Here is a 72089-nt window from a genome sequence, read left to right as displayed (position 1 = left end):
CTGGTCGCGAAGACTGGGGGAGTGATAGGGCACCACCATTTATGAAACAATCACCTTAAACGACATCAGTCTTTGATGGGTGTTGCTGAGGATTCCGAATGTAGGGGATGCTTAGAAGAAGAAGAAACTTTGGGACATGTCCTGCCTTCTCTTACGCGCGTATACGCATACTGGGACAGCCAATGCTGTTGCCCAGGGACTTATGCCCCAGCAGCCTGGTGGCTTTTATAAAGGACACTGGACTGCTGTAGCTCCCTTACTGGCGGGACATGACGGACACTCACACTTTGTACCACTAGATAACACATCATTAAAAAGTATTAGCTATAAGAAGTTTATAAATTCATGCATTCCTTAACACAAATATCTAAAAAATAGAAAAAGAAGATTTTTTCTTTGAAAGTGTGATCAGAAATTTTTATATAACCAAGTAGCAAAAGTACGGTTCTGAACAATTTTTTTAACTGGTAGCCCCGCTCTTTTCCAGACATTTGTAAAGATAAAGTATAAAGTTCTGCGCAAAAAGTGGGTTAACGACATCAAAATTTGCTTTGCCGATAACTGAAAGACAGTCATTTCCAGTTCAAAGCAATTATGTAACGCAATAAATTTATCTCGATTTTTTCGGTGCGAATAGACCGAATTAGAATTATTAGCGTGACTTACTCAACTTTCGATTAGATTTGAACGGGTGGCAAAGACCAGGTTAAAGGCTGAACTTTCTGGATAACACATTCTGGTTTTTGAATGTGTCTGAGAGAAAAACTGTCGAATAGGCGTGCCACGTGCCGCTTATTAATCGAAATGTTAATAAACTGACATTTCCGGTTTTTGTACGCGAATTTCAGGCGAAACGTGCAGTGAAATTATCTAAAACAACTCGAAACCAATTGACTTTAACCCTTATCAGCAGGTAAACAAAAATTACAACACAAGAGACCCTAACGCAAATGCAGCATCTGTTGTATACAAATGTTGTCCTATTTTTTTCGTATATTAATGATGATGGATCCTCTGGACGCCTCTGATCATAAACAAATGGGTGATACATTTAAACAGTGTTTCAAAGTTTATCGGCAGTGGAATAAGATGCAAAAATGCTAATTAAATTATAGGCCACGGTCTTTGGTGTTGACAATATTGAGAAGATGTGGGTGATCTTTAGAGAAACATATCGACTAGGTACTAGGTCAGTTATAAGTCTGACCTCGGGGTATTGTCGATTTTTGTGTTTTGATCAAGGGGACAAATACGAAAAGATATGTATGTTATGTGTAATAGTAAAATAAGTACCAAAAAAAAAGTCCAACCAAATTATCATGAATTTAGTCTTCTTGGTGTTGATATTGAGGCCCATGTTCTTACTGCATTCCCCGACAGTCCCAAGTATATCCCGCAAATCCTCCATGTTATCTGCAATTAGAACTGTGTCGTCCGCATAACGAATATTGTTGTACACCATTCACCTTAACGCCCACGTTGCGTTCTTCTAGGGCTTCCTGAAAGATGGGTTCAGAATATAAATTGAAGAGAAGTGGGGAGAGAACACACCCTTGTCTGACCCTTCTACAAATTGGTCTTTCCTCTGTGAGATCGTTACCAACTCTGACTTCAGCCATTTAGTTCCAGTATAGGCTTTGAATGTAGCGCATGTCTCTTTGGTCTATTTAGAATTTGGATCAGTTTATGATGTTGGACTCTGTCGAACGCCTTTTCATAATCGATGAAACACAGCATTATGTCCTTTCTCTGACCGTTGCAGTTCTGAATCAGTACTTGAGTCGCAACTAATGCTTCTCTAGTGCCTAAACCTTGTCTGAATCCAAATTGTGTGGATGCGATGTTTCTTTTGCACTTTATTGATATTCTGTAGGGGATAATCTTAAGGAATATCTTCAGTGTGTGACTCCTGAGGCTGATTAGTCTGTGGTCCTCACATTTTGATGCATTGTTCTTTTTCGGCAAGAGGACAAAATTCGATGTTAACCATTTGGCGGGATATTCGCCTGTGTTATTAAACATCATCTGAAGAACCGTGATGCTTTTGACGTCCAGTAGTTTGAGCAACTCTACAGGTATGCGGTCCTTGCCAATCGCCTTTCTATCTTTGGATGTATTGATCGCTCTTATAATTTCCTCTTTTGTGATGGGAGGTCCCGAAAGGTCTTTGTCGTCTACATTATCAACAGCAGGTCTTTCATCGGCAAAAAGGTTGCTAATATAGTTTTCCCATATGATTTTACGCTATTGATCATCCTGCGCTAATTCTCCCTGATCGTTTTCTACATTAGAGAATGGACTCTTTCTATATACTCCTTCCTGCCGCCTCTTTTATCTTTCTGTAAAGTTCTTTGCGGTTGTTCTAGTTCTTCACACTGTTGTTTTAGCCACTCATTCTTAGCGGTTCTTATCTTCGTTTTAATGACTTTCTGGGTTTTTTTGTAGTTATCACCATTCCCTTTGTTCTTGTTCCTCAAACAGGGTCAGTATCTCATTTGTCATCCAATCGTGTTTTTGTGCTTTTATGTCCCAATTCTGCCTCCGCAACATTGATCATGGCAGCCTCCATTTCTTCCCATACGTTAGCTTCCTCTATCATCTGTGGATCTATGGTTGTTGTAAACGTTGTCCAGCCCTGGACATGTGTTCCGTGACTGATTGCGTGGTGGTCTCCGGTGGATCTGACGCATTTGAGTGCAGATGAAGAGCCAAAAGCGGTTCACAAAGGATACCGTGTTCTTCACCGTGGACACTTGGCATTACCCGCTGAAACTTGCATACACTTGGGATTTGAATTTTTCAACAAATAATTAAAAACTAATACTTTTCTAATTAATGCTTATTACGCCTTCTGACAAAAGTTGACTGATAATACCGTCAGAATCACAAAACACTAATCAAAAAGGAATTTGTGCTTAAAACATATAATAAAACGCAATTCATAGCATTCCAGTGAAATTACTAATCCCACTTTATCGACACGTCCCTAAACATACAAGTCATTGCATGATTTTGTTGTTATTAATTGCAGAATACCTCTAGAGACGTACTTACACGCGTCCCAACCCATTTTGTTGTAAATGTTAAGTTTAATTGGCCGGCCTGATCGTGAGCAACCAATTAAATCCTCTACTGTTCGGAAGGTTTTATCAAAATTTAAATTCGATCTTTTTGTAATTATTGCTTAATAAGTATTACCATCCGACTAATGTGTTGCGAGTCAGAGGGCAAAGGTATTTTTAGTTCAACTTACAACACCATTCACTTTGTTTGTCTGGCAAAAATCCTGGAAAAGTTGTAAAAGCAGCTAGTGATGGTTAGTTGGAAGTTATTTCTCTATTGGGAGAAATCATGTAGGCAGTCCAAATGTAGGCATCGAAAATCGTAAATGCTTTGTTTGCTTAATGTTTGAAGTAAACTGATATTTTAGAGATTCTAGAATTGCAAGTCTGCAGATAAGATATTAATATTAATAAAATAACCACAAAAACGCAGAATGTTTCCGCTCATGCCAATTTCGGTACTATCTATTAGACTAAATAAGCTGGGAATTTTTTTTAAATTATTAGTACCAGACTAACACGTGCTGATGATTTCAATAGTGCTGAGATGCATAAGCTGGGGTCTGGACATTTTTAACTTTACTAATTGATAAACTGATTGATGATTGATAAAGTCCTTGGTCTTTCCTACTGCCACATATGCCTCTGAGACCTGGACTTTAAAAATGACCAATCGAAGAATAATAGGTGCTTTTGAAATGTGAGCCTACAGAAGAATGCTGCGAATATCATACACAGAACATCGTACTAAGGTGTTAATCCTTAATAAACTAAAAGTCACCACAAGGCTATCAACCGGGATAAACCAATCATACCTACAATATTTTGGACACATCTCAAGGAGGACGAATGGGCTGGAAACACTTATTGTGGAGGGAAAGATTAATGGTAAACGACCAGGGTGCGTATTCTTGAAACGAGGGAAGGGAATTATCAAGAGAAAGACATGTAGAATGTGATAGGAACCCGCTATTGTCAGCTTCTTCTGTCACATTCTATCAACACTTCTCTTGGCAATTCTACTCCCTGAGTTCAAGAATAGGCCCCCAGGAGGAAGGTCTCCGACGCGCTGGGTGGATCAAACCAAAGAATCATTGAGCACGGTCTGCAAGATGCTCTAGCAGTTCAGGACAGAGCAGGATGGAGAAATACGATCAGAGAAATAGAAACATGATGTCACCATCCTCTCTTATCCATTTTGCTCTCCCGAGAGCAAAAAGGACAAGAGAGAGAATTGATAAAATGAGTTTCCAATTTTTGGTCAATATTGACGCTGGCTAAGCATTCTCTATAAAAATGAGTCAGGTATACAGTATAACATTAACTTTAAACTAAGAAGGCTTTCACAAAAGTCAAAACTGAAATATGAAAGTTATCCGGGCTTATAAGCCGTGGTCCAATGGAATTTCTTCCTACGATCAAAATCAAACAGTGAACGGTTGATAATGGTCAAAAATTCTAAACTTTTGTCATTAATTCAACCTTGTGCGTAAAGAGGTTCATTACGAAAACTATGCGTAATTAGCTATTTACACTGAGGTCGTAGGTAAAATTATATAACGAGTTGCATAACATTGCAATTTACATCTATGGTTTACATAATAATTTAGAAGAAAAGCACACTGTAGCAACTTGTATTTACATAGTTATTTTGTAGGAAAATTTAAGGTAAATTGCCTTTTATTCTAGTCGCAATTTTCTTGAAAATGACTTTGCAGTGTCGCCCTTACTAAAACCCTCGATTTAAAATTCGCAAGGGATCCACTTTAGTTGCAGGAAAATTAATTTCGCGCACATTTACATTTTCGTTCCCATATGAACAGCTAATGTTTCTAAAGGCGTTATTCTGTGGGAATCCAGTTTTCGTTGGGTTGCACCTTTAGGGAATTACGCATCTTTATACAAAGATGCAAACGCTTTGTTTGCTCTAGTTCATAGCTAGTTGTTGTCTTCTTGTTATTCAAATGCTAAATAGACAGGTTAAAGTACAGTTATGTAGAGCAAAATGGTTTTACAGTGTGAAGTTTCATTCATACATGGAATAAATTCAGTTGAGCAGGAATTTCTTTAACTTATTTGAAATTTGTCTATTTTTTTAAATAAAAGCAACACAAGTCAAATTGTTTATCTACCAAGATACAGCTATCCCCGAAAATTCAGAAATGATTGTCAAAGCCCACTTAGAAGACTTAGTATTCGTCATTGTAGAACCACTTGAATACGAATGGAATCTTTCTTAACAGCAGGATGCAGGACAACAGGATTACTTTAAAACAAGGAAAAATCGAAGAACCTCCAGAAGACACCATCCTCGACAGAGGAACTGTTAATATTTAAAAAGACCTGGGTGCATCTGGACCAACATCAAATGGCAGACTGGTCAATTTATTACTTCTAAAGCAGACGTGTTTTCTACGACCTAGATGGCTTCCTTTTATGCGAAAAAAAGAAGTAGACTCCATGATAAAAGACATGACTGATAACGACATTATTGAAGAATATAGCAATCCATGGTCATCTCCAGTAGTACTTATGACGAAGATGGGTCAACTCGCTTCTGTGTTGACTATAGAAAGCTTAAACGACATCACCGAGAAAGACAGCTACTCAAAATTGATGACACATTAAACACCCTGTCTGGTTCCAGATGGTTCTCCACCTTGGACTAGAAGAGCGGTTACAGGTAGATGGAAGTTCAAAAGAATCACAAAGTTAAGATAATTTAACATTCGGTTTGTGAGTAATGGAGCTCGTTTAGCGTTGACTTTACTTGGATGAAATACTGGTTATTGGAAAAGACTTTGATGACCACATGAAGAACTTTAAAAGAGTTATCTCAAGACTTAGGAATGCCCATATACAATTATGCCAAAGAAATGCTCATTCTTCCAAGAAAAAGTTCACGTCGGACATGTCGTTTCTTCAAATGGAGTGGTAGCCGATCCAACTAAAATTGAATCTGTTAAGAATTGGCCCATACCCAAGACAAAAGGAGATGTCTGAAGTTTTCTTGGATTGTGTAACTATTACCGACGATTGGTTAAGGATTTGGACAGATTGCATCCACTCTTCATCAACTGACAAAAACAGAAACAGTCAAAGTTCCTGGACAGCAGATTGTCAACAAGCTTTCACGGAATTGAAGAAGCGTCTTATTACAGCCCCTATTCTGGCTGATCCACCGCAAGCAGAAACGTTTGTCTTGGTCAATGATGCTTCTCTGTTTGGTATAGGAGCCGTTCTTTCTCAGATACAAAATAGCCAAGAAGTGGGAAAGTCGTTTGGAAAATATGAGAGAAACTACTGTGTCAGTCGTATAGAACGTTTTGGTTTGGTTGTGAAAGCTGTAGAATATGCCACAGCTTCTTATATGGAAGAAAAATTCTGATCAGATTGAAACACGGCTGCTAAATTTTAAAAACCCAGAAGAACAATTAGCACTCTGGCTAGAAAAACTTCAAGCTTACGATTTTGACTTGAGACACCGGAAAGGACGATCCCACATGCCAATGCTGATAGACCATGTTGCAAAGAACATTGCAAGTTTTGTGAACGACAAGAGACCAAGAATAAGACTGGGAGTATTAATCAAATCCGATACAACAGAAATGGAGAACAGTGTCTCTAGAGAGTTGATAATGGAAGCACAGCGTTTAGATCCTGATATAAGGATAATCAGAGAATGGTTGGAGAAAGACTTGAAACCAGAATAACAAGACATTTCGAGACATAGACCAACAGTGAAGGGTTTCTGGCTGCAATAGGATTCGCTCCAACTACGAGATGATGAGAGGGTCAAGTCAGTTTATCCAATTCCTGCAAGAAGAGTGTGCTGTAATGTCAAAACTACATGATAGGCGTTGAGTAGGACACTTTTGAGTGAACCGGATTTAAGCCCGAGTGAAAGACCCATTTTACTAGATTAACTGCAGAAAGGACGTTGAGGAATGATATAAACGGTGTGACCTGTGTTCATCAAAGACAGATCTAAGAACACGATCAAAAGGAGCAATGATAGTGACATGGGTCCGGCAATAAATATCTGATGCTAGCCATGGACTACTTTTCAAAATAGCGTTGATAACCAACGTAATTGAAAACCATGAGATTCTTTTGGAGATTAGCATGGACCAAGACAGAAACTGCGAATCAGATATTTGGAGGCTTCTCTTCTTCTTCTTTCAGCAGCCCTTTTGCATCCATTGGACATAGGCTTCCCTTTGCTGCTTCCATTCGGATCAGTTCATTGCCATCTGGTGCCATTTTCTTCCCGCTATCTCTTTTATATCGCCGATCCATCGGGAAGTGTCATTCCATGTGGAAGACCAGCACTTGCCATGGACGCCACTGTACTATACGTCTTGTCCATCTGTCATTGTCTTACCACATGCTCCACCCAACACCATATCTGACATGCGATGTGCTCTATAACATCGTTGACTATTGTTCTTTTTCTAATTCCCTCGTTCTGTAGATGATCCCTTAGGCTTACCCTCAACATAGTTCTTTCGATTGCTCGTTGTGTTGTTCTTAGTGTGTTGAAAACCTTCTTTTTTAGGTTGATAGGAAGTGTTGGATTTCTTAATGTTGTTACCAATTTTCCTAGAGCAGCATATGTTCATGTTTAAACCGATTTTTCCCGACTCTCTCTTCAAGTCTGCCAACATTTCGATAAGTTCTTCCTTGGTACTGCTGATTAAAACTATGTCGTCGGCGAATAGTAAATTGGTCAGATACCTACCATCCACGTGCAGACCCTTTTTGTCCCAATCTAGTCTTCTGAATACGTCCTCCAATGCAAGAGTAAATAACTTAGGGGATATTGGGTCTCCTTGTCGGACGCCTCTGTTAATTGGTATTCGATTGGTTGTTACATCTTCTTCTTTAACTGTGAGGGTCGCCTATTTGTATATATGGAAGCAATTAAAAACTCGAAGAACGCCATTGCATCCTCAGTCCAATGGAATGGTAGGGAGGTCTAACAGGACCATTAATCAGTACCTTTCCTTTTTAGGAACGCCAATCAAAGAAATTGGGAAGTTGATACCACTATTTCTCTTGGCTTACCGGAGTTCAGAGCATATGACTCTACGGACTACACACCATCTATGCTGTTGAAAGGACGAGAAATGAGACTACCTGTAGATCTCATGTTTGGTAAACCAGAAGATGATCCAAACCAGCCAACGGTTCAACTTCCTGACTATGTGGCCAACTTAGAGGAAAGGTTACGAATCGTTCATAAACTTGTCAGAAGTAAGTTAAAACTGAACAGCGACGTATGAAGATGAGACTGGACCACAGACTAGCTGTTGGCAATTAGAATATCCAGAAGAAAGAAAGCTTAAAATTACACCGACCCTGGAAAGCACCATACAGAATAGTGAAGTTAATAGACGACCTATTTTTCTGAATTCAACTGAACTAAAGGAAGAAATCCGCCATCTCGGAACCTTCAGAAGTATCAGAGACAAACAGCTTTTTTTCAACTTTAGAGAGGGCAGTGTTGCAAAGACCGCATAACCAGAAGACTTCCTGATTTAAGGAAAAATTAGGAGTCACTGTATAGAATTTTCTTAAAAAATTGGCACTGTTGCAACCCAGGGGTGACCCAAACTTACCCCTAGTTAGGTAGGGTGTCTGAAAAGCTCACAAGCTGAAGGTTGGATAAACAGGGTGGTTCATATTTATTGTTTAGTCGGAGGATGCAAAAACTACAGAAAGTTCATATTTTTCAGTAGAACTGTTATGGTTTAGAAACAGAGAACGTTTAATATCAATATTTTTGCACTGATATAATGCTTGAAAACCAGTTGGAGTGTAGAAACCAAAGGAAGTAAAAGAATGTTATAGTTGATAACTGATTGAAGTGAAATTATGAATAATCAACCATATGGCAGCTGTAAATCCCAGAACATAAAAATCCTAATTAACATTATAAATACCATCTCTTCAAGATCCAATTAGTTTCAAAGTTGCATCAGTTAAACTTTGAACGTAGATTATGCTTTATCGCTCAAATTGAAGTGAATCATATCGTTTTACACGAGAAATTCTTCAATAGTAGTATTTAGTTGGAGCGATGAATGTCAGTTTTCTCATATTATTGATCAATCAATCAAATCAAGTTGTAAACAAAAATCCAGAGAATTGTATTCACTTTTTTTATGCAGAAAACTCTCCGCACTATAATGTTCAAATGTTTGCCTGTAATCTAACACAAACAACCTTTAGATTGCATTTGGATATAAAATGACTAATTGCACACAATTATGGTGTGTTAAAGCCGATTGTTACTTCTTTATAGTTTCTCTACAGGTAAAGCTAATAAGACAATATACTCTGCTACACACAAGAAACTTCTTTGTTTCGGCATTTCCTCGGAACTACAAAGCCCAGACGATTAAGTCGTCGAATGCATTTGGATTTCCCTTTTCAGTGTTTGCGGCTTTAGTTTCACTTATCCAGTATCAGTAACGATGTGTGAGTAATTCTTAAAAACACAGTAAAATCAATTTTAATATTAAATCATGTACAGGGTTATTCAGGTTTTAATACACAAATTTTCACTACGTGCCAAAATAATCCCCCTATAAACTACGTATATCCCGGAAAAGCGTCTTTGAGGAAATACAGGGGTCTCTTGGAAAAAAAATTCCAAGAGAAATTAAATGGAAAATGGGAAATGGTGATCGATTTTTGGGAAAGAAATGATGGTGAAACAGGGTGATTTTTAAAATATGATATTTTGAAACCCCCCTCATATTTTCTTTATTATTAGCGACGCATAAAAGCTACACATGGTGACCCATAGAAAATTTAACGTACAATCCAAATATTTAATCCATTTTTTCCTGGAGCACATCGTTTTTAAGATTTTAACCAAGTTTTTTGTATATTTTTGCAAAAAAAGCAAAAAATTACCTTTTCAAATTGGCTAGCTTCAAATGGTTAGGTAGATGCTTCTGGTAATACAAAATGGCGGTTTAGAGGCCTTTGGCACTTTTTGAAAGTCTCTTGAGAAGTTTAAGAAAGTTTCAGAGACTTCTGGCAACAAATAAAAACGGCTGCCAGAGGCCACTGGCACATTAAAAACAGTTTTTGCAAGCATGAGAAGGTTTCAGAGGCTTGTGGCAATATAAAATGGCTGCCAGAGGTCTCTGGCACGTTAAAAACAGTTTTAGTAAGCTTAATAAAGTTTCAAACCCTTATGGCAACTAAAAATTGCCGTTTAGAGGCCTCTGGCACTTTTGAAAGTCTCTTGGGAAGCTTATGAAGGTTTCAGCGGCTTCTGGCAACTAAAAATGGCTTCTAGAAGCTTTTCGTACATTAGAAACTGTCTTTGCTAGCTTCAAAAGGTTTTAGACGCTTCTGGCAAGTAAAAATAACTTGTAGATGCTTCTGGTAATACAAAATGGCGGTTTAGAGGCTTCTGGCACTTTTAGAAGTCTCTTGGGAAGCTTAAGAAGGTTTCAGAGACTTCTGGCAACAACTAAAAACGGATGCCAGAAGCCTCTGGCACATTAAAAAAGGTTTTTGCAAGCATGAGAAGGTTTCAGAGGCTTGTGGCAATATAAAATGGCTGCCAGAGGTCTCTGGCATGTTAAAAACAGTTTTAGTAAGCTTAAGAAAGTTTCAAAAGGCTTAAGAAAGTTTCAAACCCTTCTGGCAACTAAAAATGGCCGTTTAGAGGCCTCTGGCACTTTTGAAAGTCTCTTGGGAAGCTTATGCAGGGTTCAGAGGCTTCTGGCAACTAAAAATGGCTTCTAGAAGCTTCTGGTACATTAGAAACTGTCTTGGCAAGTAAAAATGACTTGTAGATGCTTCTGGTAATACAAAATGGAGGTTTAGAGGCATCTGGCACTTTTCAAAGTCTCTTGAGAAGTTTAAGAAGGTTTCAGAGACTTCTGGCAACAACTACAAATGGCTGCCAGAGGCCTTTGACACTATTAGAAGTCTCTTAGTAATCTTAAGAAGATTTCAGAGACCTTTTTCCTTCAAAATTAAATGGAAAATTGGAAATGGTGATCGATTTTTGGGAAAGAAATGATGGTGCATCAGGGTGATTTTTAAAATATGATATTTTGAAACCCCCCTCATATTTTCTTTATTATTAGCGACGCATAAAAGCTACACATGGTGACCCATAGAAAATTTAACGTAGAATCCAAATATCTAATCCATTTTTTCCTGGAGCACATCGTTTTTAAGATTTTAACCAAGTTTTTTGTATATTTTTGCAAAAAAAGCAAAAAATTACATTACCTTTTCAAAAATATTTAACACTCTGAAGTTAAATTGAAAAACATGGTAGAAATTCCACTTTTACACTTTTTTCCAAATAACCGAGTTACGGTTGGTTGCCCTTGTTTAGGGTCTTTTAAAACACGTTTTGACACATTTTTTAGGGAATATCTCCTTTAGGATGCCCTTTTTAAGCCGAAGAGTGAGGATGAAATTTCCTACAACTTTCTCGTCGTACACTTTTTTGATATTTTTTGAAATAATTGTGTTATGCCTAGTTAAACTTGGTTAGAGTCTTTTAAAGCACTGTTTGTGAGTTGACACAGTTTTTCCGGAAATATATTCCTGGGAAGGCAATTTTAGACCAAAGTGCCCTATGCATCTGGTAAAGGGTGAAATTCCCTAACCTTTTACACTTTTTTCATATTTTTTTCGACATGATTTTTTCCCGGTCATTTTGATTTGTCTTTTTCGAAAATTCATTTAATTTTGTGTTCTGTCAAAGTCACATGACTTTTGGCGCCTATTTTGACTTGTTTTTTAGTGAGGATGAAATTTCCTACAACTTTCTAGTCGTACCCTTTTTTGATATTTTTCCAAATAATTGTGTAATGCCTAGTTAAACTTGGTTAGAGTCTTTTAAAGAAAGGAAGGCAATTTTAGACCAAAGTGCCCTATGCATCTGATAAAGGGTGAAATTCCCTGACCTTTTACACTTTTATCATATTTTTTCCGAGTTTGGCAACGCTTGACTTTGGCAAAACTTGGAGGCTTTTAAGAATTACCAAAACAAAATGAGGCTTTCATGTTCAACCCAGTTTTAACAATAATTATCACTTTTAACCAGTTTTTTTAAAGATTATATTGAATTGTTATATTCCGATTATAATAATTAATACATTTTGATTTGTCTTTTTCGAAAATTCTTTTACTTTTGTGTTCTGTCAAAGTCACATGACTTTTGGCGCCTAATTTGACTTTTTTTTAAATTAAAAAAAAATTACGTGACTTTTTTCATCATTATCCAACAATTTTTCCTTGTATTTTGTAGATCACGAGACACATTTTGCAAAATTTTCGTTTTTTAAAACTTTTTATGCACTTTTTCATTCAATCGTAAATAACTATTTGATTTGACACATAATGTTTTATATGTGGATGAATAGCTAATGAAATGAGCTTTCCAACGATATGGCAACACTGGTTGGTTGATTTATTGGTTGGGCCGCTAGAGAGCGCCAGATTTGATTGACTTTTTCTAGTGCAGTGTTTCATTCAATCGTAAATAACTCACTTATTTGCTCCACTCTATATAAACTTTTGTACATCAATGAAATGGGCTGGATATGTAAACCGGGGTTGGTAGAGTAAAAGTAAAAATTACTTGTAGATGCTTCTGGTAACACAAAATGGCGGTTTAGAGGCCTCTGGCACTATTGAAAGTCTCTTGGGAAGTTTAAGAAGGTTTCAGAGACTTCTGGCAACAACTAAAAACGGCTGCCAGAGGCCACTGGCACATTAAAAATAGTTTTTGCAAACATGAGAAGGTTTCAGAGGCTTGCGGCAATATGAAATGGATGCCAGAGGTCTCTGGCACGTTAAAAACAGTTTTAGTAAGCTTAAGAAAGTTTCAAACTCTTCTGGCAACTAAAAATGGCCGTTTAGAGGCCTCTGGCACTTTTGAAAGTCTCTTGGGAAGCTTATGAAGGTTTCAGAGGCTTCTGGCAACTAAAAATGGCTTCTAGAAGCTTCTGGTACATTAGAAACTGTCTTGGCTAGCTTCAAAAGGTTTTAGACGCTTCTGGCAAGTAAAAATGACTTGTAGATGCTTCTGGTAATAGAAAATGGCGGGTTAGAGGCCTCTGGCACTTTTGAAAGTCTCTTGAGAGGTTTAAGAAGGTTTCAGAGACTTCTGGCAACAACTCAAAACGGCTGCCAGAGGCCTCTGCCACGTTAAAAACAGTTTTAGTAAGCTTAAGAAAGTTTCAAACCCTTCTGGCAACTAAAAATGTCCGTTTAGAAGCCTCTGGCACTTTTAAAAGTCTCTTGGGAAGCTTATGAAGGTTTCAGCGGCTTCCGACAACTAAAAATGGCTTCTAGAAGCTTCTGGTACATTAGAAACTGTCTTGGCTAGCTTCAAAAGGTTTTAGACGCTTCTGGCAAGTAAAAATGACTTGTAGATGCTTCTGGTAAAGAAAATGGCGGTTTAGAGGCCTCTGGCATTTTTGAAAGTCTCTTGAGAAGTTTAAGAAGGTTTCAGAGACTTCTGACAACTAAAAACGGCTGCCAGAAACCTCTGGCACATTAAAAACAGTTTTTGCAAGCATGAGAAGGTTTCAGAGGCTTGTGGCAATATGAAATGGCTGCCAGAGGTCTCTGGCACGTTAAAAACAGTTTTAGTAAGCTTAAGAAAGTTTCAAACCCTTCTGGCAACTAAAAATGGCCGTTTAGAGGCCTTTGGCACTTTTGAAAGTCTCTTGGGAAGCTTATGAAGGTTTCAGCGGCTTATGACAACTAAAAATGGCTTCTAGAAGCTTCTGGTACATTAGAAACTATCTTGGCTAGCTTCAAAAGGTTTTAGACGCTTCTGGCAAGTAAAAATGACTTGTAGATGCTTCTGGTAATACAAAATGGCGGTTTAGAGGCCTCTGGCATTTTTGAAAGTCTCTTGAGAGGTTTAAGAAGGTTTCAGAGACTTCTGACAACTAAGAACGGCTGCCAGAGGCCACTGGCACATTAAAAACAATTTTTGCAAGCATGAGAAGGTTTCAGAGGCTTGTGGCAATATAAAATGGCTGCCAGAGGTCTCTGGCACGTTAAAAACAGTTTTAGTAAGCTTAAGAAAGTTTCAAACCCTTCTGGCAACTAAAAATGGTCGTCTAGAGGCCTCTGGCACTTTTAAAAGTCTCTTGGAAAGCTTATGAAGGTTTCAGCGGCTTCTGGAAACTAAAAATGGCTTCTAGAAGCTTCTGGTACATTAGAAACTGTCTTGGCTAGCTTTAAAAGGTTTTAGACGCTTCTGGCAAGTAAAAATGACTTGTAGATGCTTCTGGTAATACAAAATGGCGGTTTAGAAGCCTCTCGCACTTTTGAAAGTCTCTGGATAAGTCTAAGAAGGTGTCAGAGACTTCTGGCAACAACTAAAAACTGCTGCCAGAGACGTCTGGCACGTTGAAAACAGTTTTAGTAAGCTTAAGAAAGTTTGAAACCCTTCTGGCAACTAAAAATGTCCGTTTAGAGGCCTCTGGCACTTTTGAAAGTCTCTTGGGAAGCTTAAGAAGGTTTCAGCGGCTTCTGGCAATTAAAAATGGCTTCTAGAAGCTTCTGTTACATTAGAAACTGTCTTGGCTAGCTTCAAAAGGTTTTAGACGCTTCTGGCAAGTAAAAATGACTTGTAGATGCTTCTTGTAGAATTTGAGACACATACAGCCTCTTGAATGGTTGTCTAATGCCATAAAATAGAACTTGCGCTTAGGTTTGGTAGTTAGAACATTTCAAAATTTAGCTGTAGTTTTCTGACAAATCACTTAAACACAGAGAAAATGTGCAGTTTATCAACAATAGCAATGGCATCAAATATGTGCCTAATTATTGTGTCATTCCTGTAAGTTGACATAGTCAGTATCATTGGCTGAAACGTAATAACAAGGATATTAATACATAATGTAAATTGATCAAACTACTCAAATGCGTAATTATTAACCAGATAGACAATACAATTCTAGTAGTGCTTGATATTGATGATTTTTGATATTTAGGATAAGACTGGGCATTGATTCATGACCATCAGACTAACAGGATTATGTCAGGTATTACACCAGGACAAGGCTGATTATGTGTTACGTGAAATACGGGAAATTCCTGCAATGCAACTACAGCATCTAATAATAAAATCCGTTTTAGTTCTGAGTTTAATCAACCATGTATTACCCAACATTTCATTGTATTTTTAGGTAAATAAAAATACCGAAAATACAACAATGCACTACGTCCGTTGGTGATTTTAGTTTTCGTAAATGAATTTGGTATGGATGATTAATAGCGTAAAAAACTGAATAGCGTATTTTCCAAAAAGTGTTTGACCTGGAGTAGTAAAGAATGAACATTTTCATTTCAACAACAAAATTTGTTTTTTGAATTTGAAAATGATGAAATTTGTCTATTTAAAAACATTTTCTGGTCACGTACAAAATTTTCGTAACTCTAACAGTTTCCGAGATATTCAAACTTTATATATATATATTTTTTTTTAATTGCATCCAAATTTTGATATCTTTGTATCCAGTGCCATTTTTAGGGTTTCAGCGACTGTAACAGCTTAAAATGTTCGTCTTGCAGCCGCAACACGAGTGAACATATACCGGGTGTTCAAAAAACAAAAAGAAAAACATTGAAACTAACGCTCTTATCGGGTTAACCCCTATTTGCACCGACGTACTTTAATCCTAGCTTAAGTTAAGTCCAGAACTTTGAATATGCTTTCTAAACTGTCCAAAAACCTTCTAAAAGCCGCTTAAGTTGTCTAAAAAGTTTTGAATACTTCCAAAACAGTATAGAACCACCAAAAGCTTTAAAAATAAAGTCTAGAAGCTTCCAAATGCTCTTTAACTAGTCAAGAAGCTTTCAAAACAGTCTAAAAACATTCGTATGATTCTAAAACAGTTTAAAAGCTTCCAACAATTTCTAGAACAGTCTAAGAGTACCCAAATGCTTCTAAAGCAGTCCAGAACCTTCAAGATGCTTCTTAAACTGCCCAAAAAGATTTAAAAAGCTTCTAAAACGGTATAGAAACTCCAAAATGTTTCTACGGAAGTTGAAAGCTTTCCAAAACAGTTTAGAAGCTTCCAAAAGCTTTTGGAACAGTCTAATGCTCTTCAACTGGTCTAGAAGCGCTCTAAAAGTTTCAAAACAGAGGCAAAAGATTTGAAAACTTCCAAAACAGTATAGAATCTAAAAAAGCTTCAAAAATAAAGTCTAGAAGCTTCCAAATGCTCTTTAACTAGTCAAGAAGCTTTCAAAACAGTCTAAAAACAAAATGGTCTCTTGGGAAGCTTAAGAAGGTTTCAGAGACTTCTGGCAACAACTAAAAACGGCTGCCAGAGGCCTCTGGCACGTTAAAAACAGTTTTTGCAAGCATGAGAAGGTTTCAGAGGCTTGTGGCAATTTAAAACGGCTGCCAGAGGCCTCTGGCACGTTAAAAACAGGTTTCGTAAGCTTAAGAAAGTTTCAAACCCTTCTGGCAACTAAAAATGGTCGTCTAGAGGCCTCTGGCACTTTTGAAAGTCTCTTGGGAAGCTTATGAAGGTTTCAGCGACTTCTGGCAACTAAAAATAACTTCTAGAAGCTTCTGGTACATTAGAAACTATCTTGGCTAGCTTCAAAAGGTTTTAGACGCTTCTGGCAAGTAAAAATGACTTGTAGATGCTTCTGGTAATACAAAATGGCGGTTTAGAGGCCTCATTGCACTTTTGAAAGTCTCTTGAGAAGTTTAAGAAGGTTTCAGAGACTTCTGGCAACAACTAAAAACGGCTGCCAGAGGCCTCTGGCACGTTAAAAACAGTTTTAGTAAGCTTAAGAAAGTTTCAAAACCTTCTGGCAACTAAAAATGGTCGTCTAGAGGCCTCTGGCACTTTTGAAAGTCTCTTGGGAAGCTTATGAAGGTTTCAGCGGCTTATGACAACTAAAAATGGCTTCTAGAAGCTTCTGGTACATTAGAAACTGTCTTGGCTAGCTTCAAAAGGTTTTAGACGCTTCTGGCAAGTAAAAATAACTTGTAGATGCTTCTGGTAATACAAAATGGCGGTTTAGAGGCGTCTGGCACTTTTGAAAGTCTCTTGAGAAGTTTAAGAAGGTTTCAGAGATTTCTGGCAACAACTAAAAATGGCTGCCAGAGGCCTCTGGTACGTTAAAAACAGTTTTTGCAAGCTTAAGAAAGTTTCAAACCCTTCTGGCAACTAAAAATGGTCCTTTAGAGGCCTCTGGTACTTTTGAAAGTCTCTTGGGAAGCTTATAAAGGTTTCAGCCGCTTCTGGAAACTAAAAATGGCTTCTGGTACATTAGAAACTGTCTTGGCTAACTTCAAAAGGTTTTAGACTCTTTTGGCAAGTAAAAATGACTTGTAGATGCTTCTGGTAATACAAAATGGCGGTTTAGGGGCCTCTGGCACTTTTGAAAGTTTCTTGAGAAGTTTAAGAGGGTTTCAGAGACTTCTGACAACTAAAAAGGGCTTCTAGAGGCATCTGGCAGCTTTAAAACAGTCTATACAAGCTTAAGAAGGTTTCAGAGGCTTCTGGAATCAAAAAATGGCTGCCGGAGACCTCTCCAAAATCCAAATTTTTAATAAAAAATTGTTTCTTTGTTTTAGGTTCAACATTTTTGGCAGGGAATACGGCCCCAGATAGATGGGTGAAGCAAGACTACTGCTTTTTACCCTCCCATCGCTGTAGACCAAAAGGATAGGTCTGGAAGAGGAAGTCGCTACAAGTCCAGGAATTTTCCCCTTCGGGAAGTTCCCAGAGTTGCATCGGCATCCTATGTCCTGGGAGAAGAATGCCCCCGCTGATGGAAGGGCTCTTCTGGCGCTCTTCTTGTCCTCCATTTCTTCTTTCTTTGTCAGCTCGTCCATCTCTGGTGGTCCTGGCAAACTATTACGAGATCCAAACAGCCGGCTTTCGTCCGTCTGTTTTTACATCCTAAAGTTTTGGCAGTTAGGGTCTGGTGAGTGGGGGATGGTTTTGGTGCCAGGAGTGCAGCCAGAGCCCAGTTAGCACCGGGTTAACTGCGGAAAGGTTCTACCCAAATGTTGAGAATAAAATTCTCGCCACCCGGGGGGAAGGTCTGGGGGAATTTGTGGTCTTCTTCTTGGCTGGTTGGTTCTGAATTGTCATCTATCTGAAACAGAAGAAAAACTTGTTTAATAATTACCCGTTATCCAATAGCTCGTTTGGGGGGGATTCTAGCTCCGGGTCGTAGTTTACTGCTTCTCGCAGTAACTGATTTTCGCTCCTTTCCGCTTTTTGGAATATCTTCACTGCACTCTGCTTTATCCTTTCCGTTGCGGTGGTGAACTTTAACTCTCGCTGGATGTCCACATTTCTGACGTACCATGGAGCATCCACCGCTGTCCTGAGCGCAATGTTTTCCACAGCTTGGAGTTTCTTCAGGTGCGATAGTAGCAAATTGTACCTTTACTACAGAATCCATTTCAGTTTGCTCTCGGACAGACTGAAATGTAGTTTGGCCCATGTCTGTACAAGGGATTGTAAAATTTTGTGAAGCTACCGAAGTTCGATTAAGACTGTTGGACTGGTCATCTGGCTGCATTGATAGGGATTTATTGCTTGTAGGTTTTTTGAGTATATTTTCTCCTATCTTTTTTTTATTAGCGATGGAATCTGCAACTGAGGTCGACTTCCACCAAGCGTGTCTCTTAATGTTGGTGATATTGGATCCAGAGTTCGCCAGCATTGTAGCTGAAGATCTACGAAAACAATGGCCGGTGTACATTTCAGGATCCTGAAGACTCAAGTATACAGTTATTTTGCCAAAGGTATTTACTCCTACGCATTGTTTCTTACATTTGCCATCGTTGTATAATATAGTATTGTCCGGACGTATCAATTTGTATTTTTGTAGAGGTCAGTGTACCTTGTATCAGAATCATCATAATTACACACTACAAATTTTCTTATAACATGGGTCTTTGTGTTTGGAATCGTTACTATCAAGACATCATTTTTTCTTCAATATCATCTAAGGTAAGCATCATGAGTTCCTCCCTGCGAGAAGCTCCTGCTATCCCGAAAATTGTTGGAACTTTTATCATTAAATATACACCATTGGGAGCTTCAGACAGGAGTTTTTCAACTTTCTCTCTTTCGAGAACCTTTGATTTCTTCGGTCTTAATCCGTCATTGGCTTTCTTCAAGAACGCTGTTAGCTTATAGAATTTACTTATGTCTCTGTCAAAAGTAAAATTCATATTACAGTTCCAGAAGCTTCTTGCTACTTGTATAGAACTTAAATAATTTGCACTCACTTTCAACAATTATTTAGCATTCAGTTTGAGTTTAAAGAAAAAGGCTCCGCAGTAATTGTAATAAGGGGTTATACGAAAGGGTGGGTGATCTCCTCTAGAGATGTGAAGCTGGAGCAAAAATTACGTGTAATCACCATAGACGTGACACTGATAACAATTAGTTGCTAGCATCGTGATAAGAATAGATGTTAGTTATTCATTAAATAGATACAAAATTACTAATATTACGATAAACGACAGGTTATAAAGCAAAACGTGACTGTGATTTTGAATGTCAATCTCGTGCCACATTTTTTCGTTGTATCAATAATGTTCTAATCCGTCTCTGATTCTCGTTAATAAACACTTGTTAGGCGCCACTACTAAACGCTTCCATTCACAAAAATCTGTTATTTTTTCAGCTGTTCCGGTGCCACTAAACCTGTAACGTCACGTCCGAACGACAAGCGATAGTTACGCAAAATTGCTTAAATAAGATTAGCGAGTTTTGACTCTGTTACAGGGTACCATTCAGATGTAATAAAATCTATACTAGCAAGATAAATACGTAGGTATGTTGGATTTTTCTCGAATTGACATCCCGTTGACTATATCTAAAACACGCTGAGGGTTCTGGAGATCATCACATAAGATTGCGGTGTCATCGGCATAGCGGATGGTATTGATCAACGACTGCTTAAATATTTTATCAGAATATAGATTGGAGCAACAGCAGTGGAGACTGCCTTTTGTCGCCAATACAGGTTCTCAATAATGCGTATGTCTCTGTCATCAACTCCAGTTCTCCTCAGCACATCTATAAGTTTTTCATGTCGAATGCTTTGTCATAGTCTATAAAGCATACGAAAATGTGTTTACGTTGATCGCGACACTTTTGAAGAAGTATATTTAAGGCAAACAATGCTTCGGGTACCAAGAGCGTTTTGAAAACCAATTACTTGCACACTTGTTCGTATTTTTCTATGCATAATGGTAAGGAATACTTTTAGTGTGTGGCTCATAAGACTTATCAACCTGTAATCAACCTCTTCTGGTACCTTCCCCGTGATGTCCACCGTTGAATAGTTTAACTAAAATCCCGATGTTGTCTTCTTGGATCATTTTCAAAAGTTGCACTGGAATATCATCTGGTCCGGTCGCTTTTTTAGATTTTACAGAGTCTATGCTATATAGTACTTCGGACTTTAGGATTTCTGGACCTTCCACGCTAACAGTGGTGATAACTGGTTGATCTGATCTGTTGTCATCAAATAGTTCAGCTATGTATCCAGTCCAGGCTTCAAGAACCTCATCTTCGTCAATGATTAGTCTGCCTGTATTATCAACCAGCATATTAGGAGTTTTTCTAGTATATAACCCAGCAACTTCCCTAACTTTCTTGTATGTTTCGTGTCCAACTCTTCCATTTCTCTGCATCTGTCTGTCATCCATTTTTCCTTAGCGTCCCGGATCTTGTTCTTAATTTCCCTTTGTTTATTCCTATATTCCATCGTATTATGCTTGAGTCTTCTTCGTTGTTCCTTAAGTTCTATAGTATTTCGTCAGTGATCCATCGCCGTTTTTTAGGTCTGACATTCGTAGTTGGATGTTGATTTATGACTTTACTGAGCTGGCTCTGGGACAGTTTCCAAATATCATTGACGTTATCATTGATGTTGATGACTCTCCTCTGGTTATTGTTTAAAGTAGTTTCCAATACATTCCTGTCGAGATCGTTTATATCGATTTTAGCGTAATGCGTGTTCTTTGTTAATCTCTCTAACTGAACCTTGATATCGGCAACCAGTGGATTATGGTCAGAACCAATATCTGCGCCTGGATATGTTGTGACTCTGTTGATGGCACTTAGGAGGAGGAGGAGGGTTATCACTCTACTGAAAAACACAATGCAGAAGGTGGTTTTATAGCCAGTTGGACAATGGTCTGGATTACACTATTTTTTGGTTATCAACACTTCAAATGTGTTCAAGTTTCACCTACAGACCAGAAAATGATTTATTGGTGGTTTTTATCAACAAAATTCAAGTTAAAATCCATGTTTGTTCGAAAAACTTAGATGGAATGCAGGAAAGCAAGTTTGTGTAAATTAGGAGTACCGATTTGTAGATTTATCCTCACTAGCTAGCCTCACGGTCAGACAACTATACGACCATCTCTACAAGACCAAATTGAAAAACAAAATCTCAGACAGCTTTCCAGTTACGAAGGGCTTAAGGCAGGGCTGTTAAAAACCCCCCCTCCCACACTATTTAAAATCTATCTGAACGAAGCTCTGAGACGATGGAGAAGATCATGTAGTGGGATGGGCATACAAATAAGTGATGACAGAACCTTATACACCCTGCACTTTGCAGCTGATGAGGTTGTTAAAGTACAAGACAAAGAGGACTTGAGAGTATATGACAAGAAAGCTATTAAAAGAGTACGAAGAATGGGGGCTGTCGGTAAACCGTTCCAAAACCAAATATCTATGTATTGGAGATGACAGAGATGACCTTCACCCAAAAGAAAACGAAACGATAAGCTGCTGTACTGAATATACATACCTGGGAACAAAAATTGATAACGGAGGTCGTACAGAGAAAGAAATAGAGGACCGAATTATAAGGGAAAACAGATGTGAAACTTGGCAACTAACCGAGCGCCGGCTTTAGAAATGGACTTTTGGCGTAGATCAGCAGGAAGGCCGAGATTGGAAGAAATAACGAATGACAAAATTAGGAAAATTATGAAGGTAGAGACAACTATAGTAGAAGAGATCCAACTTAGACAACTAATATGGTATGAACATGTGGAGAGGATGGAAGACACTAGAATACCTAAGCAGATCCTCAAATGGACGCCGATAGAAAAGAGGAAGACTCAGGACGACATGGACCGGCGGAATAGAGAAAGCTATGTCGGAACGAAACCTGCAACTAGGGGTCTGGGAAGACAGAAGAGGCCCGAAAAATCGGCCGCCATTGTTAACAAAAAGTAAACAAAGAGACATTTTTTATTTTTGATGTAAATTTTAAGGAGTATTTTGATTTAACTTGTTTTTAACTGCGATACTACGTGTGAGACTAGATAATGTGTGTGTGTTTCGGTAGTCAGTTTTGAAAATGCCACCTTCTTAATACACTTTACAACTATCAAGGGGCCCAGTGAAACATGCTGAAGGAACTAGAGTTTGTGGAACAGAAAAAGGATGCCTTTTCTAAGAGAAAACACTGTTACAATGAAACAGTCCATATATTTACTGACTCCCAAGAAGAGTTTTTACAAGAACACTACAAAAACCAAGTTTATTCAAGCCAGTGGTTCTCGAAGAAACATGGATATAGAGTAAAGGTGTATTTAGTAGAAGCTGACAAGGTGATTTACCTAATATTATAAAAAGAACTCTGGTAGAGGTATTAATGAGTTGCTAATACTAAACAGCTTATGTTTCAGGTACCTTTATTTGACTAATCTGGAGTTTGCTTATCATGCTTTGAAAGGGTCCAAATTTAAAAAGTCCCATTATCAATTGCTCTAAAAGACTCTGAACAAAAGGTGTTTGAAGCTGGTTATAATGGTGTTGTCAAAATCCACATGCAGAGTGTTGAAAAAACAAATATCTAATAAGTTTCAGGTAATATTAGAAAGATACAGGTTACTTAATACATAAATTTGATCAAATGCCATTAATTTGCAGATATGGCCCTTATAAATTTTGTCGTATCTTCTCTGACTATAAGGCTAGAAACCGATGGTGCTACTGTTAAATACTTTTCCATCAGATAGTAGGTTAAATTACTATTTTAATTGTATTATTTACACATTATGAAATATACAAATAAAATCTTTAAAAAGTACACTCAAGTTTCTTTTTTTCTGGTCTAGTTTTCGTCATAAACAATCATAAAATTAGATAATTTCTTTAACTGAGGTACCTACCTGCTTTTACAATAAATTGAACTAAAATTGAAAAAAAAACATGTTAAATAAAGCACACAACAAAACCAAATTGATATGTATTTAATACTGCTGAGTAAAGAAAATGTGTGTGAAGAAAAATCTTAAATTCTAAGAAGTCTCGCAATAACAACACTAATTAATAAACTTAAACAACCCTAAATTAAGTTTTTATTTCTTCTGTTTGTAGTTTTTGCTGTTTTTCAACTTTTTAAAATTCCTAACCTCAAAATGTTTAAAATATTTAGCCGACTGTCAGTTGGGACTGTGCCCTATGTTGCCACATCTTCCACGAGCAGATGTGAACCTAGTGTATTGTTTGTTGCAGTAATAAACGGACCGATGAATTATACAGGGTGGTCCAGTTTTAAGTGTCAATAATTCACCATTTGATAGCTAATCAAAAAATAAGTTGACTTGCATTATGTCATTTTTCTGAAAAACGTTTCCTAAGGAAGATACAGTCCTCCAAATTTCAATTTAAAAAATCGTTTTATAGTTTAAAACTGAACATCCAAGACTTGTGAAAGTCCAAATTTGTACTGAATAGTCTAAAAACTTTTTTACTACTAGGAATGGTCTTATGATTCGCTTTCTCAGACTGCCATCCTGGTTGAGTGTCTGAAACTGGCATTCAAGAACTAAAAGAAGTCCGGAAATCAAGACAAAGATTGTATTGTGCATGAAACTCATTTTTTACTACTAAAAATAATATAAAAGTTGACTTTTAATGCTAGAACTGACTTTACTAGGACTAAAGAGAGTCCAAAATAATATATTTTCAAGACTTTAATTGGTGTACAACTCAATTTTCTGGACTGGACAACAAGTAAATTAAATTTTCGGACTATTTTATTTCTAAAAATTAGTTTTCAAGACGTATTATTGTAGCATTTGGTTCCAACATTTTTTACTTTTATTCCTGAAGAAACTTGACTTTTGGAAATAGTCTTAAACTCGATTTTTCAGTCTTAAAAAGCACTAAAAACAGTCTGAATTTCTTAGAGATGCTACAATTTATTGCACCTATGAGTGTAGACGTTAATTTAATAGTGAAGAAGCTTGAAATAACATTTTCAAGACTATGTTCAGTGGACAAACTGGCTTTTAGGCCTGATAAGTCAAAAACTTTGTAAAGATAGTCACTGAAACTCGATTTGAGGCACTGAAAACAGCCTTAAAACACTAAAAACAGTCTAGTTTATTAAGAAATACCCGAATTTTCAGCACTGAGGTGTCTAGAAGTCGATTCAATAGTGACAAAGCTTGGAATGCCATTAGAAGTCTATGAAGACTGTAAAAATTGTTTTTTTAAGTTTGCTATCAATAACTTGGTAAAGATAGTCTTGAAACTCGATTTTCCAAGCTGAAAGCAGTTTTGAAATACTAAAAATAGTCCAGAATTCTAAGAAAATTAAAAGCAAAGTAAAAAGCACGAAAAGTTCGTTTTCAAGACAATTTTCATGAATCTAATGTCAATGTCCTGCATCTAAGACTAGTTTCAAGACTAAAATATTGAAATTTGTCTTCAAATTATGAAAACTTACGTCAAATGCAAATTTTAAGCTTCTGATGTCACTTTTCATTAGTTCAGTCACATTTTGGGGTTCAAGTCAATTTTTAAGGTTTAAATGTATGAATTTGTAGTAACAAATTCTTGAAAAAGTAGTTTTTATGTCTACAAGTCAATTTTTAGTATTAAAGTCTCTCGATTTGCAATGAAAACTGGTTACAAACACAATTTTTAAGCTTCTGAAATGTTTATCTTTTCTAATTCAATTTTCAAAACTAAAGTCTTTTAGTTTGTCTGGAAACTATGAAAACTGGCTACAATAATATTTTTTAAACTTCTTAGGAGAATTTTCCGTTTCCAAGACAATTTTTAAGTTGGGTTGGGTTAGTTCCGGGTCTTTGACCGTAATAACGTGTAATAAAGTGCTTGTTCCAAATTTGATCAATATTGCTCCAACGGTCTGACAGTTAAGACAAAAAAATCGAGAAAGAAACAGAAAAGATACATATTGTGAGGTTTAAAGGAGGAATTTGTCAATACGGCAACGTCCAAACAGGTGATTAAAAAGATGGATAGCCTAGCTTGTAATAAACGACGTGCGTAAATTTCAATATGGCGGAGCACTTGATGACGTAACCGCCACGGGAAAAAAAATGAACCATACATTCGAGAAAATCAGTGAAAGGGACAACTTTGCCGGCTCTATTTTATGGTAGAGTAAGCCTTAATTGACCTTCTTAAGTAAGGTATTGCTACTTTTTACTTCAAACTACCAGAAAACTATTTTTCTTTGATTAAACCTTCCTATGTTACGTTTTTCTTTATTGAAGTTCGACCGAAGGTTATCATGAACACAAAATTGATAAGCTCTGTTATCGTAGGTGATTGTCGGTGTATGCATTTGTAAATGATTGTTACGTAATCACTATTCTATGATGATAGTTGGTAAGCCTGGTTAACAGCAATTAAAAACGGTTTTCCGTAGGGGGAGATTAATCGGATGAAAACCGGAAGCCTCACTATTTAATCCCGAAACAACAAACCATCAATAAGGAATTCGTTCAAGCAAGCAAATTGGCCAGCTTATGGACATATCTCGTATTTTCCGGCTCCGATTTGTCCGATGACCTCTGCTACGAGGATGATCGGTCATAAGGAAAATAGACTGCAAAAATCCAGTAGTCGGTTTGCATTTACTTATTAAGCTATTGTTTTAGATAACAATCGCCCACTTGGGATTTAGAGAGCTGAAAGTGGATTACTTATATGAAATACCTGGGTATTATTTTTGATGATGCGTTTACATAACTGTGAGTCACTGCAGCTAGCTTTATGATACAGGATGTCTCGATTTTGATATTTCAAAAAATGTTACCTATCCTAAGTGAATCTTCAGGGTTAAAGTTAGCAGTAATATACATATTGTCGTCCTGATGATAACAGTAAAAGTAGAAGAAGTAATCCACCAGATGAAGGAAGGCAAAACAGGTCTCGATGAAATCCGGACAGAGCAAATTCCACAAACTCCAACATGCAAATTTCCAAAATGTGGAAAAAGGCTAGAGTGGTTGCTCTACTGAAATCAGAGAAAGAATCAACAGACCCAAAGAATTTCAGACCTATCTCCTTGCTGTGTCATCTTTTTAACCGAATCTCTAATGTCGTCGAAGAGAAATTGATACCTGGAACAAGCAGGTTTCAGACCGGGTAAATCTTGAGGTGGTTAAATCCTTAACCTCACTCAATATATTGAAGATGGTCAAGAAATTACCGGAATTGCCTTGCTGCCTACGATACCGTTAATCATCTCTCTTTTATGCCCTCACAAAAGATGATGACCAAATTGGTAGAGTGTTTTCCAAACAGTCGATGGAGGAATCGGAAGAATGGTCTGCCCCAAGGTAGTGTCCTTGCGCCAATCCTCTTCAATATCCACACAAACGACTAACCCACAAATGAACATACAAGACAATTCATATATGCCGACGATACTGCTGTAGCAACACAAGGCAGGGCTTTTAACGAAGTAGAGGACAAACTGACACGCGTCCTCGATAACTTAGCAGCTCAAGCCTAACCCAAACAAGACACAGGTGTGTGCTTTCCATCTTAGAAATAAGGAAGCTTAAGATAACGTGACAAAGCCACGACTTGGAACATAACGATGTAACGAAATACCTGGGCATCCGTTTGAACCGAACTCTAATCTACCGAAAGCACTGTCAGCAGATCAAAAGGAAAATATGCGCGTGAAACAACATTATTCGGACACTCACAAACACAAAATGGGGAGCACAATCTCATGTCCTCAGGACCTTGGAGTTCGCTCTATGTTTCTCCACCGCCGAATACGTCGCACCAATATGAACCAATTCAGCCCACACTAAGCACGTTGACCTGGCTCTGAACGAGACTGTTCAAATATTGTCCGGCTGGTTGAAACCAAACCACAACTGAGGAAATTTACCCAATAGTCGGTATCGTCCCACCTAAAAATCATCACAGACACCTTTTATATAATCATCAACTGCCACAGAGCAGACTCAAGTCCTTTAGTTACTAAGTTAATGTGAAAAATACATTGGGGATAAAGTATTATCAAACCATCCACTTCACCCTAATCAACATGCGTATATCCCTAGAGATCAATGGACACAGCCCTCCATCTGGTGGCAGGACGTGTGGAAAGGTCGCTAGCTGGGAGAAACACTCCAGAAACAGTAACCGATATTCAAGATGCTCTCTAAAATAATCATACAGATAAGTGTACAAGATGTCAAGGGAGGGGTGTTATCACCTCTATTATGGAATATGGTTCTGGACAGCCTCATTGTCCGTCTTGAAAATCACAACCGCTACACAATACCATACGCAGACGATGTAGTCATTCTGCAAACAGGCAAATGCGAGAGCTGGCTCTGCGAACGTATGAAAGCGGCTCTTCGAATCATAGAAAAATTGTGCACCGAATATACTCTGTCTATTAACACCAAGAAGACCGAAATGGTCCTTTTCACAAGAAAAGCTTTCGAGGTCAAGTACCTTGGATTAACATTCGATAGCAAACTAATGTGGAACTCTTACATCACTAAGAGAATACAAAAAGCATACATCTCTTATGGACAATGTAGGCGAACCATTGGTAAGACCTGGGGATTCTCTCCCAAAGTGGACCTACAAAGCTGTCATCAGACCTATGCTAACTTATAGGGCTATTGTCTGGGGACATAAAGCTTCCCAGACCGTAAACAGCCTGGAATTAGACCATGTTCAAAAAATGGCATGCCTCAGTGTAATGGGTGCTATGAAAACCACACCAACTAGGGCTTGGAAGTGATTCTGGGTTTGATGCCCCTCGACATATACTTATCGCCTTAACTACATTGTTTCGCTTCCACACTGTAGGAATTGAACCCAGTGTAGGAGTTGGTCTGCAGAGGCTCGCTCTGGAAAGAGGCGACAAACTCGCTAAAACTATTGGAGGCTAGAGTGAACTCTGCAGTGCCACTATTTGCTTCCACAAATCAACACTACTGGCAACAACTCAATGGAAGGTGTAATAAACATCTACACTGATGGATCCAAAACCAAAATGGGCTCAGTCCAGACCACGTCTCACGTCAGAACTAGTACAACAACGCCACCGCACCCTCATTAAGGCTTCGTCAAGTAACGCGATGAAAGTCAGTTGGATTAAAGGGCATAATCACAACAAAGGTAATATTTGGCCAGGAAGGCTGCCAAGCTTCAGCCTTCTGGACCACAGCTCTTCGTGGGTTTGACCATGACGGTAACCAAAAATCTTATCAAAGAACGCTCCGTAGCGCTGGGACGATACCATTGGCTGCAATTTATCCAAGGCACTTCTAAGCTGTCCGGATAAAGCTACGGCAAGAAGAAATTTGTTAATGACCTGGAAAAAAGCTACGCCTTATAACGGGTATCCTAACGGGCCATTCAGGATGAAGCTAAGTAACACCCCTTTATGCGGGTCTTGTGATCAAGAAGACGAGACGATGAAGCATATTCTCTGTGACTGTACTGACGTAGGAGTAAGTTGGGCCAATCTTTCCCATCCCTTGAAGAGACCAAGGGCACCGCCTTCTATCGCCTACGTTGTATCGCTAGGCTGGATGACGAGCTGGGGATAACCTCCTCACTTGCGGAGGCGCACAATGGGTCTACTGTGGCCTAAGTGCTGTGGTGCCACCATCCTCCCAAGTTACAGATACAGATACTAACTGGTTACTGACTGATTTTTCTGAAAAGTATTCGACAACCTCTCCAACCTTCCTAACCTAACTATTAACTAAGATACTCTGTCACTACTTACGAATATTACTTTACACTATTAACATGTGATTCAATTAAACTGTAAAACTTTGTTAGCAAATTGACAAATAGCGGATGCACACAATTAGCACCCAGACAAATTTTCCTTGACACAAAATATGACGGTTAAAAATCAAAAGTTCTTCTAAGGAATTACTCATTAAATATTGGTCGCTAAAATTCATAGAAAACGTTGCGAAAATCGACAGTAGACAAGGTGAACGAATGGGTTTTCGTCCGTGAAAATTCCCAAGACGTCTCGCAATATTAAAAAAGTAGCTAATTGAAGGGTTAAGCGATTCAAGTTTGTGGGGGTAGCACGAGGGTGGTTTGCCTTAAGGGCATGTCCTTTTCATCAATCTAATTTGGGAGATAATTTTAATTTTTAAACTTTTTTCGTCAATTTGTGGAATGCTGCACAGAAAATCCAACAGGATTTTTTTTGTTAAAACAATATAACCACCTGCTTCGTGAAAGCATTCTAATCAAATAGAAACAGGGAAATCAATCACATTTTCTTATGCACACTGTAATTTTTCTAACTGAACACTGTTGATATATGTAGTCTGACTGTATTCTCTTAATATTATTAGAATGAAACGTAACAATAATATATTATATGGAAAGTGCTGAGTAATTTTTGCATGTAAATCTATTTAATCAGTAAAAACCTGGTGACGTCAAAACTGCAACCGGAATTGAAATTCCTAATAATTTTTACCTACTCAATCTTACATTTTCTGCTTAAATTGTGTTTAATTTTATGACCTGTCTGTTTAAATAAAGAAAAAATAAACAATTTTGCACAACGCTAGTGAAAACCGAGTGAATTGGAAATATACCGCGTTCTCGATTTTGTTGTTTGACTGGTCTAAAAAAGAAGATTTTTGGGGAAACATTACTCATTTTAATGGAACTTTCGGACAGCTTTCTATAAACGAATCAGTGGTTTTACATACTTCTCTATAGTGACTATTAAGATTTCAAAATCCGCCTGGGATACGAAAAAGTTTAACTAGTGATAATGTTGCGTAATTTGATGCAATTTTAGATAGATGTGGTTTTAATCACAGTAAACACATGGAGTATGTGTGCACAATGGAAATCCTGAATCCTGTATTTCATCACATTTTCAATATAGAAAGACTTACAGTCCATAAAAAAAATCGGCAGAAGCACAGGGGAGTATAATATAAACGCAGAATTACTGAAACAGCTTAATAGAAAAGGTATTGGGATCCACATCTCTTGTAATAACAGATGGAAAACAGAGCAACGACTATATGGTTGGTGCACATCTAGTTTTGTTCCATCCATCCAATGGCGCTACAGCCCAAATCGGGCCTTGGCCTCCTCTATTTTCTTCCTCCCTGTCCTCCACCATCTTTCTCCAGTTTGGAGTTCCGAGCATGGATCGAGAGTCCCCCTGGATTTTGTCTGCCCATCTCGCCCCTGGTCTTCCAACCGGTACCTTCCAGTTTTTGGTTGAAAATCCTCCTGACTCTTCCATCGTCTGCAAATGCCTGGCCCATTTAAGTCTTTGTAATATCATTGTTGTTGCCAGGTCTGCTTCTAAGAGCTGTTAGATCTCGTGGTTGTGTCTTGTTCTCCACTGTTCGTTTTCTTGGACCGGTCCATATATTCTGCGTAAGATCTTTCTAGGTCTCTATGGAAGCTAACAACATAAAGTGTCAGTTTTGTTTTCCTGTGGACATTCCCTGATCTGATTATAGCCGAAATATGGTAGTATACTTTATTGGCATTACTGATTCTTCGTTGGATCTCCCTCATCTCGTCCCGTTTGCTGGATATGTTACAGCCTAGATAGGTAAAGTCATTGACCACCTCAAAGTTTTGGTCGCCTATTGTCATGTTCTGGCCTCTCCTCCTATTGCTTCCGATCTGTGTTAATACTTTGATCTTATCTTCATTCACTTTTAGCCCCACTTCTTCAGCCGCTTCTAGTTGTATCTAGGTTTCTTTCATTGACGTTAGGTTTCTTCCAAGTATGTTTGTGTCATCTGCATATCCTGCTAGTTGGGTGGATTTGTGTAGCAGCGACGCGTTGGTGTCTATATTACCCTTTAATTACACGTTGTGATTCTTGAGCAATAGGCAAGGGAAACTAGAGTAGAGTAGCTGAGTAAAGTGCTAGAAAGTTAACAGGGTTAGACATAAGTTGCAAATAGCAAGAGTACCTTTCAAAGTGAAGGATTTGGATTGTTACTTGATTGACCGCCTTATTTTACATTGTTGAACTTAGTCCTTTTAGGCATGGAAACTCCCTTTTAGGCATGGAAAACCGTATACGAAAATAGCACGGCAATGGTCAGAGTTGATGATGGAAACTCGAAACCGTTCAATATACAAAGAGACGTCAGACAAAGCTGCATTCTATCATTCTTGTTGGAGAATACATTACCAGTTAAACAGCGGATGGTTGGGAGGGAGGTATAATTATAGGGGACAGGAAAATAAACAATATACGTTATGCTGATGACACTACACTTTTAGCCATTGCACCAACAAAGTAGATGGCACATCTGGTGTACTCAATGTAGAAACTGTGAAAGAAATAAATTATCTGGTATAAATGTTTAAATGGTGACAGCAAATTTTCTTTTTCTTCTCGTCTCTTATGCATGATCTGCATATAAGAAACCCCTGTCCACTATTGAATGACAAGTGTGTTCTCTGCATGTCGTAAAAATGAATCCCGCATCTGGTATCCCACACCATTCTCTGATATTGCGGAATCAGGAATGTTGTTTACGTCCCTACCCACATCTTCCTTCAATTTTGCCATGGATATTGAGGTTCGGTATAAAAGACTTTCTGCAAGATGTCTTCGTTTGACATGTGCTCTGTCCAGGAAATCCGAAGCATTCTACGTAGTGTTCACATTTCGAATGCTTCTATTCGTTTCAGTGATCTGACGCTGACTTTGAGTGACCATATTTCCACTCCGAACAACAAGATGAGCCATATATAGCAATTGATCACTCGAAATCGAAGACCAATCAATAGTGTTCTGTGGAGAAGTATTGTCACGTTAAGGGTTGGTTGAGGGGGAAGAATACGCAGGATTCCACAGGTAACCCACTTTTATTAAGTAATTGTGCCTTATTGTCTAGATAGTTATCTTACCCCCAGATGGCCAAGATGGCTGGGAGCATGATGTGAGATTGGCTAGGCTGAAGATACACGGGGGGCAGCGCTTTAGCGGTGGTGAATGAACCCTAGACTTAGGTCCGAGGGCATTCACCGAGCCGGTAAAGACGTGAAGAACCTAGCAAAGGGAGGTAAGTAGGAACGGCAACTTAAGCTGCTCGCCCACACTATTTCCTTTGCTAGGGCTGATCTAGGGTGTGGCACTTGGTCACCTACTGCTCCACGTTAAGTTACACAATAGGCATACCCAGACTAACCCAGAGATCAGTCAGTGACTTCCCTCTGGGGAAGACCCCAGAGTTCGGTAATCTGTACGTGCTTTTGGTGCAGTATTTATACCCACATCATGACCCCAATTCGCAAATATTGCTGATACAAACATTGTACTGGGGGAGACCGGGGCAACTTAGGGTAACGGCACCTAGTGAAATCTTTATGTTACAGTATATTTTTCATTTTCAGATACGTAGTTTTTGCAGTTCCGATTCGTATTTTTACCTCCTCATCCCAATTCCAGTTCTCATTGAGGGTAGCTCCCAGATATTTAAATGTAGACACTCTTTCAATTACTTTACCGTTGATTGTAAGGTTGAGTAACTCTACTATATCCTGGAAGATGTAGATCTTCCAGATTACTAGCCAGGATCGCACATTTAGCTGTGAGCATTAGTTTAGCATTTTGGCATTTGCCAGCTATCCTGGCAATTCGTCTACAAAATTAAAAGGAGAATAGCGCTGGCCAAATTGGCTATTCTCTCTTGTCTTTCCTATCGCACTATACGGACTTAAAATCTGCGTATACCACTAAATTGGATAGTTTCGAGATGTAGGTCTGGAGGAGTCTCTTGAGAATCCCATAGACTGCTCAGAGAACCACTGTGTCAATCTTAGAAGAGCTAAATAATGACAAAACATTGTCAACTGTAGTAAGATAAAAAAATTCTCAAGTGCTTTGGACATGTGAGTAAGAAAGAAGACGATAATTTGGAAAAACTCATGGAAGGAAAGTTGAAGGAACGAGCCTCAGGGGGTCTTCGCCAAGCCGATGGCTAGACCAAGTGAAGAAGTTTACTGGAAAGTCTTTAGAAGAAAATATAAGATGCGTTCCTGATAGAGATATGTGGAGAGATATCGCCAACACGGCAACATGAGCGAAAGGCGTATGTATAATCACGAAGCTTCAGGATATGAAGTATACGACTGTGATGAGAGTCCGTAGATAGGTAGCCGGCGGTGGAGAAGGTCTTCGTATCCCGGAAACTGGCGGGTTTGCAAAGACTAGCCTGTCTGAGATGAGGACGACACCGAGTCTAGCGTTAAACGTTCTTCTTGACTTACCTCTGTGGATACGCAGGGAGGCCGCTGCGGCGCTGCAGAGGATGGAATGCATGACACCACCTGCGTCAAGGACTTACAAGTATAGCAATCCTGGGGGCAAAGGTGGTTGCACCTGACGTAAGTCTTAGGTTTGAAAGGAAGTTTAAGGTAGAAATCCTAACCACGGAAAGTTGTGATAGTAGATCAGTGACTTCTCTAAGAAGGGTGGTACACCGACGGCTCATAGACTCCCAATACCGGATGGTCTGGGGCGGGAGTGTACCGACAAGACACCATCAAGAGAGCATATTTTTCGTTGAGGGGGTGGACGACCATCTTTTAGGCGGAATTGTTTGCAATCCTCGTGGTCGCCACAACGAAGGAAGTTACAGAAGGACGAGAGGGAGTGATGGAGATCTACTCCGACAGTCAGGCTGTCCTAAAGGCACTTTGTAGTGCCAGGATGGGCAACAGACTGATTCAGGAATGCTGGAATGCCCTGAACAAAGTGGCAGAGCAGAAGCAGGTAAACCTAGTGTGGATTCCGGCACATATGGGGTTTGTAGGAAACAAGCGGGCCGATGCATTGAACCTCACATAGGATTAAGCAACAGACAGGAAGCAAGCACAGTAAGTAACTGGGCGCTTGAAGGTACCACCAGAAAGGCGGAAGGGTGCAGACAAGCCCAGAAATTGCGGTTCTGACAGGCCACTGTGGCCTAAACAGACATTTGCATCTACTAGCCTCGTTTGTTCACAATGTGGAACGGAGGAGGAAACATCATATCACCTATTAGGAGTCTGCCATCGCTGGTCGTCTATCAGGAGGCGCTTTCTTGGAGCCTCCACACTCTGTTTCCTTGGAGTGGGGCCGGATCCCTGCCTTCGTCAGGGAGACGGGACGTCTGGATGGCGTAGGTCAGTGGTGGTAAGGTGGGGAGGGTTTGAGAGGAAACGGCGAAAGGGGATATTTTGTAATAAATTGACAATGTCTATAACACCTGAAACTGATTCATTCGCAGAGCAAAAAAGTCAACATTTTCGCGCTTAATACATAAATAACCATTGAATTCTATAATAATCTTAACGTGTGTCGTAAATAAATGAATAACGTACTGTTTAATGTTTACGCGGTCGAAATAAAAGAAATAACACCGTATGTCCGATAAATCCATTTATCCCTGCGTTATTATTTTACGCAAACAGTAATTATTATGAAATACTCTATTTCCAGTCTTAAAAAGTAAAACTTTTAACAGGTTAATAAACAAAATTGGTCGAAACAATATTATTATTACAATGGCTGTTAACGTAGATGAAATTTTAGAAGGACGTAACTTTTACCTGTTTTACGAGGATTCTATGAATAATAAGTGGGTAATAGGAACGCTTATAGAAAGTCATTTTGAAAAGGTCTAAAAACGTTCAATATTTCAATATTTTTGTCCCTATAACTTTGATAATATAAGAAAATACCGCATAATGGAAGTACGTAGCTTTATTTTTACTCTAAATGGCTTAAGCTTTTAATAAGTATGTAATGGACATACATACAAAAAATCCAAGTACAATAAGTGATGTAACAATGTACTAATGTCCGTTTCTCCAATATTGGCTAAGTGGAGTTTAACGACGACAGCTTAGTTAAGTTTAGCTGACTGTGTTATTTTGCACCTAATGTGTCACAATAAAACCACAACTGAGCTTAAGTTGTACTTAAAATCGACTTGGAAGTGTACAGAAACAGGCATGACGTTTGGTTGGTTACTCGTCCAATTCAAAACATTTAGTTTTCTATTACATTATTGTTATGTCATCCTCATTTTACCTTGATTTTAGCCATAATGCGTTTCATGATTTGGTTCATAATAAAAATACTTCTTCTTCTTCTTGATATAGGCTTTCAGCCTGTTTTTCCAGCTTTACAGAGTTCCTTGCGACGTCGACATCCTCTTTGGTGTGGTCCTCCTCTTCTAGAGTGTGATCTTCCGTCTTTCGCAATTTTAGCAATTCTATTGTCTTGTTTTGTTGATGTGTTCGTCTTATTTCTTGGTTGGGTATTCTGTCAAGTAGCGTGTGTCCCGTGATTCTTCCGAGGGTTCTCATCTCTGCCCTTCGGGTTATGCTTTTGGTTCTGCTGGTGTCTGCGGTGGTTTCTGCGGCATATGTGCTCATTGGCCTAATGGATGATTTATATATTCTGGTCTTTAGGAACTGGTTTTTCTATATAATGTCTTTCAAACATCCGGCTATTCTAGAGGCCTCATCTATTTGATTCTTTACCTCAGATTTCCTGTCTTGATGGGCAGTTATTTCTACCCCTAAGTATCTGAACAACATCACCTGTTCTATATATCTCTTTGTTTGCATCTTCTAGGTTCTTTTGCCACAACTAGTGATTTTGTCTTGTTTGTCGCAATCGACATATTGTAGCGTTTCGCTGTCAGGTAGAATTGATGAACTAGTCTCTGCAGCTCATCTTCGTTTTCTGATATAATTTCTGTGTGATCCGCGTATCACAGTATTGGTATTTCTCTCACACCAATGTAATTAAAATACATTGAGAGTCTGTCAGAGATTTTGGTGATATTCTACTCTAGTATTGGAAAACATCTTTTTAAAAAACTATCATGGTAGAAAACGGAAATCCGAATTAAAGAATCCTACTTAAGCAACCTGCGCTTTGCAGACGATATAGTCTTAATTTCGAGTGATGTCAATGAGTTTGGAGAAATGTTAGAAACAGCCTAACAATTGAGCAGAGAAGGTGGGCTTAAAGATGAACTAAAGCTAAACCAAAATAATGAGCAAAACAACCTCAGATATTATCACAGAACATTAGATTGTGGAAAATATCAACGAGTATGTCAACCAACTGAGTCACAATATAAAATTGGGCAAAAAAAATCAGACTGCAATAAATAGAAGGATTAGTTTGTTCCTTCATATCCTACAGGACACCAACAAATCGATTCCTGTTAACTTAAAAAGGAAAGTATATGAATCATGCATATTTTCAGTAGCAGCATACGGCTTTGAAACGATGACACTCACAGAGAGAAGCGTAAGCCGATTAAGAACAACACAGAGATCAATAGAGGGAGTCATTATAGAAATTTTGTTTAGAAATAAGATATGATACATTTGAAGTTCATGTTTCAAAATCAATTAGTTAGTACATTCCAATATGATAGTTTCTGGTTGTCAAATTACAAAGCCCTCATTGAGTTATCGTTGCATTATTCAACATTATTGATGCATATTAATAAGAAGTGTTTTAAAATTTAAACTCTATATGAATATTACTAATGAAGGTGAGTATTTTTAAAACAAATTTAGATTGTTTCATAGTTTTTTGCGGTTTTACTAATTTCGGGCATCAAAATTGTCTATCCAACTTTTAGTTAAGTTTGAAAAGGATTTAAGAACAAACCTCAAATATTTGAAATTTTAACAACATCTTATAGTTTCGTATATCTTGTGAACGTCTGTGCATCAAAACATTAAATAATACATAAAGTTTCCGTTAAAAAAAAATAAAAATTTAAATATTTTTTATAATTTTATGGACCCCTGTACGTTTTGAAAATATTTTACAAAGCCCATTTTATAATATACAGGGTGGATTATCATTAATGAAACATAGAGCTACAGCACATTCCTGACATCAAAATAATACGATTTAGCTAAATTGTTCTGTAAAGAAAGTAAATATAAAGAAAGATACAGGATGTGGAAGTTGAAATTTTCTAAAAATATATTATAGATTATCCATAATCTTCTTTGTTGCAAACTGTGAATATCCCTATCCAATTTTTCGTCAGTTTTAATTGAAGAAAGTGGATTTATTAAACTATCTGAAAGCTATTATTGCAAATACGTAATATAATATAATAATAAGTTATTATACAATATTGTGATGGTCTACTCTGTATTACTTAATGTGCACGTAGCATTTTAATACTATACATACTTCTCATCTGATTTTAAGCTGTGATATCTTAGTACCTACCAAATGAATGTCGTTTTACTAAAATCCATCGAGTTAGATCCAGCCCCAGCTATTCATTTTGTCCCTTATTCCTATATAATCAGTGTGCGAGGATTCAATCAGAAGTCATAGAAAGTATCTCTTCTTAGTCGTGTTTCCATGCCTGAGAAATCGGGATTTCATGGAATTGTACCTGATTCCACTAATAACTTTAGTTCTTCAGGTAGTACTTACCAAGAACGTGCCAACTTCAGTGTCCAATGTGGTCCCAACAAACGTAGAATGGTTCAAAAGTAACAATTATGCAGACTAGAACAACACCGGAATCGACCTTTGCCGATTGAGACGAAAGAATACAATTTGGCACAGATTGACCACAAACAAGCCAATCAATTCCTCTAGGATGTCTCCCCCTCGTCTTGTAGTGTGTCCAAAGTGCTATAGGATTCGTCCCATCTTGTACTTCCCTTTCACTCCTGAAAAAGGTGTGCCATAAAGGCCTCCTCTATTGCCATGACATTTACAACCAAGAATTACATGACAAAAATTACATTAACAAACACGCTTACAATACGCTGATGACACTGCACTAGTAGTGCATGACAAAACTACAACAAGAGCTGCAGAGAAGCTGCAAATACGGACAGGCAAGACCATGTTGTGGTTGTACAGAAGGAGACTGACACCAAACGCCACAAACAATCAGCTACTTTTAACAAACCACCAAATTAACGACAACTCTCCTACTATAACAGCAGACGGAAACGGAACTACTCCTAAAAAAGACGTGAAATACTTAGGAATAACACGTAAGGTAAAGTAAAATTCAGTGCGACAGGAAAATTTACCAATTTTACCAGTAAATTCCAATATCTGACCAGTAAATTTATGGATGTAATTAAAATTTACTTGAAAGATATTATTTTTCTCTCATGACTGTCTTTAATAATTTGAAAAGTAATAAAATCCAAATCCAAATCCAAATCAGTACAATTTTCATGCACCCCCTGTATAGTAGCGACACTGACAAACTGTAAAACTTCCAGGGATTAGTTTAGCAGTTCTTTACTAACATTTTTGCTCTCCCTCAATTTTTTCAAAACTTTCACGGTTTCTGAGTTATTTAGCATAAATCAGTTGAAGTTGTGATTTGAAAATTGAACACCCTGTAACTCGGTTGTTTTTGGGAGTTCAGGGAGGTTGAACCACTCAAATTAACCGTCTTGAGCTCCTCTTTCCAGTGGTGTTGAGCAAAAAATCCTATCTGAAAATTTGCGAACAGGGTGACCAAGAACAGTCAATCACCATACTTTTCATGGACACCCTGTATACTGGAAGCAAAAAGAGTACTGTAAATTTACGGTGTAAGTTTAAGGAGTTTATTAGGAACATTTTTGGTTTCCTGCCATTTTTTTGTAACTTTTACCGTTTTCGAGTTATTTAGGAAAAACTGGTTTAATGCAACAAATTTTTAAATCAGTTGAAGTTGTGATTTGTAATTTGAACACCCTGTAACTCGGTTGTTTTTGGGAGTTCATGGAGGTTAAGCCACTCAAATTAACCGTCTTGAGCTCCTCTTTCCAGTGGTGTTGAGCAAAAAATTCTATCTGAAAATTTGCATACAGGGTGACCAAGAAGAGTCAATCACCATACTTTTCATGCACACCCTGTATACTGGAAGCAAAAAGAGTACTGTAAATTCACGGCGTTGGCTTAAGGAGTTGATCAGGAATATTTTTAGTTTCCTGCAATTTTTTTTGTAACTTTTACCGTTTTCGAGTTATTTAGGAAAAACTATTTTAATGCAACAAATTTACAAATCAGTGAAATTGTAATCTGAAAACTGAATACTGTTAAGGACAGTCAGGGACAAAATCGCCTGTAAAACTCACTTGGAGTAACCGAATCACGTTTTTAAGCACATTTTTGGAATCCTCATTAAATTTCCTATCTACTGAGGTAGTGAACATTACAAAATCAGGTAAAAGTCTTGGAGAAAAGTGGTGTCAAAATATCAACTACCAGAAACACAGTTTGTAATGACAGACAAGGACAAAATCGCTTGTAAAACCCACTTGTAGGCATAAAATCACTGTGTTAAGCACATTTTTGGAATTCTCATTAAATTTCCTATCCAATAATCTGAAAAAACACTACAAAATTTGGTACAGTCAGGTAGAAAAGCAGTGTCAAATTTTTAACTGTCAGAAACACAGTTTGAAAGGACAGTCAGGGAGCAAATCGCCTGTAAAACCCACTTGTAGGCAGAAAATCACTGTTTTAAGCACATTTTTGGAATCCTCATTGAATTTTCTATCCAGTTATCTGAAAAAATACTGCAACATTTGGTACAGTCAGGTAGAAAAGCAGTGTCAAAATTTTAACTGCCAGAAACACAGTTTGAAATGACAGTCAGGGACAAAATCGCTTGTAAAACTGACTTGGAGAGAGAAAAGGACTGTTTTAAGCTCATTTTTGGAATCCTCATTAAATTTCCTATCCAATAATATTTAAAAAAACTCCAAAATTTGGTACAGTAAGAAAGAAAAGCAGTGTCAAAATTTGAACTGCCAGAAGCACAGTTTGAAAGGACAGTCAGGGAGAAAATCGCCTGTAAAACCCACTTGTAAGCAGAAAATCACTGTTTTAAGCGCATTTTTGGAATCCTCATTAAACTTTCTATCCAGTAATCTGAAAAAAAACGCTACAAAATTTGGTACAGTCAAGTAGAAAAGCAGTGTCAAAATTTGAACTTCCAGAAACACAGTTTGAAAGGACAGTCAGGGACAAAATCGCCTGTAAAACCAACTTTTAAGCAGAAAATCACTGTTTTAAGCACACTTTTGGAATCCTCATTAAATTTTATATAAAATAATCTGAAGAAAAACTACAAAATTTGGTACAGTCAGGTAGAAAAGCAGTGTCAAATTTTTAACTCTCAGAAAAACAATTTGAAAGGCGACAGTCCGGGAGAAAATCGCCTGTAAAACCCACTTGTAGGCAGAAAATCACTGTTTTAAGCACATTTTTGGAATTCTCATAAAATTTTCTATCCAGTAATCTGAAAAAAACACTACAAAATTATATAGAATATCGGTGTCAAAATTTGAACAGCCAGAAACACAGTTTGTAAGGACAGTCAAAGACAAAATCGCCTGTAAAACCCACTTGGAGAGAGAAAATTACTGGTTTAAGCTCAGTTTTGGAATCCTCATTCAATTTCCTATCAAATAATATGAAAAAACACTACGAAATTTGGTACAGTCACGGAGAAAAGCGGTGTCAAAATTTGAACTACCAGAAACACAGTTTGTAAGGACAGTCAAAGACAAAATCGCCTGTAAAACCCACTTGGAAAGAGAAAATGACTGTTTTAAGCTTATTTTTGGAATCCTCATTAAATTTCCTATCTACTGACGTAGTGAACATTACAAAATCAGGTAAAAGTCTTGGAGAAAAGTGGTGTCAAAGTATCAACTGCTAGAAACACAGTTTGTAGTGACAGACAGGGACAAAATCGTTTGAAAAACCCACTTGGAGAGAGAAAATGACTGTTTTAAGCTTATTTTTGGAATCCTCATTAAATTTCTTATCCAATAACCTGAAAAAACTATACAAAATAGGGTACAGTCAGGGAGAAAAACGGTGTCAAAATTTGAATTTTGAGAAACACAATACTCGTAATTTACAGGTAATTTATCGGTCAAGTAAATTGACAAAGTAACTGGACTGGTAAACTACTACCCATCACTACTTTTTTTCCACCCTCACAAATTATCACAAGTTAATCACAATTTGAGGAAAAATCAAAAATGAAAAGTCACTTTGAGCGACATCGGGTATATCAGTAGGCCACCTGTGCGTCGTGTGCCGTTATCATGACGCCCCGACGCAATATTGCGTCATCAATCCGGCCTACCAGATATCGAGAGACGCGAACTTTTGTTCGCTTAAATATCGGCGTTGGCGCGAAACGAAACTCATTCGAAAACGCGAAACGAACGAGAAACAAACGAGATTTTTTTACCAAAAAAAACTGCAGAAAAAACCCCGTTTACACATTACGAAAAGAGCGTCGCGACGCCCATCATTCATTTAGTTTGCCAGTGCCAGTTTTAAAGTGAACTTTTTGATTCCAAAATGAATCAAGCCGTGTCCAATACAGTTTTGTTTTTGCTGATCATTTTGAGTGTGCAAAATTATGTGGTCGCCAGACCAAACTTAAATTCGAGGTAAGTTTTATTTATACAATTTTTATATAAAAAATTAAATTTAATGAAAAATTGACAGAACAAACAACAACGCACCCTTATAATTTTTTTGTTGAATATCGTTTCTCAAATTACCTTTAAAAGACAACAAATTAATGATTCAATGTGGCACAAAAGTAAACTTTGTGCGAACAAACTCTATCAGGTATTTTTAGCTATACCTCAATAATTATCCCCAATTTTCATGTGGAAATATTTCATAATGTGTGTTAATTTCCTGCTTTTCTTTTCATTTAAGCCCAAGGCTGGTGCACATTTGAAATTTTACATTAACATTATTAAAAAGTGCGTGTAAATTGAGTGGTTAGAGAAAATGTATAAATTATTCAGGACTGGGAAGTTTTTAATAAAGTAAACCAACCGGCACCGCCAGCTGTATTCATTGTTAAGCTAACAATCTGTTATGATTTATTAACAAACTTGTTAATTAGTTTATTGGTCGAGAAATGATTTTAAGTAAATTGCTAGCCAATTGGAGGATTTTTCTAATAAATTTTGGGATTAAATCATTTTGAAAACTAAACCAAATTAAACTTTTCTGCTTTGGGGTGTCATAGAGAAGCTATTCTAGTTTGTCAGTTTCCTAAATAAATCTTATAAGCTAGCGCATACAGGGTGCTTTGTATAAAATGGATACATATTTATGAAATTTTCTGCGAGAATCTAGGAAAACTTAGTTTTTACCAAATGAGTTTCAAAGAAACAGTTTTGGCCAAAAATCACACAAAACTATGATTTTTGATGCTTATGGCTATTTTTTCCAATTATTTAACACCCTACCAAAGTAGATTTGAAATTATTATGTGATAACACAGTCATACACAAGTTATTCATAGAAAAATACTGAAGTAATGTCAATTTTAGGATAGTTTGCTGGAAAAAGTTCTAAAAAACCTAATTTGTTCATAAAATCTGGATTTTCTTCGAAAAGTAGAAAACTTTACCTTTTTATTAATAACCCTGTATACATAGGCTGGGAGATATTTTTTAAACTGACAAACTAGAATATCTTATAAAGAATGATTTTTCATATCATCAGATTTTTCATTTTTTTCTTGTTTTGTTTTCAAAATTATATTATATGTTTAGCTAACAAATTTGGGCGATTCGTTTCAATTGGCCAGCAGTTTAATTAAAAGTTTTGCAAAATTTTCAGTTTGACTGAAAGTTGTCCCGATTATTTTGAATGCAAAGAGGGAAAGAAATTTTTGAACATTAAATTTAATAATTAAATGATGAATGATGATATTCAGTGACTTCTGACTGTTGTGTCACATCTCTTATCTCATTTCATTAGACAAAGATCAAATAAGAAAATGTGTTTTATTACATGATAGTACCAGTTATTGTCAGTTTGACGGTTAAAGGCTTCCAGGACAATTTTGAATTTTTCTTAAAAAATGAGAATCTTCTAAAAAGTTCCATAATCCTCTACAAGTAAAACCAATAACTGTTTTTCATTGCCAGAGGCTTCTAGAACCATTTTGAAAGTTCCCTAGACTTCTAAATGTTACTGAGAACCTTCTAAAAAGTGCCAAAATTCTTTACTAGTACTTTAAACCTTCCCATAACTGTTTAAAATTGCCAGAGGCTTCTAGAACTATTTTGAAAGTTCCATAGACCTCTAAATGTTACTGAGAATCTTATAAAAAGTGCCAGAATGCCCTACAAGTGTCTTAAACCTTCCCATAACTGTTTTAAATTTGCCAGAGGCTTCTAGAATCATTTTGAAAGTTCCATATATCTCTAAGCGTTACTGAGAACCTTCTAAAAAGTGCCAGAATCCTCTACAAGTGCCTTCAACCTTCCCATAACTGTTTAAAATTTGCCAGAGGCCTCTAGAACTATTTTGAAAGTTTCATAGATCCCTAAATTTTACTGAGAACCTTCAAAAAATTCCAAAATCCTCTACAAGTGCATTAAACCTTCCCATAACTTGTTGAGAATCAGTTGTTTGATTTTAGTTGACTATCTGACTTGGATGTTAAGTTTATCGAGTATTGATACGTTAGTTCTGCGGTCTGTCCAGGAAATCCTCAGTAGTCTTCTCCAGACCCACATCTCAAACGCATCTTGGCGATGTCTGTGGATTTTAAGGTCCAGGATTCTGCTGCGTATAGCGCAATTGGAAAAACGAGGGTGTTTACTAATTTGTATTTTGTTGTGGTTGTTATATGCCGATCTTTCCAAATTTTGTTGAGTTTTGGCAAGAGCTATCCTTCTTCTGATTTCTTGACTTAATCCGCCATTTCTGCTGATGTGGGCACCTTGATATGTTATTTCCTCCACGTTCTCGACATCTTCAATATTAGGCATTTCTTCCATGCTGTGCGTGTGATCTATTAACATAAGTTTCGTTTTCTAACGGTTCAGTTGTAGACCGAACTCCAAGCTCACTCTCTCTACTCGCTCAATAAGACTCCACATTTCCTGCTCATCTTTGGCGATACGTGTGGTGTCATCAGCGTAGCGGAGATTATCTCTACATAATCCTCTACAAGTGCCTTAAACCATCTGTTTTAAATTGCCAGAAGATTCAAGAACCATTTTGAAAGTTCCATAGACCTCTAAATGTTCCTGAAAACCTTCTAAAAAGTGCCGGTGTCCTTTACACGTGTTCTAAGCCTTATAAGAATTGTTTAATTGTTGATATACAGGGTTGACATACAGTTTGACCTTAAAAACTAGTTTTTCGTTTAAAAAGACGAATTTCAGTAATATACCAAGTTTGCAAATGTCAATTGAAATGCTGAATTAATTTTCGGTAGATTGAAAGAGTAACTTTCTACCAACATTTTAAAATTATTTTTAAGTATTTTTGGAATAGTCTCAGAAAGACTCAGTTTAAAATGACATTTGTAAAATCGCTAAATTAGGAACTTAGAGAGTATAAATTAACTAAATAGTATCCATGCAAGATTAAAAAAATTGTCTAATTCTTTAATTTAAAAAAAAAAAGAAAAATGTTGGTGAAAACTGTATATCTTGTGTACATTATGTCATTATGCACTTTAGATTCTTGAAAATATTTTGTATTACATACCTTACGCAGTTTAGCAGTATTTTTTAAAATACTCCAATTTCAAGTCCACTTTTGCTATGTAGAGAGCAATTCAAAATTTGTTTTGCTCTCTACTAGCAGAAGTGGCCTTAGAAGAAGTTAGAAAAGTGCAAACCAATCATATTTTCAAACAAATCTAACTTTTCTAAGAATTTCCTGGAATCTTCATTAAATTTCGTATCCAATAACCTAAAAAACACTACAAAATTTGGTACAGTCACGGAAAAAAGCGGTGTCAAAATTTGAACTGCCACAGAAACACAGTTTGTAAGTCAGGGAGAAAATCGCCTGTAAAACCCACTTGTAGGCAGAAAATCACTGTTTTAAGCACATTTTTGGAACTCTCATTAAATTTCCTATCCAACAACCTAAAAAAACACTACAAAATTTGGTACAGTCACAGAGAAAAGCGGTGTCAAAATTTGAACTGCCAGAAGCACAGTTTGAAAGGACAGTCAAGGAGAAAATCGCCTGTAAAACCCACTTGGAGAAAGAAAACGACTGTTTTAAGCTCATTTTTGGAATTCTTATTAAAATTTCCTATCCAATAACCTGGAAAAACACTACAAAATTTGGTACAGTCACGGAGAAAAGCGGTGTCAAAATTTGAACTGCCACAGAAACACAGTTTGTAAGGACAGTCAAAGACAAAATCGCCTGTAAAACCCACTTGAAGAGAGAAAATTACTGTTTTAAGCTCATTTTTGGAATCCTCATTAAATTTCCTATCCAATAATATGAAAAAACACTACTAAATTTGGTACAGTCATGGAGAAAAGCGGTGTCAAAATTTGAACTGCCAGAAACACAGTTTGTAAGGACAGTCAGGGAGAAAATCGCCTGTGAAACCCACTTGTAGGCACAAACTCACTGTTTTAAGCACATTTTTGAAATTCTCATTAAATTTCCTATCCAATAATATGAAAAAACACTACGAAATTTGGTACAGTAACGGAGAAAAGCGGTGACAAAATTTGAACTGCCAGAAACACAGTTTGTAAGGACAGTCAAAGACAAAATCGCCTGTAAAACCCTCTTGGAAAGAGAAAATCACTGTTTTAAGCACATTTTTGGAATTCTCATTAAATTTCCTATCCAACAACCTGAAAAAACACTACAAAATTTGGTACAGTCACGGAGAAAAGCGGTGTCAAAATTTGAACTGCCAGAAGCACAGTTTGAAAGGACAGTCAAGGAGAAAATCGCCTGTAAAACCCACTTGGAGAAAGAAAACGACTGTTTTAAGCTCATCTTTGGAATTCTCATTAAAATTTCCTATCCAATAACCTGGAAAAACACTACAAAATTTGGTACAGTCACGGAGAAAAGCGGTGTCAAAATTTGAACTGCCACAGAAACACAGTTTGTAAGGACAGTCAAAGACAAAATCGCCTGTAAAACCCACTTGAAGAGAGAAAATTACTGTTTTAAGCTCATTTTTGGAATCCTCCTTAAATTTCCTATCCAATAATATGAAAAAACACTACGAAATTTGGTACAGTCATGGAGAAAAGCGGTTTCAAAATTTGAACTGCCAGAAACACAGTTTGTAAGGACAGTCAAAGACAAAATCGCCTGTAAAACCCTCTTGGAAAGAGAAAATGACTGTTTTAAGCTCATTTTTGGAATCCCCATTAGATTTCCTATCAAATAATATGAAAAAACACTACGAAATTTGGTACAGTCACGGAGAAAAGCGGGGTCAAAATTTGAACTACCAGAAACACAGTTTGTAAGGACAGTCAGAGAGAAAATCGCCTGTCAATCCCATTTGGAGAGAGAAAATGACTGTTTTAAGCTCATTTTTGGAATCCTCATTAAATTTCCTATCCAATAATATGAAAAAACACTACGAAGCTTGGTACAGTCATTTAGATAAACGGTGTCAAAACTTGAACTGCTAGAAACATAGTTTGGAAAGACAGTCAGGTAGAAAATCGCCTGTAAAACACACTTGTAGGTACAAATTCACTGTTTTAAGCACATTTTTGGAATTCTCATTAGATTTCCTATCAAATAATATGAAAAAACACTACGAAATTTGGTGCAGTCACGGAGAAAATTGGTGTCAAAATTTGAACTGCCAGAAACACAGTTTGTAAGGACAGTCAAAGACAAAATCGCTGGTAAAACCCACTTGGAGAGAGAAAATTACTGTTTTAAGCTCATTTTTGGAATCCCCATTAGATTTCCTATCAAATAATATGAAAAAACACTACGAAATTTGGTACAGTCACGGAGAATATTGGTGTCAAAACTTGAACAGCCAGAAACACAGTTTGTAAGGACAGTCAAAGACAAAATCGCCTGTAAAACCCACTTGGAGAGAGAAAATTACTGTTTTAAGCTCATTTTTGGAATCCCCATTAGATTTCCTATCAAATAATATGAAAAAACACTACGAAATTTGGTACAGTCACGGAGAATATCGGTGTCAAAATTTGAACAGCCAGAAACACAGTTTGTAAGGACAGTCAAAGACAAAATCGACTGTAAAACTCACTTGGAGAGAGAAAATGACTGTTTTAAGCTCATTTTTGGAATCCCCATTAGATTTCCTATCAAATAATATGAAAAAACACTACGAAATTTGGTACAGTCACGGAGAAAAGCGGGGTCAAAATTTGAACTACCAGAAACACAGTTTGTAAGGACAGTCAAGGAGAAAATCGCCTGTCAATCCCATTTGGAGAGAGAAAATTACTGTTTTAAGCTCATTTTTGGAATCCTCATTAAATTTCCTATCCAATAGCATTTTTTTTCAAATTTAAATTTCTTAACTACTTCTTTATATTAGACAGTGCGAACCAATCATATTTCCAAACATAAATCTAACTTTTCAAAAAATTTCACTTCCTCGCTAACAAACTATTCTTGAAAGTGAGAGCAGCATTTCCATCACCTGTTGCGAAAAGCTATACCGAAACTAACAAACAACTATCAATATTGCTTAAACGAATAGAGTACACAAATTTAATTATTTTGATCAATCATATTCAGATTATGACATAATTTGCATTTGTTCAGTAGAAATAAAAAAAGTAGAAAATCTGCTTCAAAAAAGTATGGACAACCAATCTCCTAGTCAATTACCATCCTGATGAAAATTCCTTTTAATGAGTGACGGAGATAAATTGAAAACCACGTCGTTGGAAACGAAACGGGATACTTTAAAAGCATTGTAAAATGTCTTCACAACTTTTGCCACTTTGGTCTAATAATAATTGTTGGGGTGGCTTTGCGAACGTACCAAACCACCTTATTATACGAACTAAAAATATGAAATATACCAGTGACACGTGTTTGAGAAAATAAATTAGCAAACTCGGGCTTTTCTCAGGCAGTAAAAGTTTTAATCTCTAAAGCATCCCTAACACACATGCAAGAGATTGAAACTTTATTACGTCATAAAAATAGAAGGGAAATTTATTGTTCCTAACCAATCTGGATTGTCATAGGCTTCGCCCACCCTTAAAGTCTTGGAATTAACCTTATTTAGCTAGAGATCTGGATTAATTATTTAATGTAGCTGTAACCAAAATTAAGGCAACATTAATCTTAAAACTACGAGCACTCGCAAAGCTGTGTAAACGAATTTACTATGCAATGATTAATTTTCTTAAATACACTAATAAATCTTCGGGTTGTGTTAATGCTTCAATTACTTCTAATATACAGTTTTTTGCACTAGTGTAGTAAGGAATACGAAATAATTGGCTAATGTTTTGAACAAATGCAAGTAACTAGTGAAACTAGTTAAACGTAATTACATACTCAGGTGGAAAGTGTTCGATTTCTCGAAGTGGAGGTGAACTTTATCTCGGTGTCAACATTTGAACTGTCAGAAGCACAGTTTGAAAGGACAGTCAGGGACAAAAACGCTTGTAAAACGGACTTGGAAAGAGAAAATGACTGTTTTAAGCACATTTTTGGAATCGTCATTAAATTTCCTATCCAACCACCTGAAAAAACACTTCAAAATTTGGTACAGTCAGGGAAAAAAGCGGTGTCAAAATTTGAACTGCCAGAAACACAGTTTGAAAGAACAGTCAGGGAGAAAATCGCCTGTAAAACCAACTGGTAAGCAGAAAATAACTGTTTTAAGCACATTTTTGGAATTCCCATGAAATTTCCCATCCAATAATCTGAAAAAACACTACAAAATTTGGTACAGTCAGGTAGAAAAGCAGTGTCAAAATTGTAACTGCCAGAAACACAGTTTGAAATGACAGTCAGGGACAAAAACGCTTGTAAAACTGACTTGGAGAAGGAAAATGACTGTTTTAAGCACATTTTTGGAATCCTCATTAAATTTCCTATCCAACAACCTGAAAAAACAATAAAAAATTTGGTACAGTCAGGGATAAAAGCGGTGTCAAAATTTGAACTGCCAGAAACAGGTTTGAAAGGACAGTCACGGAGAAAATCGCCTGTAAAACCCACTTGTAGGCAGAAAATCACTGTTTTAAGCACATTTTTGGAATTCCCATTAAATTTCCTATCCAATAATCTGAAAAAACACTACAAAATTTGGTACAGTCAGGTAGAAAAGCGGTGTCAAAATTGTAACTGCCAGAAACACAGTTTGAAATGACAGTCAGGGACAAAAACGCTTGTAAAACTGACTTGGAAAGAGAAAATGACTGTTTTAAGCACATTTTTGGAATTTCCATTAAATTGCCTATCCAACAACCTGAAAAAACACTACAAAATTTAATACAGTCAAGTAGAAAGGCAGTGTCAAAATTTGAACTTCCAGAAACACAGTTTGAAAGTACAGTCAGGGACAAAATCGCCTGTAAAACCCACTTGTAGGCAGAAAATCCCTGTTTTAAGCACATTTTTGGAATCCTCATTAAATTTCCTATCCAATAACCTTTTAAAACACTAAAAAATGTGGTACAGTCACGGAGAATAGCGGTGTCAACATTTGAACTGCCTTAAACACAGTAAGAAATCACAGTCAGGGGACAAAATCCACTGTAAAACCCACTTGGAGAGAGAAAATTACTATTTTAAGCACATTTTTGGAATCCTTATTAAATTTCCTATCCAACAACCTGAAAAAACACTACAAAATTTGGTACGGTCAGGTAGAAAAGCAGTGTCAAAATTTTAACTGCCAGAAACACAGTTGGAAATGACAGACAGGGACAAAAACGCTTGTAAAACTGACTTGGAAAGAGAAAATGACTGTTTTAAGCACATTTTTGGAATCCTCATTAAATTTCCTATCCAACAACCTGAAAAAACACTACAAAATTTAGTACAGTCAGGGATAAAAGCGGTGTCAAAATTTGAACTGCCAGGAAACACAGTTTGAAAGGACAGTCAGGGAGAAAATCGCCTGTAAAACCCACTTGTAGGCAGAAAATCACTGTTTTAAGCACATTTTTGGAATTCCCATTAAATTTCCTATCCAACAACCTGAAAAAACACTACAAAATTTGGTACAGTCAAGTAAAAAGCAGTGTCAAAATTTGAACTGCCATAAACACAGTACGAAATGACAGTCAGGGACAAAATCGCCTGTAAAACCCACTTGGAGAGAGAAAATTACTGTTCTAAGCACATTTTTGAAATCGTCAATAAATTTCCTATCCAATAACCTTAAAAAACACTAAAAAATTTGGTACAGTCAGGGAGAAGAGCGGTGTCATGGATAAGTTAGAAATACAAATTTTAATAACACTGTTAAATTAGAAAATTGTTTATCAAACTGAAGAAGCATAGTAAATAAAAAGGTTGAAAGATACGAAAACTCGGTTAAAAACAAAAAACCGTAAAATACGTCCCTGTGTTTAGTACAAAAGTCAACGATTTTTTTAAGCAAATTTACATAATTTGCCCCCCTCGAACGTTGGCCAGACTGTACAAACAAATTTGAGATACGCTGGGACACCCAAGGTGTCAATTCGTACTGATAACAGAGCAACAATTTGAATGATTGTTATTCACACACTTGATCAATGATTTCGCAGGTTTTTCAACCTCGGATCAAGGCTTCATTCAATGTCAACGCTATACACTACTACAGGGCGATTGCGTAAATATCCAGCGCTATTAAAACCCAATAAATTTGATTGCCATCTCGTCAGAGAGGAAATACGGCTTCGTTTCCAGTTTACGAATCCATAAAACTGTTGACTCTTGTGATTTATTACGGGAGATGACCGGGAAAAGTTTTGACACTATCTTGATGTGGATGTGGGACACTTTGTCTTCCTTAATTTGATTAGCGTCGATTGTCGAGGCTTTTCAATTTGCTAATTCACATTTACGATCTTTTAGTAGTTGAAGAATATGAAGAAATGCCAAAATACCATCTGTCCTTTCATTCCTGTAGAATATGTTTATAAAAGAGTTTTTCTGAATAAACATTTCAAATTTACATTCATATTTTTTTTTAAATAGTTTTTAAGGAATTTTTCGTAGATTCTTTAGAGAAAAACATAATAATGATTTTGGTATAATAGAATTTTTTCCAACATTTTACCTAATCTACACCACTGTAAAACTTCCAGGGATGAGTTTAGCAGTTCTTTACGAACATTTTTGATTTCTTTCAAATTTTTCGAAACTTTCACCGTTTTCGAGTTATTACGAAAAACTAGTGTAATGCAACACATTTTCAAAGCAGTTGTGATTTGAAATTTGAACACCCTGCAACTCGGTTATTTTTGGGAGTTTAGGGAGTTTGAACCACTCAAACTAACCGTCTTAAGCTCCTCTTTTCAGCGGTATTAAGCAAAAAATGTATCTGCAAAATTTCGTGCAGGGTGACCGAAAACAGTCAATCATGATACTTTTTATACACACCCTGTATACTGCAAGCAAAAACGGTCCTGCAAATTTACGGTACTGAGTTAAGGAGGTGATGGGAAATATTTTTGGCCTCTTGCAATTTTTTTGTAACTTTTACTGCTTTCGAGTTATTTTTATGAAAACTGGTTGGTGCAACAAATTTACAAATCATGAAAGGACAGTCAGGGACAAAATCGCCTGTAAAACCCACTTGTAGGCAGAAAATCACGGTTTTAAGCACATTTTTGGAATTCCCATTAAATTTTCTATCCAATAATCTGAAAAAACACTACAAAATTTGGTACAGTCAGGTAGAAAAGCGGTGTCAAAATTTGAACTGCCAGAAACACAATTTGAAAGGACAGTCAGGGAGAAAATTGCCTGTAAAACCCACTGGTAGGCAGAAAATCACTGTTTTAAGTACATTTTTGGAATTCTCATTAAATTTTCTATCCAATAATCTGAAAAAATACTGCAAAATTCGGTACAGTCAGGTAGAAAAGCAGTGTTAAAATTTTAACTGTCCGAAACACAGTTTGAAAGGACAGTCAGGGACAAAAACGCTTGTAAAACTGACTTGGAGAGAGAAAATGACTGTTTTAAGCACGTTTTTGGAATCCTCATTAAATTTCCTATCCAACAACCTGAAAAAACCGTACAAAATTTGGTACAGTCAGGGATAAAAGCGGTGTCAAAGTTTGAATTGCCAGAAACACATTTTGAAAGGACACTCAGTGACAAATTCGCCTGTAAAACCCACTTTGAGTGACCGAATCATGTTTTTAAGCACATTTTTAGAATCCTTATTAAATTTCCTATCCAATCACCTAAAAAAAACATTACAAACTGTTTGGCTTTGTTAAAGAGCTGTAAGAAATTGTTTAAAATGCAGCCTCTGAGATTTTTCTAATTTTCCAGGAAACGGAGAAAGATAATTTTATTTGGAAACCGGGAATAAGTTTGACATAAAATTCTCTAAAACTTTTTCTATTTAACTGACTCTGTAGCTCTTACCGTTACCGAGATCCCAATACATGTAGAACTAATTTGGGACACGCTGTAAACATGTAAACATGTTTACTATATTTTTAAACTTTTACCTTCGTTTGTTCTTATCTTAACTAAGATATCAATATGTATTGAGTAAGAATATACATTTTAAATTGTGACATACAAAAATAAAACATTTTTGGGTTTTTCTAACTTTTCTAACTTTACTTAATTTTTAAGAAATTTTCTTAAAAAATCTATAATAATTATTTAACGTTTACGGCAGTTGTCACGTGATAATAATACACCATTTCCTTAGTATCTACGTGTCAACTGTCAAATTAGAACTGTTTCAGATTGTGTTTTTGAGGATGCGCCAATTTTGATGTCTGTGACCGCAATCACGTGATACTGGTACACTATTTAATTAGACAGTCATGTGACAACTGTCAAAATAATGGCCGAGAAACTAAAAACCGCGACTTGTCTCGAATACTTTAAGAAAACAGTTCTGTACTGTGATTTTTAGAACTTTAGTTCCAAATTAGGCAAAGTTTGTTAGTTTTGACGTTTTTGGCAGTTGTCACGTGATATTAGAACACTATTTACCTAGACAGTGACCTAATAAGTGTCAAATTATGGATCAAAAAGTTACAAAACACATTTTCTTTCAAACAGTATACAAAAGTGTAGTTAACATTGATTTTTGCAGCTTCACGTTTTGGTTGAGCAAACTTTAAAATCTGTGACAGCAGTTACGTGATACTGGTACACTATTTAATTAGACAGTCACGTGACAACTGTTAAAATAATGGCCGAGAAACTAGAAACCACGACTAGTCTCGAATACTTTAAGAAATCTGTTCTGTACTGTAATTTTTAGAACTTCATGCCCAAATTGGGCAAAGTTTGTTAGTTTTGACGTTTCTGGCAGTTGTCACGTGATATTGGAACACTATTTACCTAGACAGTGTCCTAATAACTGTCAAATTATGGATCAAAAACCTATAAAACATGTCCTGTCGCAAACAGTTTACAAAAGTGTACTGAACTTTTATTTTTGCAGCTTCACACGTTTTGGTTGAGCAAACTTTAACATCTGTGACAGCAGTAACGTGATACTGGTACACGATTTAATTGGACAGTCACGTGACAACTCTCAAAATAATGGCCGAGAAACTTAAAAACCACGACTTGTCTCGAATACTTCAAGAAAACTGTTCTGTACTGTGACTTTTAGAACTTCATTTCCAAATTAGGCAAAGTTTGTTAGTTTTGACGTTTCTGGCAGTTGTCACGTGATATTACAACACTATTTACCTAGACAGTGTCCTAATAACTGTCAAATTATGGATCAAGAAGCTATAAAACACGTCTTGTTGCAAACAGTATACAAAAGTGTACTGAACTTTGATTTTTGCAGCTTCACGTTTTGGTTGAGCAAACTTTAACATCTGTGACAGCAGTTACGTGATACTGGTACACTATTTAATTAGACAGTCACGTGACAACTGTCAAAATAATGGCCGAGAAACTAAAAACCACGACTTGTCTCGAATACTTTAAGAAATCTGTTCTGTACTGTAATTTTTAGAACTTCATGTCCAAATTAGGCAAAGTTTGTTAGTTTTGACGTTTTTGGCAGTTGTCACGTGATATTAGAACACTATTTACCTAGACAGTGACCTAATAACTGTCAAATTATGGATCAAGAAGCACGTCTTGTTTCAAACAGTATACAAAAGGGTACTCAACTTTGATTTTTGCAGCTTCACGTTTTGGTTGGGCAAACTTTAACATCTATGACTGAAATCACGTGATACTGGTACACTATTTAATTAGACAGTCACGTGACAACTGTCAAAATGATAACCGAGAAGCTTGTCTCGAATTTCAAGAAAACGGTTCTATTACTGTGATTTTTAGAGCTTTATGCCTAAACTGGGCAAAGTTTGTCTGTCTTTAGCTCGTCACGTGACAGCTGTCAAACCGCTTGTCAGGTCCCTATAAAAACACGTTTTGACAGTTTGACGTTTGTGACAACTGTCAAAATAACAGTCATGGAGTCAACAATCTTGTAATCTCTCGAATACTGTAAGAAAAGCCCACACTGGCCAATTTTCGACTGTTTTGATGTTTATAGCAGTTGTTACCTGTCAGTCAACACCCATTTACTTAGACAGTCACGTGGCAACTGTCAATTGGGTGTTTCCAAAAGACGTTGGCGGTTCAAATGGACGTCTCAAAACGTAGCTTATTTTAAGTAGAAAATGTTGAAAAAAAGTTTCGGAGATATTATTTGCAGCAAAACAATATTTTTGTCAATTTCAACACCCTGTTTCTCTAAAACGCACTATTTTAGAGGATAAGTCAATGGAAACTTTTTTCAGAATTTTGGACGAACTACCCCATATCCTGAAGTTTTGAGCATATACATATTATGAAACACCCTGTATATATACCTAATTTTTTTTATTTATTTTCTTCTCTCACTTTCTAAACTGTCTTTTCAACTTATGACATTGCATTTCCTTCGTTCTCACTTTATCAAAATTTCAGTCAGAATGGTGTAAATAAATACGTTCTGTTTATTGATATAATTGCGTGTAATAGCTTCACAAAATGTCTAGTTCTCCATTTTTCATAACTTAATCAAGTGAATTAAAATGGGATTTTAAGCTATACTTGGCAACAGTAGTGAAAACTTCATTAAAGGTATTCTTACTCTTAAGAGTAGAAATCACTCTTTTGATACAGTAGAACTTTCCAGTAATTCAGTTATTAATGTGAGTGACAGTTTTGGCTTGCTTTTAGTAAACCTTTTATTTTAGATCATTTAGGAGTTGTAATTAAGTTACATTTCAGAGTCTACTACTAAAATATGCACTTTTTTATACAAATTATAACTAAATTACTAAAATAGAAACCCTCCCATCTTCTGGTTAATAATTGAACGGTGTAGGTTGTCGAAATCCACGCAAACACAGAAAACTACCTGAAAACTTTTTTAGTTTAAGTGGTAAACTTCAAACTTACTTAATAAACTTTCTTATTCGCACGACAGATTAAAAAGTTACTTAAGGCAAAATGGTAGAGTTCTACACACTAATCAAGTCCTTCGCATGCCATCAAGTTCTCAAAGTTGTACGAAATTCAATTTGCTTTGGGAGACCTAAACTAAAATTTTTCAATTAAGATGCAGAGAAAACTGTGAATTTTTAACGAGAAGGAAATTTAATCTTCTATTTGATCCAAAGAAATATTTATTTGCAGGGTGAAGCGAATGTCAGACACCCACATAGCGGACTATGACGCCAGGATAGGTCTGCAGAAAGTGAAGGGACTAGCCATCACATTGCCAGTGACAGGTGGAGTAATCAGAGATCTGCAAATCATGTAAGTTTCAACTGTTTTTTCTCTAGTTGATGGGTAAATTACCAGTAAATTACAAATACTGTGTTTCTGGTAGTTCAAACCTTGACACTTTTCTCCCTGACTGTACCAAATTTTGTTTTTTTTTGGTGATTGGATAGGAAATTTAATAAGGATTCTAAAAATGTGCTTAAAACATGATTCGATTACTCAAAGTTAGTTTTACAGGCGATTTTGTCACTGACTGTCATTCCATGATTTGTAAATTTGTTGCACCAAACAGTTTTTCATAAATAACTCAAAAACAGTGAAAGTTACAAAAAAATTGCGAGAGACCAAAAATGTTTCTAATCCACTGCTTAACCCAACACCGTAAATTTGCAGAACCGTTTTTGCTTGCAGTATACAGGGTGTGCATAAAAAGTATGATGATTGACTGTTTTTGGTCACCCTGAACGCAATTTTTCAGATACAATGTTTTACTCAAAAACACTGTAAAGAGGAGCTCAAGACGGTTAATTTGAGTGGTTTAAACTCCCTGAACTCCCAAAAATAACCGACTTACAGAGTGTTCAAATCATAACTTCAACTGATTTCAAAATTTGTTGCATTAAACTAATTTTTCCTAATAACTCGAAAACGGTAAAAGTGACAAAAAAATTATATGGAATCAAAAATGTTTCTAATTAATTCCTTAACCCAACACCGCAAATTTGCAGGAACTTTTTTGTTTGGAGTATACAGAGTGTGTATGAAAATTACGCTGATTGACTGTTTTTGGTCACCCTGTACGCAATTTTTAAGATAGAATTTTTTGCTTAATGACACTGGAAAGAGGAGTTCAATACGGTTAATTTGAGTGGTTCAACCTCCATGAACTCCCAAAAACAAACGAATTACAGGGTGTTCAAATCACAAATTCAACTCATTTCAAAATTTGTTTTATTAAACTAGTTTTTCCTAATAACTCGAAAACGGTGAAAGTGACAAAAAAATTACATGGAATCAAAAATGTTTCTAATCAACTCCTTAACCCAACATCGCAAATTTGCGGGACCGTTTTTGCTTGGAGTATACAGAGTGTGTATGAAAATTATGCTGATTGACTGTTTTTGGTCACCCTGTACGCAATTTTTAAGATAGAATTTTTTGCTTAATGACACTGGAAAGAGGAGTTCAATACGGTTAATTTGAGTGGTTCAACCTCCATGAACTCCCAAAAACAAACGAATTACAGGGTGTTCAAATCACAAATTCAACTCATTTCAAAATTTGTTTTATTAAACTAGTTTTTCCTAATAACTCGAAAACGGTGAAAGTGACAAAAAAATTACATGGAATCAAAAATGTTTCTAATCAACTCCTTAACCCAACATCGCAAATTTGCGGGACCGTTTTTGCTTGGAGTATACAGAGTGTGTATGAAAAGTATGCTGATTGACTGTTTTTGGTCACCCTGTACGCAATTTTTAACATAGAATTTTTTGCTTAATGACACTGAAAAGAGGAGCTCAAGACAGTTAATTTGAGTGATTCAACCTGCCTGAACTCCCAAAAACAACCGAGTTACAGGGTGTCCAAATCACAACTTCAACTGATTTCAAAATTTGTTGCATTTAACTGGTTTTCCCAATAACTCGAAAACGGTAAAAGTTACAAAACAATCACATGGAACCAAAAATGTTCCTAATCAACTCCTTAAACTTATACCGCAAACTTGCAGGACCGTTTTTGCTTGGAGTATACAGGGTGTGTATAAAAATTATGCTGATTGAGGGTTTTTGGTCACCCTGTACGCAATTTTTAAGATAGAATTTTTTGCTTAATGACACTGGAAAGAGGAGCTCAAGACGGTTAATTTGAGTGGTTCAAACTCCCTAAACTACCAAAAATAACCGAGTTACAGAGTGTTCAAATCACAACTTCAACTGATTTGAAAATTTGTTGCCTTACACTAGTTTTCGTAAATAACTCGAAAACAGTGAAAGTTTCGAAAAATTTGAAGGAGTTCAAAAATGTTCGTAAAGAACTGCCAAACTCATCCCTGGAAGTTTCAGAGTGTGTCTGTGCGGCTACTATACCGGGGGTGCATGAAAAGTGTAGTGATTCAGATTTATGACTTTTCAAATTCAGACAGAAAAATGATATCTTTCAAGCAAATTTTCCTGTAACACTGAATTTCCTAAACCTTAGTGCCATAGATTACGTTACTAGGTTAGGTTAGGTAGGTAATTACCATCTTATTAGGTATGTGAGTAATCAGAGATCAGTAAGTCATGTAGGAATCAACTATTTTTCTTCTAGTTTATAGGTCAAAGAAATAAGAAAACCTTTAGTGTCATAGATTACTAGAGGAGGTTAGTAGGTCTAGGCGCCTGCAGTACGTAAACAACAGCCCATAACCAAGTTTATCTCAATTCAGGATAAAAAAATTGTACGTTATTAGTGATTAGGATTGCAATTGCAAGAGATTTGTTAATATTTAAAGAGTCAAAACATATTTAAATCAGACGTGCGAAAACATGTAAAAGTGCAACCAAAAAAAATTTAATAAATATTATTGTAATTACACAATTTAAAATTAAGATAATAAATATCTGAATTTGAGTGGTGAAGATTTCTTCACTAGAAAACACAAACATTGAATTGATAATAAATTAGGGTTTTAAGGAAAAAATCATTCCTGAAATTTACGATATTTAAACTCCAAATAATGGTTGATTATCAATAATTATCAATTTAAAAATTAACTAGACATTTTGTTAAGCTATTACATGCAATTACAATAAACAGAAAGTAACTTTACACCATTCTGACAGTAATTTTGATAAAGCTTTATGACAACCCAGGAAATGCAATGTCATAAGTCGAAAAGAAACAGAAAATGTGAGAAGAAAATAAATTAAAAAGAAAAAATTATATATACAGAGTGTTTCATAATATGTATTTGCTCAATACTTTAGGATATGGGGTAGTTTGTCCAAAATTATGAAAAAAGTTTCTATTGACTTATCCTCTAAAATAGTGCGTTTTAGAGAAACAGGGTGTTGAAATTGACAAAAATTGTGTTTTTTGCAAATATCTCCGATACTTTCTGCTCATAATAAGCTATGTTACACAAGGTACTTTATAAGTTTATAATCATAATTTTGACAGTTTAAGGCATTGTCCTACTCAAGATGTCCTTTTGACAGTTGTGACGTTGTGTCCTATTGAAGATGTGACTTGACAGCTGTCGGATACGCTGCAACTGTCAAAATCCGGTAGATAAGGCTGTAAAAAGATGTTGTATAACCGCTTTACCCTTGGTTAGATATGATTAACAATACAAAGTTTGTTTATAGATCTGTACTGAAGATTTTTGACAGCTGTGACGTATTTTCATATTCAAGATGTCATTTGACATTTGTCACATACGCTGCAACTGTCAAAAATCCGGTTCATAGAGCTGTAAAATTTTGTATAAACGTTCTGGGGATGGTTAGATACGTTATACAACACAAGATACTTTATAGGTCTATAATAAAGATTTTGACAGTTGTGACGTTGTGTCCTATTGAAGATGTGATTTGACAGCTGTCGGATACGCTGCAACTGTCAAAATCCGGTAGATAGAGCTGTAAAAAGATGTTGTATAACCGTTTTACGCTTGGTTAGATATGATTAACAATGCAAAGTTGGTTTATAGATCTATACTGAAGATTTTTGATCTGTGACGTATTTTCATATTCAAGATGTCATTTGACAGTTGTCACATACGCTGCAACTGTCAAATCACATCTGGAAAACCAGCGTGTATAAACGTTTTGCGTTTGATAATTTATGATACCCACAACACAAGGTACTGTATAAGCTTATAATAAATATTTTGACAGTTTAAGGCATTGCCTTACTCAAGATTGTCTTTGACAGCTGTCACATACAGTGAAACTGTCAAAAATCCGGTTCATAGAGCTGTAAAAAGATGTATAAACGTTCTGGGGATGGTTAGATACGTTATACAACCCAAGGTACTTTAGAGGTCTATAATAACGATTTTGACAGTTGTGACGTTGTGTCCTATTGAAGATGTGATTTGACAGCTGTCGGATACGCTGCAACTGTCAAAATCCGGTAGATTGAGCTGTAAACAGATGTTGTATAACCGGTTTACGCTTGGTTAGATATGATTAACAATACAAAGTTTGTTTATAGATCTATACTGAAGATTTTTGACAGCTGTGACGTATTTTCATATTCAAAGTGTCATTTTACAGTTGTCACATACGCTGAAACTGTCAAATCATATCTGGAAAACGAGCGTGTATAAACGTTTTGCGTTTGATTATTTATGATACACAACACAAGGTACTGTATAAGCTTATAATAAATATTTTGACATTTTAAGGCATTGCCTTACTCAAGATTGTCTTTGACAGCTGTCACATCCAGTGAAACTGTCAAAAGTTCGGTTCATAAGGCTGTAAAAAGTTGTGTAAACGTTCTGGGGATGGTTAGATACATTATACAACACAAGGTACTTTATAGGTCCAGAAATAAAGATTTTGACAGTTATGACGTTGGGTCCTATTGAATTTGTGATTTGACAGCTGTCGGATACGCTGCAACTGTCAAAATCCGGTAGATGGAGCTGTAAAAAGATGTTGTATAACCATTTTACGCTTGGTTAGATATGATTAACAATGCAAAGTTGGTTTATAGATCTATACTGAAGATTTTTGATCTGTGACGTATTTTCATATTCAAGATGTCATTTGATAGTTGTCACATACGCTGCAACTGTCAAATCACATCTGGAAAACCAGCGTGTATAAATGTTTTGCGTTTGATTATTTATGATACCCACAACACAAGGTACTGTATAAGCTTATAATAAATATTTTGACAGTTTAAGGCATTGCCTTACTCAAGATTGTCTTTGACAGCTGTCACATACAGTGCAACTGTCAAAAATCCGGTTCATAGAGCTGTAAAATGTATAAACGTTCTGTGGATGGTTAGATACATTATACAACACAAGGTACTTTAGAGGTCTATAATAAAGATTTTGACAGTTGTGACGTTATGTCCTATTGAAGTTGTGATTTGACAGCGCTGTCGGGTATGCTGCAACTGTCAAAATCCGATAGATGGAGCTGTAAAAAGATGTTTTATAAATGTTATTTTGGCAGTTGTAACGTATTGTCTTGTCTAAGACGTAATTTGATAGATGTTTAAGATGTTAATAAGATATACTTTGTAAGTGTATAATGCAGATTTTAACAGTTGTGGTGTATCGTTTTATTAAGGACGTAATTTGACAACTGTCACGTACAATGCAACTGTCAAAAATTCGGTTCATAGAGCTGTCAAAGATGTATAATCGTTTTGGGGATGGTTAGATACGTTATACAACGCAAGGTACTTTATAGGTCTATAATTACAATTTTGACAGTTGTGACGTTGTGTCCTAATGAAGTGGTGATTTGACAGCTGTCGGACAATGCAACTGTCAAAAATCCGGTTCATAGAACTGTAAAGCACGCTTGTATAAATGTTTTACTGTCGGCCAGATAAGATACACAACACAAGGCACTTTATAGGTCTATGAGAGTTTTGATACTTCTGTCACATATGCTGCAACTATCAGAATCAAGTTTAGGGTGATTTTCTTAACTTAAAAATGATCACGTGTCATTATTGTTGACAGCTGACATTTTCCTTAGCTGCTATGCGATCAAACTGAATTATTTCCGATAAACTTCCATAAGTTTGTAAAAAAATCCTTAAAACTAGGGGACATTGTTCATATCGTCCTCGTCCAATGGGCCTGTCCCACAATTTTTTTTTATTTCATAACTACAAAGACGGATTGAAAATATTATACCCGTATTTTTTTGTTTTCAAAAATATTAAGTCTAAATAGAAAAAAAAATGATGATAAAAACTACATTAATCTCATGTTTAAAACGCCCGCCGCCGGTGACGTACTACACTATCAACCAATCAGCGACAAGAAGTGAAACAGATGGCGTTCAACAGCCAATAAAATCGCCCAGAATTACGTACGTCACATGCGCGCCAAAACAGATCTTTTAAATTTAATGGACAAATTCAAACTAATGTAGGAACATTTACGACCATAATTTTTTTCTTCAAGAATATGAAAAATTAGTTTTTTGATCCTATTCTTTCGATTCCAGTCATTAAAACAAAAATTTATGATATGTGGGATAGGCCCATTGAAAAACATTTGTTCTCGTGCGCTATGGACCTCATATCCACCATTCTTGTACTGTCTTGACAGTCTGTTGCATGACCATTCATTACTTATAATAATATTGATATTACGTAACAGAAATTATTAAGATAAATCCACTGATACGCTTTATATTAATAGAAAGATAGTTTACACTTGTTCTATAGATTATATACAGATAAGTAAACCAAAGACATCTTGAAGCATCAAATATTACAATTATTAGACTCTTAGTTTGATAAACTCAAGAATAAACAAATAAATAAAAACGAGATTAGTGGTGATTTGAGCGAAATTGATGAAAGCAGGGCATAACCTCTTATTATCACAAATTAAGCAGCACACACACGATTATCTTCATCGCGAGCCATATTATAAAGCACCATACACTTCTATTTTTAATGCGACAACATCAGTTTCGACATTTCAAGTTATTACGCTTTTGGTGTGAGATTTGCGTACTTATATTTTGATTGTACGTTACTTTTCCACTTGCCTGGATCTGTTTGTTCGTCCCTTGGCTAGATAAATTGCTTGCGTCAACTTAGGACAGTAAAAATAAACATTTTTTTTTTGTTGCAGAGGTCGCAAGCGTCGTTCTGAGTCCCGATTGCTAGAAACCCTGTTCAACCGTTCCGAAGAAGATCAGGGTGATCCAGGCCAAAATCAATACGATGAAGACGATTTGACAGAGTTGCTGTACGATTACTCGAAATAAACCACCCTTAAACGACCAAACAGCTTATCTTTGTGGCCATGAATACTTAAAGAAGTTAATTTTCCACACATTTCCAGATTTTTCTTCTTTGAATCCAATTAAGTAATAATCAAATGTTTATTCAATATTTTCGGTTAATTTGTAATTCATTTAGTTCAGTCAGGGATGCTCTTGGAATAAATGGAGAGCACTCCTGCCTTAACCAATTTGTCAGTATTATTAATTATACCTAAATAAGTAAAAAAATTTCTAGTCCAATTTAGTTTTTAAGTAATTTATTTTTGTGTGACTGGAAGAGAACTTAGAAAGGAAGACTGATTCCGGGTCAGTCTGTTACTTATTATGTTTAATTAGGTGCGATTGTTCAGTATCAGTTTTAGTCAAAACAACCGGATAAATCATGAATGAAATTATACCGTAAAAGGAGAAGAATATACGAAAATGTTTAATTTTTTCGTGATAATCACTAAAGTCATTAAATAAATAAGGCGTGCAATAAAACACTTTTGAACCTTATTCCTTTGACCGTCATGTTTAAAGTGTGTGGATGTGTACGTGCAGTTACAGATTGTTGTACTTAGAAAACTACTGTACATTTTTGTATAATATGTTGAGACTATTTTTTACATTACTAATTTATTTGTTTTAATTTATTTTTTATATGAATAAAAACTGCTCCACGTTTATAATGCTGGTTTTTATATCCTAAATGTAATATATTTTACGTCAGAACAAAAAAATATATAAACAAGTCCACGATATAAGGAATTTTTTAGTGTTTTTCAAGTTGTTGGATAGGAAATTTAATGAGGATTTCAAAAATGTGCTTAAAATACTCATTTTCTCACTACAAGTGGGTTTTACAGGCGATTTTATCCCTAACTGTCCTTTGAAACTGTGTTTCTAGCAGTTCAAACTTTGATACCGTTTTTCTCCCTGACTGTATCAAATTTTTTGATGTTTTTTTTAGGTTATTGGATAGAAAAATTAATGAGGATTTCAAAAATGTGCTTAAAATAGTAATTTTCTCACCACAAGTGGGTTTTACAGGCGATTTTGTCGCTGACTATCTTTCAAATCGTGCTTCTGTCAGTTCAAATTTTGATACCGCTTTCCTCCTTGACTGTCCCAAATTTTGTAGTGTTTTTTCAAGTTATTGGATAGGAAATTTAATGAGGATTTCAAAAATGTGCTTAAAATAGTCATTTTCTCACTCCAAGTGGGTTTGACAGGCGATTTTGTCCCTAACTGTCCTTTCAAACTGTGTTCATAACAGTTCAAACTTTGATACTGCTTTCTTCCTTGACAGTACTCAATTTTTTAGTGCTTTTTTATGTTATTGGATAGAAAAATTAATGAGGATTCCAAAAATGTGCTTAAAATAGTAATTTTCTCACCACAAGTGGGTTTTACAGCCGAATTTCTCGCTGACTATCTTTCAAACGGTGTTTCTGCCAGTTCAAACTTTGATACCGCTCTCCTCCCTGACTGTACCAAATTTTTTACTGTTTTTTCAAGTTATTGGATAGGAAATTTAATGAGGATTTCAAAAATGTGCTTAAAATAGTCATTTTCTCACTCCAGGTGGGTTTCACAGGCGATTTTGTCCCTAACTGTCCTTTCAAAGTGTGTTTCCAGCAGTTCAAACTTTGATACCGCTTTCCTCCCTGACTGTACCAAATTTTGTAGTGTTTTTTCAAGTTATTGGATAGGAAATTTAATGAGGATTTCAAAAATGTGCTTAAAATAGTCATTTTCTCACTCCAAGTGGGTTTGACAGGCGATTTTGTCCCTGACTGTCCTTTCAAACTGTGTTTCTAGCAGTTCAAACTTTGATACCGTTTTTCTCCCTGACTGTATCAAATTTTTTAGTGTTTTTTTTAGGTTATTGGATAGAAAAATTAATGAGGATTCCAAAAATGTGCTTAAAATAGTAATTTTCTCACCACAAGTGGGTTTTACAGGCGATTTTGTCGCTGACTATCTTTCAAATCGTGCTTCTGTCAGTTCAAATTTTGATACCGCTTTCCTCCTTGACTGTCCCAAATTTTGTAGTGTTTTTTCAAGTTATTGGATAGGAAATTTAATGAGGATTTCAAAATTCACTCCAAGTGGGCTTTACAGGCGATTTTCTCGCTATCTTTCAAACGGTGTTTCTGTCAGTTCAATGATACCATTTTTCTCCCAGACTGTACTAAATTTGGTAGTGTTTTTTTTTAGGTTATAAGATATATTATATTTATAAGAAGTTTATTGAGGATTACAAAAATGTGCTTAAAACTGTCATTTTCTCACTGCAAGTGTGTTTTACAGGCGATGTTGTCTGACTGACCTCTCAAACTGTGTTTCTGGCAGTTCAAACTTTGATACCGTTTTTCTCCCTGACTGTACCAATTTTTTTAGTATTTTTTTAGGTTATTGGATATAAAAATTAATGAGGATTCCAAAAATGTGCTTAAAATAGTCATTTTGTCACTCCAAGTGTGTTTTAAAGGCGATTTTGTCGCTGACTATCTTTCAAATTGTGTTTCTGTCAGTTCAAACTTTGATACCGCTCTCCTCCTTGACTGTGTCAAATTTTGTAGTGTTTTTCAAGTTATTGGATAGGAAATTTAATGAGGATCTCAAAAATGTGCTTAAAATATCCATTTTCTCACTCCAAGTGGGCTTTACAGGCGATTTTCTCGCTATCTTTCAAACGGTGTTTCTGTCAGTTCAATGATACCATTTTTCTCCCAGACTGTACTAAATTTGGTAGTGTTTTTTTTTAGGTTATAAGATATATTATATTTATAAGAAGTTTATTGAGGATTACAAAAATGTGCTTAAAACTGTCATTTTCTCACTGCAAGTGTGTTTTACAGGCGATGTTGTCTGACTGACCTCTCAAACTGTGTTTCTGGCAGTTCAAACTTTGATACCGTTTTTCTCCCTGACTGTACCAAATTTTTTAGTGTTTTTTTAGGTTATTGGATAGAAAAATTAATGATAATTTCAAAAATGTGCTTAAAATAGTCATTTTCTCACTACAAGTGGGTTTTACAGGCGATTTTGTCCCTAACTGTCCTTTCAAACTGTGTTTCTAGCAGTTCAAACTTTGATACCGCTTTCCTCCCTGACATTACTAAATTTTTTAGTGTTTTTTTAGGTTATTGGATAGAAAAATTAATGAGGATTCCAAAAATGTGCTTGAAATAGTTATTTTCTCACTCCAAGTGGGCTTTACAGGCGATTTTCTCGCTATCTTTCAAACGGTGTTTCTGTCAGTTCAATGATACCATTTTTCTCCCAGACTGTACTAAATTTGGTAGTGTTTTTTTTTAGGTTATAAGGTATATTATATTTATAAGAAGTTTATTGAGGATTACAAAAATGTGCTTAAAACTGTCATTTTCTCACTGCAAGTGTGTTTTACAGGCGATGTTGTCTGACTGACCTCTCAAACTGTGTTTCTGGCAGTTCAAACTTTGATACCGTTTTTCTCCCTGACTGTACCAATTTTTTTAGTATTTTTTTAGGTTATTGGATATAAAAATTAATGAGGATTCCAAAAATGTGCTTAAAATAGTCATTTTGTCACTCCAAGTGTGTTTTAAAGGCGGTTTTGTCGCTGACTATCTTTCAAATTGTGTTTCTGTCAGTTCAAACTTTGATACCGCTCTCCTCCTTGACTGTGTCAAATTTTGTAGTGTTTTTCAAGTTATTGGATAGGAAATTTAATGAGGATCTCAAAAATGTGCTTAAAATATCCATTTTCTCACTCCAAGTGGGATTGACAGGCGATTTTGTCCCTATCTGTCCTTTCAAATTGTGTTTCTAGCAGTTCAAACTTTGATACCGCTTTCCTCCTTGACTGTATCAAATTTTGTAGTGTTTTTCAAGTCATAGGATAGGAAATTTAATGAGGGTTTCAAAAATGTGCTTAAAATCATCATTTTCTCACCCCAAGTGGGTTTGACAGGCGATTTTGTCCCTAACTGTCCTTTCAACATTAAAGAAAAATTATTCACACCAAAAACCCTGTAGTGCCTGGGGATAATAACATCGCCAAATCAAATTTACTCGTTTAAATAGTTTAGAACCAACTATGACCTATAAAGCCATAAAGACGTAAGAATTGTTTGATGATAGGGATTTCAAATATACTGATTTTCTAGTTACTGCAATGCTGGTAATGATTTAATACTATTATCGGTTTACTACGTAGACACTCAAAAACAGGATCAAAACTATACAGGATGTGTTACAAATTCGATGCATTAGCAGTGCTATCTCAGAAACTATAGTTGATAGAGCTTGAGTTAAATGGAGGCAAAGTTTTTGCCGCCATTTAACTCAAAGTTGGCGCATTTTTATATTCAAAAAATGTTCCTTAGTTCCGGAGATATCCGACCAAAACTGAAAAAGTCAAATTTTTATTTTATTTTTTTACCAATAAATTATTGATTATTTTGGAAAATCAATGGCACCTTCTTGAGACACTTTTTAATGCTTTTTAAGAAAATAGTTTTAGTTTTCAGCTCCGATGTTTCGTTCTGTCATCATCAACTTTTTTTAGTAGCTATCGTCCTTCTGAAACTACTGATGTGTCACACTTGTCACCAATTTGTTATACAGTAGCTATGATTTGAACAATATGGTCACTCTTCTTCTTCTTCTTGTGGTTCCTATCCGTTACGGATGTTGGCAATCAGCATGGCGAGCCTAACCTTGTTTACGGCAATGCGGAAGAGTTCGGTTGATGTTTTTCCGGTCCACTTCCTGAGGTTATGCAGCCAAGATATTCTTCTCCTTCCTGGACCTCTTCTTCCATCGATTTTTCCCTGGATGATTGTCTGGAGTAAGGAGTACCTGGAGTCGTTTCTCATGATGTGGCCCAGATATTGCAGTTTTCGGATCTTGATGGTGTTCATAATTTATTTTTGTTTATTCATCCTTCTTAGTACCTCTTCATTAGTGATATGTTCGGTCCATGATATCCTCATCATTCTTCGATAGAGTCGTATTTCGAAGGCTTCTATTTTCTTGGATGTGCTTTCATTGAGTGTCCAAGATTCCGTCCCGTATAAGAGGATAGAAAAGATGTAACATCTGAGAAGTCTCATTTTTGTTTCCAGTGTAAGATCATGGCTTCTGAAGAGTTTGCTCATTTTGTTGTAGGCGGCTGTGGCTTTGGCGATTCGTGATTTGATTTCTTGAGTTGCGTCCCAGTTCTCGTTTATACGTGTTCCCAGGTACGTGATGTGTGGTACTCTCTCTATTGGTTGGTTGTTGATGGATAACTGGATGTTGTCAATCTTGTTCTTGCTAATGACCATAATTTTGGTCTTTTGTATGTTTATGTCCAAACCATATTCCTTACTAACTCTTGCTATTTTGTTGATAAGTTGTTGTAGTGCTTGTGGGCTATCTGCGAACACGATGGTGTCGTCCGCGTATCTTATATTACTCAATTTCTTCCCATTTATTGAGATGCCCTCCTCTTCTTCGTCGTCGAGCGCCTCTTTAAAAATCTGCTCGGAGTAGATGTTGAATAGCAGGGGTGAGAGTACACAGCCCTGCCTCACTCCTCGCATTATTTTGACGGCCTCAGTTGTTTCTCCGTCGACTCTTATTGTTGCCGACTGGCCCCAGTACAAGCTACTTATGATATTCAGGTCATTGGTATCGATCCCTGTCTTCTTTAATATTTCCATCATTTTGCCATGTTGAACCCGGTCAAATGCTTTGGCGTAGTCAATTAAACAACAGTAAACGTCAAGGTTAACGTCTCTGCATCTCTGGACAAGGACTTGGACAGCAAAGAGTGCTTCTCTGGTTCCCATCGCATTGACGAACCCGAACTGGTTTCGAGAGATTAGGTTCTCGCATCGATTGTATATTCTTTTATGGATGACTTTGAGAAAGGTTTTCAGCAGGTGGCTCATCAGACTTATCGTTCGATATTCTTCACATCGTTTTGCGCCTTGTTTCTTTGGCAGTGCAATGAACTCTGAGACTAGCCATTCTTGTGGTATTTTACCTGATTTGTAGATGTTGTTGAAAAGTTTGGTGATCTTCTTTAATCCATTTTCGTCTAGAAGTTTCAGGAACTCTGTCTGGATGTTGTCAGGTCCTGCTGCTTTTCCCTCCTTGCTCTGCTCTATAGCTGCCCTCACTTCTGATTCCATTATTTCTGGCCCACTCTGTGCGTTACTCCGGGGATCTGGGGGGCTCTCTCTATTATCCTCAAAGAGGTGCTCTACGTAATTAGTCCACATCTTCTTCTTCTCTTCCATGTCTACAATGATGTTTCCATTAGCGTCAACTAGTTTCCCTAAGTTTGTATTCCTTCTTTGTCCAGTGACTTCTTTCACCTTCCGGTGGACGTTAAAGTAGTCATATTTCAACTGCAGTGCCTCTATCTCCTCACAGTTCTCTTTCTGTTCCTTTTCTTTAGCCATTCGTATTTCGTTCCTTATGATGTTGTTTATCCTTTTGTATTCTATGGTGTTATTCTTGTTCAATCTTCTCTCTTCCATTAGGTTCAATATGTAATCTGTCATCCAGGTTTTCTTCCTTACTCTTTGTCCGTTTTCCCTTAGAATAGTGTTCTTAATGTGTTCCACTTTACTTTTCAGGTGATTCAAGTGTTCTTCTACTGAGCTATCTTCTGTTGTTTCTGCCATTGCTGCATTCAGCTCTTTCTCTACACATTCTTTGATCTTCCCGTTTTTCAGCTGTCTTAGGTTAACTTTTAATGGAGCAGCTTTCTTTATCTTCTTCATAACCACTTTGAATCTTCCGATAACTGGCACGTGGTCGGTTCGCATATCTGCTCCCGGGAAGGTTCTCATACTTAAGCAGCTGTTTCTGTACCGCTTGTTGACTAGTACGTAGTCTATTTGATTCCTGACTATTCTCCCAGGTTTATCAAGGGGCGATCTCCATGTGTATAAACGCCTCGGTGGTTGTTTGAACTGTGTGTTGAGGACTACAAGGCCGTGTTCGTCTGTAAATTTTTCGAGCATATCTCCTCTCTCATTCCTCTCTCCCAAACCGAAAGACCCGATGAGCTCGGTTTTTTCTCCAGCTCCCAACTTTGCGTTAAAGTCCCCCATGATGATGTTAACTTCTTTTTTGGGTAGCCTCTCGAGTATTTGGGCGACATTCCTGTATAATTCTTCAATTTCCCCTTCATCTTTATCTGCAGTGGGGGCATAAATCTGGATGATGTTTAGATTTACTGGTCGGGCGTTAATCTGTATTAGAAGGACTCTTTCTGAGAATGGGACAAAGTTCATGACACTCTGCGCTAGCTCACAACAATGCCCACCCCATTCAGAAACTTACCATCCTGTGCTCCTGCATAGTACACTCTGTGTTCGTCCACATCCACCGAACCCACTCCCGGCCACCTCATCTCGCTAATTCCCATGATGTTTACTTTCATTCTTCTCATTTCTTTTGTTGCGTTGTTGATATTTCCAGCCTGTGCCATCGTTTTAACATTCCAAGTACCAATCCTTATCTCCCTGTTCACTTTCATTACACTGCTCAAAACATTTCCTCCCGGAGATCCGATCGAGGAACTATTCCGGACTTGTTTTGTTGTGAGCCTTGCCATGATGATTTTTACTAGGACTTATCCATTCTGGATCTTTAATGAGGTGGTTTGTCCAAAATTCTTCCTCATCCTTATGTCGTTGATTACTTGATTGTAATTCATCCGCCTTTGGGGCCGATTTCTCAACCCCAGGACAATAGGGTGCCCTTACTCTTGTCGGCTCATCCACCCGAAGCTGTTGGCCGACAAGAGGGGATTACTTATACCGGTAATCACTCGGTCGACAGGGCCTCGTTAGTTGTCTAGCAGGGTGCACCACGTGCAGGTGAGGTTGTCAGTTGGTTAGGCTTTTACATTGTTCTGCCTACCCCTTACACCCTATATGGTCACTAGAAGTATGCAATTTTCACTTTTTCTTTCTGACTTGAACTAGGTTCAAAGATTGAACCACTATTGTACAACTGGACCTTAGAAGTGCAATTGTATTCTAGTTTCAATGGATGAGGGATATAGTCATAGGTTATATCCCGAGACGTTCAAGTTTTATCGGGGAAACTGTGCATAGGTGATTTTTTGCAAAATTTTGCTTGGAAAATGATTGAGACTAAATAATTCGACCATAAAATCCTGAGACCACAGATCGAAGGATTTTTTCGAAAGAATTATTTAGTCGAAACCATTTGCCTAAAAGAAAAATTTAGCAAAAAACCTACCAATGCACATTTTACGTGATAAAACGTGAACGCCGAGGGGTATATGTCAAGATTATTTCCTGAAAACTCACATTTTAGTTTATTAACAAGAAAACACCTTAGTTAGAACACAAATACTAAACCAAACGTGATGAAATTAATGATAATATTGAACTCATCTCAGCAGACGACAGATTTTCGTTCAGCCATGTATATTTTTGTTTACATTTCAGATTGACAATCAGACGTCATAATATTTTAATTTATGTAATTTTTTAATGGAAACTTTGTTATAGTGATTTATTAATTGTTAATATTGAAGAAAATAGCTTAAATTTTTTATGTGTCTAAATCCCGTTTCGTTTAATATCAAATATTCTTCAAAAAAACGTATTCGAAAAAGGTAGGAGGTGTTTATTCAGTGTAAAATTTTAGCAACTAGGGATTTATTCAGTATATAACGGCTCCCATTGGTCGAACTAGAAAGGTTCATTGAATTTTATTGGCTGCTAGTATAATGAGGGAAATAATCAACATAACACATTAGTACCATAAATAACTATTAAAAAGTTGAATTCAAAAATTGCTAACAAAAACCAAATACTGCTCATAGCAGCAACTTTGCCATCTATTAGCGATAGTAGCGACTACATAAATTTGCTGGCTATTCATTAAAGAGCTATGTTATCTTGTATTTTACGTCTGCTCCTAGATGACGCCACAAAGTAGAAATATGAAAAAACCTTAAAACTTACTACTAAAGCTACTTCTATTTAAATATTTAAGCGAC

The 72089-nt window shown here is 36.5% G+C and overlaps 3 protein-coding genes across 3 annotated transcripts; 1 reads left to right on the top strand and 2 right to left on the bottom strand.

Annotated features, from left to right (window-relative positions):
• Nucleotides 1–7516: 7516 nt before the first annotated feature.
• LOC145726085 (uncharacterized) lies at nt 7517–20834 on the bottom strand. Its single transcript, XM_081975026.1, has 5 exons — nt 20702–20834; nt 20382–20657; nt 18411–18553; nt 18102–18197; nt 7517–7963 (listed from the first exon to the last, which is right to left on the bottom strand). The coding sequence occupies exons 1-5, from the start codon at nt 20832–20834 to the stop codon at nt 7517–7519; spliced, it is 1095 nt and encodes a 364-aa protein (XP_081831152.1).
• A 20747-nt stretch (nt 20835–41581) lies between these two features.
• LOC145726641 (uncharacterized) lies at nt 41582–63750 on the top strand. The gene is made up of 3 exons (XM_081975827.1): nt 41582–41839; nt 56007–56129; nt 62926–63750. Exons 1-3 carry the CDS (start codon nt 41748–41750, stop codon nt 63059–63061), a joined length of 351 nt encoding a protein of 116 aa, XP_081831953.1. The 5' UTR covers nt 41582–41747; the 3' UTR covers nt 63062–63750.
• Nucleotides 63751–67728: 3978 nt separating this feature from the next.
• Nucleotides 67729–70667, bottom strand: LOC145726084 (uncharacterized). Its single transcript, XM_081975025.1, has 3 exons — nt 70394–70667; nt 68008–70322; nt 67729–67959 (listed from the first exon to the last, which is right to left on the bottom strand). Exons 1-3 carry the CDS (start codon nt 70665–70667, stop codon nt 67729–67731), a joined length of 2820 nt encoding a protein of 939 aa, XP_081831151.1.
• Between the last annotated feature and the right edge of the window lie 1422 nt (nt 70668–72089).

Source organism: Ips typographus, linkage group LG3, assembly GCF_016097725.1.
Source record: "Ips typographus isolate SLU linkage group LG3, UJ_Ityp_2.0, whole genome shotgun sequence".
Classification (NCBI taxonomy): domain Eukaryota; kingdom Metazoa; phylum Arthropoda; class Insecta; order Coleoptera; family Curculionidae; genus Ips; species Ips typographus.
This window is presented reverse-complemented; position numbering and strand designations above follow the sequence as displayed.

Excerpts from the sequence above, each read along its gene's own strand:
- LOC145726085 (XM_081975026.1), bottom strand. The coding sequence starts at position 20,834 with ATGGAATATAGGAATAAACAAAGGGAAATTAAGAACAAGATCCGGGAC. Across the intron at positions 18,554-20,381 it reads CGGTGGACATCACGGGGAAG|ACATGGGCCAAACTACATTT; the intron begins GTACCAGAAGAG and ends TCCCTTGTACAG. Across the intron at positions 18,198-18,410 it reads ACAGCGGTGGATGCTCCATG|ATAGATGACAATTCAGAACC; the intron begins GTACGTCAGAAA and ends CTTCTGTTTCAG.
- LOC145726641 (XM_081975827.1), top strand. The coding sequence starts at position 41,748 with ATGAATCAAGCCGTGTCCAATACAGTTTTGTTTTTGCTGATCATTTTG. Across the intron at positions 41,840-56,006 it reads AGACCAAACTTAAATTCGAG|GGTGAAGCGAATGTCAGACA; the intron begins GTAAGTTTTATT and ends ATTTATTTGCAG. Across the intron at positions 56,130-62,925 it reads ATCAGAGATCTGCAAATCAT|AGGTCGCAAGCGTCGTTCTG; the intron begins GTAAGTTTCAAC and ends TTTTTGTTGCAG.
- LOC145726084 (XM_081975025.1), bottom strand. The coding sequence starts at position 70,667 with ATGGCAAGGCTCACAACAAAACAAGTCCGGAATAGTTCCTCGATCGGA. Across the intron at positions 70,323-70,393 it reads CTATGCAGGAGCACAGGATG|AAAGAGTCCTTCTAATACAG; the intron begins GTAAGTTTCTGA and ends TCCCATTCTCAG. Across the intron at positions 67,960-68,007 it reads AACATATCACTAATGAAGAG|ATCCGAAAACTGCAATATCT; the intron begins GTACTAAGAAGG and ends AACACCATCAAG.